The sequence below is a fragment of the Lolium perenne genome, chromosome 7 (assembly GCF_019359855.2).
Source record: "Lolium perenne isolate Kyuss_39 chromosome 7, Kyuss_2.0, whole genome shotgun sequence".
Taxonomy (NCBI): domain Eukaryota; kingdom Viridiplantae; phylum Streptophyta; class Magnoliopsida; order Poales; family Poaceae; genus Lolium; species Lolium perenne.
Genome location: NC_067250.2, coordinates 87,158,340 through 87,230,428, shown reverse-complemented (window position 1 = coordinate 87,230,428; position 72,089 = coordinate 87,158,340). Strand labels below are relative to the sequence as shown.

Genomic DNA, 72,089 nt, shown 5'->3' with positions numbered 1-72,089 from the left:
CGTCTCAAACGTATCTATAATTTCTTATGTTCCATGCTACTTTTATGATGATACTCACATGTTTTATACACACTTTATGTCATTATTATGCATTTTCTGGCACTAACCTATTGACGAGATGCCGAAGAGCCAGTTGTTGTTTTCTGCTGTTTTTGGTTTCAGAAATCCTACAAAGGAAATATTCTCGGAATTGGACGAAATCAACGCCCAGGGTCTTATTTTTCCACGAAGCTTCCAGAAGACCGGAGAGGATACGAAGTGGGGCCACGAGGTGGCCAGACCATAGGCCGGTACGGCCAGGGGGGCCCGCGCCGCCCTATGGTGTGGGCCCCTCGTCAGCCCTCCGACTCTGCCCTTCCGCCTACTTATAGCCTTCGTCGCGAAAACCCTATTACCGAGAGCCACGATACGGAAAACCTTCCAGAGACGCAGCCGCCGCCAATCCCATCTCGGGGGATTCAGAAGATCGCCTCCGGCACCCTGCCGGAGAGGGGAATCATCTCCCGGAGGACTCTTCATCGCCATGATCGCCTCCGGATTGATGTGTGAGTAGTTCACTGATACGTCTCAAACGTATCTATAATTTCTTATGTTCCATGCTAGTTTTATGACAATACCTACATGTTTTATTCATACTTTATATCATTTTGATTCGTTTTCCGGAACTAACCTATTAACGAGATGCCGAAGTGCCAGTTCTTGTTTTCTGCTGTTTTTGGTTTCAGAAGTCCTAGTAAGGAAATATTCTCGGAATTGGACGAAATCAACGCCCAGCATCTTATAATTCCACGAAGCTTCCAGAACACCCGAGAGGGACCAGAGGAGAGCCACAGGGGGCCCACACAGGGTGGCGGCGCGGCCCAAAGGGGGGGCGCTCCCCCCTATTGTGTGGCGGCTCCGTAACCCCTCCGACTCCGACTCTTCGCCTATAAGAAGCCCCCTGACCTAAATCTTCGATACGGAAAAGCCACGGTACGAGAAACCTTCCAGAGCCGCCGCCATCGCGAAGCCAAGATCTGGGGGACAGAAGTCTCTGTTCCGGCACGCTGCCGGGACGGGAAAGTGCCCCCGGAAGGCATCTCCATCGACACCACCGCCATCTTCATCACCGCTGCTGTCTCCCATGAGGAGGGAGTAGTTCTCCATCGAGGCTAAGGGCTGTACCGGTAGCTATGTGGTTAATCTCTCTCCTATGTACTTCAATACAATGATCTCATGAGCTGCCTTACATGATTGAGATTCATATGAGCTTTGTATCACTATTCATCTATGTGTTACTCTGGTGATGTTATTAAAGTACTCTATTCCTCCTTCATGTTGTAATGGTGACAGTGTGTGCATCATGTAGTTCTTGGCGTAGGCTATGATTGTAATCTCTTGTAGATTATGGAGTTAACTATTACTATGATGGTATTGATGTGATCTATTCCTCCTTTCATAGTATGATGGTGACAGTGTGCATGCTATGTTAGTACTTGGTATAATTGCGTTGGTCTATCATGCACTCTAAGGTTATTTAAATTTGAACATTGAATGTTGTGGAGCTTGTTAACTCCGGCATTGAGGTGCTCTTGTAGCCCTACACAATGAATGGTGTTCATCATCCAACAAGAGAGTGTAGAGTGGTTTTATTATGTGATCAATGTTGAGAGTGTCCACTAGTGAAAGTATGATCCCTAGGCCTTGTTTCCAAACATCAAATCTCCGTTTATTTACTGTTTTGTTGCATGTTTACTCGCTGCCATATTTTATTCAGATTGCTATTACCACTCATATACATCCATACTACTTGTATTTCACTATCTCTTCGCCGAACTAGTGCACCTATACATCTGACAAGTGTATTAGGTGTGTTGGGGACACAAGAGACTTCTTGTATCGTGATTGCAGGGTTGCTTGAGAGGGATATCTTTGACCTCTTCCTCCCTGAGTTCGATAAACCTTGGGTGATCCACTTAAGGGAAACTTGTTGCTGTTCTACAAACCTCTGCTCTTGGAGGCCCAACACTGTCTACAAGAATAGAAGCACACATAGACATCAAGCACTTTTCTGGCGCCGTTGCCGGGGAGGTAAGGTAAAAGGTATTCACATCCTCCGACTACTAAGCTATTTCCTAGCACTGTTGTCGGTGTGTGAGTGCTCAAAGCTATTTCCTTTAGATCCTGCAATTGCATCTTTTGGTTTCTTGTTTACACTAGTAAGGCATAATGGAAAACATCTGTGAGCTTTTTAAACTATTTCCTGAGTCAAGACATGAATGGTTTAATGTGAAAATTAAAAAACCTATGGAACCTTATTTGCATGCTAGTAGTAATATTAGTATGAACGCTTTGAACACCATTGTTGATAATGATATAGAAAATTCTAAGCTTGGGGAGGTCGGTTTTGATGAAAATGATCTCTTTAGCCCTCCGGGTATTGAGGAGAAAGTTTATGTTGATTATGATATGCCTCCCATATATGATGATTATAATGATAGTGGTCTTTTGGTGCCGCCTACTATGGAGAGTAAATTTTATTATGATTATACTATGCCTCCTACACTTGATGAGAATAATAATGATAGCTACTTTGTTGAATTTGCTCCCACTACAACTAATAAAATTGATTATGCTTATGTGGAGAGTAATGATACTTTTATGCATGTGAATAAGAATGCTCTATGTGATACTTATATTGTTGAGTTTGTTCATGATGCCACTGAAAGTTATTATGAGAGAGGAAAATATGGTTGTAGAAATTTTCATGTTACTAAAACACCTCTCTATATGCTGAAAATCTTGAAGTTGCGCTTGTCTAGTTTTCCTATGCTTGTTGCATTATGCCTACATGACTTGTTTATTTACAAGATTCCTTTTCATAGGAAGTGGGTTAGACTTAAAAGTGTTTCTAATTTGCTTCTTGATGCTCTCTTTTGCTTCAACTCTTATTTCTTGCGCGAGCATCATTAAAAATGCTGAGCCCATCTTAATGGATGTAAAGAAAGAACTTCGTGGGAGATAACCCATGTCTTTATTTTGCTACTGTTTTGTTGTGTCTTGGAAGTTGTTACTACTGTAGCAACTGATACGTCCATTTTGCATCACTATTTTATATCATAATTTGCTGTTATTCATTGATATATTTCATATTTAGAGATGATACTTATGTTATTTCATCTATTTTGCATGTTTCGTGATTATTGGAGATTCGCGCACCGGAGTCAGAATTCTGCTGGAAAAAGCACCGTCAGAATGCAATATTTCGGAAGATCAGCAATTGACGGAAATTATACGAAAAATCCTATTTTTCCAGAAGACGAAGGGAGCCAGAAAGGGGAGCCGAGGAGGGCCGCCATGGGCCCACCTCATAGGCCGCGTGGGCCCTGCCCTGGCTGCGCCGCCTTGTGAGGAGGGGGCCCACGACCCCCTCTGGCCTCCTCTCCTTCGCGTACTTCTTCGCCCCGAAAACCTAAGCTCTAGGGGATAGTCGCGAATAGTCACAGCCGCCTCTGCGGGGCGGAAAACACCAGAGAGAAAAGAGCTCTCCGGCGGGCAGGAATCCGCTGGGGAAATTCCCTCCCGGAGGGGGAAATCGACGCCATCGTCACCGTCATCGAGCTAGACATCATCTCCATCACCATCGTCATCATCTCCATCATCATCACCGCCGTCTCCACCGCTGCACCTCGTCACCGCTGTAACGATTTGGGTTGGATCTTGATTGTTTGATAGGGGAAACTCTCCCGGTGTTGATTTCTACTTGTTATTGATGCTATTGAGTGAAACCATTGAACCAAGGTTTATGTTCAGATTGTTATTCATCATCATATCACCTCTGATCATGTTCCATATGATGTCTCGTGAGTAGTTCGTTTAGTTCTTGAGGACATGGGTAAAGTCTAAATGTTAGTAGTGAATTATGGTTGAGTAATATTCAATGTTATGATATTTAAGTTGTGGTGTTATTCTTCTAGTGGTGTCATGTGAACGTCGACTACATGATACTTCACCTTTATGGGCCTAGGGGAATACATCTTGTACTCGTTTGCCAATTGCGGGGTTGCCGGAGTGACAGAAACCTAAACCCCCGTTGGTATATCGATGCAGGAGGGATAGCAGGATCTCAGAGTTTAAGGCTGTGGTTAGATTTATCTTAATTACTTTCTTGTATTTGCGGATGCTTGCAAGGGGTATAATCACAAGTATGTATTAGTCCTAGGAAGGGCGGTGCATTAGCATAGGTTCACCCACACAACACTTATCAAAACAATGAAGATTAATCAGCTATATGAAGCGAAAGCACTAGACTAAATTCCCGTGTGTCCTCAAGAACGTTTGGTCATTATAAGTAAACAAACCGGCTTGTCCCTTGTGCTAAAAAGGATTGGGCCACTCGCTGCAATTATTTCTCTCGCATTTTACTTACTCGTACTTTATTCATCTGCTATATCAAAACCCCCTTAATACTTGTCTGTGAGCATTTACAGTGAATCCTTCATCGAAACTGCTTGTCAACACCTTCTGCTCCTCGTTGGGTTCGACACTCTTATTTATTGAAAGTACTACGATACACCCCCTATACTTGTGGGTCATCAAGACTATTTTCTGGCGCCGTTGCCGGGGAGTGAAGCGCTATTGGTAAGTGGAATTGGTAAGGAAAACCTTTACTGTTTGTGCTGATTTTATTTCTGCCTGCTGCTATAATTCATTATGGAGAGATCTTCTCTTGAATTCCTGTTTGGAAAATCTACTACTACTGCAAAGGTAGTGGATGAGGCGCCAGGTGAGAAAGAAGTCCCATACAAAATACCTATGAAAATTATTGAACGTGTTATGGATAACCGCTATGAAGGGGATGGAACTGTCCATCCTGGTGATCATTTACTGTTTTTACATGAATTATGCGGGTTATTCAAATGTGCAGGTATTGCTATGGATGAAGTTAGAAAGAAACTATTCTCTATATCGCTGTCTGGTAAAGTGGCGCATTGGTATAAATTACTGAAGAATGGTGATTCTCTTGATTGGGAGGACATTGTGCCCTTATTCTATTCTAAATTTTATCCTCCAAGTGAAATTCACAAAGATCGGAACCGCATATATAATTTCTGGCCTCATGATGGAGAGAGTATTGCCCAAGAATGGGGGAGACTGAAGTCTTTAATGCTCAAATGCCCCATTCATGAGCTTCCTGGTAATGTTATTATTGATAATTTCTATGTAAGACTATCTTTTCAAGACAAGACCTTGCTGGATACTTCTTGTTCTGGATCATTTACACGCAACAAAGAAGAGTTTAAAAGGGACCTTCTTAATCGGATTCAGGAGAATACTGAAGGATGGGAGAACGACAAAGATAGAGAGTCAGGTATAAATTATGATTATAAATGCATTGAAGCTTTTATGGATACTGATAAATTTCGTAATATGAGTGCTACTTATGGTCTTGATTCTCAAGTTGTTGCAAATCTTTATAGAGCTTTTGCCTCTCATTATGAATTGCCTAAGAAGAATTTTGATAAGTATCATGAACCGTATAAAGATAAAATTGATTCATCTATAAACAAATGTGTTGTAATTGAAACTGTTGATCATGTTATTCCTGAAGCTTATATTGAAAAAACTCCTTTCCCTGCTAAAATGAAGGAGTACTCTGTTATAAATAGTGCGGTTAATAAAAGTGAAAAGAAACCTATAGAACCTGAAGAGCAAATAAAAGTTGAACCTGCTATTGCAATAGTTAAAGATCTTGTGACTGAAAATGTGGAAGATGGTCATATTATTTTCTGTGAAGATGCTTCTAATATTGTTTCGCATCCTAATAAGTCTAGAAAAACTAGTGTTCCTATGCTATCTGTTAGAATTGGTGATCATTGTTATTATGGTTTATGTGATATTGGTGCAAGTATTAGTGCTATTCCTTATGAGCTTTACAAGGAGATTATGCACGAAATTGGTTCTTGTGAACTTGAAGATATTGATGTGGTTATTCGGCTAGCTAATAGAGAAACTATCTCTCCAATTGGTATTGTTCGAGATGTGGAAGTTCTATGTGGTAAGATTAAATATCCTGCTGACTTTTTGGTTCTTGGTTCTGCTGCTAGTAAGTATTGTCCTATCATTTTTGGTAGACCTTTTCTAAATACTTGTGGAGCTGTTATAGATTGCAAGAAGGAGAAAATTTTGACTAAATTTGCTGGTGAATCTTATGAGTTTAATTTCTCTAAATTTGCCAAAACCCCTTATAAAGCTGATTCGCCTAATAATGATTTTAGAGTTGAACAGTGTGCGTCTATTGCTCTTGCTCCTAATAATCCTTTGCAGCAACATTTGGAGGATAGTGAGAGTGAAGTCTTTAGGGAAGAAAGAAATGAGCTTGATGAAATTTTCCTTCGTCAACCTATTCTTAAGCATGATTTACCGATAGAAGATCTAGGTACAACACTGCCACCAAAAGAAGATCCTGTTTTTGATTTAAAACCATTGCCTGATAATCTTAAATATGCTCATAAGAAAATATATCCTGTTATTATTAGTTCTAAGCTTTCAGAGATTGAGGAAGAAAGGTTATTGGAAATATTGAAGAAACACTGAGGAGCTATTGGCTACACTCCTGATGATTTGAAGGGGATTTCTCCCTCTATTTGCCAACATGCTATCAATATGGAAGATGATGCAAAGCCTGTTATTGAACATCAACGTCGTCTAATTCCTAAGATGAAGGATGTGGTAAGGAATGAGGTATTAAAACTTCTTGAAGCAGGTATTATATATCCTATTGCTGATAGTAGATGGGTTAGTCCTGTGCATTGCGTTCCTAAGAAAGGAGGAATGACTGTTGTGCCTAATGATAATGATGAGCTCATCCCTCAAAGAGTAGTTGTAGGGTATAGAATGTGCATTGATTATCAAAAATTTAATAAAGTTACTAAGAAAGATCATTACCCTTTACCCTTTATTGATCAAATGTTAGAGAGGTTGTCTAAGAATACTCATTTTTGCTTTCTTGATGGTTATTCTGGGTTTTCACAAATTGCTGTTAAAACTAAAGATCAAGAGAAAACCACTTTCACTTGTCCCTATGGAACTTATGCTTATAGACGAATGCCTTTTGGTTTATGTAATGCTCCTGCTACTTTTCAAAGATGCATGTCTGCTATTTTTCATGGCTTTTGCGAGAGTATTGTAGAGGTATTCATGGATGATTTTTCTGTCTATGGGAATTCTTTTGATAATTGCTTGCGAAACCTCGATAAAGTTTTGCAGAGATATGAAGAAACTAACCTTGTTCTTAATTGGGAGAAATGCCACTTTATGGTTAACGAAGGAATTGTATTGGGACATAAAATTTCTGAGAGAGGTATTGAAGTTGATAGAGCTAAAGTTGAAGCAATTGAGAAGATGCCCTATCCTAGGGGTGTTAAAGGTATTCGTAGTGTTCTTGGTCATGCTGGGTTTTATAGGAGATTTATTAAAGATTTCTCCAAGATTTCAAAGCCTCTTACCAATCTTCTTCAAAAAGATGTACCTTTTGTTTTTGATGATGATTGTAAGGAAGCTTTTGAAACTCTACAGAAAGCCTTAACAACTGCCCCTGTAGTTGAACCTCCTGATTGGAATTTACCCTTTGAAATTATGTGTGATGCTAGTGATTTTGCTGTAGGCGCTGTTCTTGGACAGCGGGTAGATAAAAAATTAAATGTTATTCATTATGCTAGCAAAACTCTTGATGCTGCTCAAAGAAATTATGCTACAACTGAAAAAGAATTATTAGCTGTAGTTTTTGCTTGTGATAAGTTTAGACCCTATATTGTTGATTCGAAAGTTACAATTCATACTGATCATGCTGCAATTAGATACCTTATGACAAAGAAAGATGCTAAGCCAAGGCTTATTAGATGGGTACTTCTTTTGCAAGAATTTGATTTACATATTATAGATAGGAAAGGTGCCGATAATCCTGTTGCTGATAATTTGTCTAGATTGGAAAATATAGCTTATGATCATGTTCCTGTTAATGATAGTTTTCCAAATGAACAATTGGATGTAATAAAGGTGAGGTCACGAGATAGTCCTTGGTACGCTGATTATGCTAACTTTATTGTTTCCAAGTACCTGCCTCCAACCTTTTCAGCTCAGCAAAGGAGGAAATTCTTTTATGACTTGAGGCATTATTTTTGGGATGACCCACACTTATATAAAGAAGGAGTGGATGGTATTATGCGAAGATGTGTTCCGAATATGAACAACATGAGATATTGAGTAAATGTCATGGTAGTGCTTATGGAGGACATCACGCCGGAGATAGAACTGCACAAAAGGTTCTACAATCAGGTTTTTATTGGCTAACTCTCTTCAAAGATGCAAGGAAGTTTATTTTATCTTGTGATGAATGTCAAAGGGTTGGTAATATTTCCAGACGCAATGAAATGCCTATGAATTATACTCTTGTTATTGAACCATTCGATTGTTGGGGATTTGACTTCATGGGTCCTTTCCCTTCTTCAGAAGGTAACACTCATATACTCGTCGCTGTTGATTATGTTACTAAATGGGTAGAAGCTATACCCACAAAAAGTGCTGATGGTGAGACTTCTTTAAAAATGCTTTTAGATATTATTTTTCCTAGATTTGGAGTACCTAGATATATTATGACTGATGGAGGTTCTCATTTTATTCATGGAGGTTTTAGAAAAACTCTTGCTAAGTATGGTATTAATCATAGAATTTCTTCCGCTTATCATCCTCAAACTAGCGGGCAAGTAGAATTATCAAATAGAGAGATTAAATCTATTTTGGGAAAGACTGTTAATAAATCTAGAAATAACTGGGCTATTAAATTGAAGGACGCATTATGGGCTTATAGAACTGCTTATAAAAATCCTATGGGTATGTCGCCTCATAAAATGGTTTATGGAAAAGCTTGTCATTTACCTTTAGAACTAGAGCACAAAGCTTATTGGGCTGTAAGAGAACTAAATAAAGATTTCAAACTTGCCGGTAAGAAGAGACTGCTACAATTGAGTTCTTTAGATGAATGGAGAAGTGAAGCATATGAAAATGCTAAACTCTTTAAAGAAAAAGTTAAGAAATGGCATGATAGAAGAATTACCAAAAGAGAATTTAATGTTGGAGATAAAGTCCTATTGTATCGGTCTCGTCTCAGATTCTTTGTAGGGAAATTGCTCTCAAAATGGGAAGGACCATATGTCATTGTGGAGGTGTATCGTTCAGGGGCAATTAAAATTAGCTCTCTGCAAGGTGATGCCACACAAGTAGTGAATGGACAAAGACTCAAGCATTATATCTCTGGAGATCCTTATAATGAAGATGTTGATGTTATTCAAGTGGTAACTCCGGAAGCTTTCATCAAAGATCAAACTGACAGTTCTGCAGAGTTCGACTTTGAATAGGTAACAGTACTGGTAATAAAAAGTCTGCGTTTTACTTTCCGAACAATGTTTTTGCTGTTTTTGGAAAATATGAAAAATTACGAGATCGAAACGGAGTGGAGGAGACGCACGAGGGCGTGCCCCCATAGGCCGGCGCGGGCCCCAGCCTGGCCGCGCCGCCCTATGAGGAGAGCCCCTCGTTGTCCCTCTCCGACTCTGGTTCGACCTGGTACTTTCCTTCTGTCGTGAAAATTATTGCTATATAATCCCCCGGACCCCTGGAGGTCCGTATATCGTTTTCTCGTCGTGTTTTGTTTCGAGCTGTTTTCTGCCAGGATTTGTTTTTGATCTAGAAGCATCATGGTCTCCAACAACAAAGACAAGGAGCCTATGGAGGAAGATATTCAAGATTTCGAGCTGAAAGAAGAATTCAAGGAGGAAGTGAAGGAGACGTCATCAATGAAAAGGAAGCGGCAAACTGTGGGGAGTAAGCCAATATTGGTGGGATCGGTTAACACTGGACGTTCTTTTTCTCATAACTTGCAGGGACCTCTACCGCCTGCTCTTAGCCTCGACTCTTTCCCTTGTGTGGAAGAAGCACTATGGGTTACCGATGAGTTTTGTGATCAATACCGTGCGCTGAGAAGGGAAGTGGAGATACTTCTTGAGGAGAACAACCGACTTCGCAGAATGCTGGAGTATTACTCGATTCCTATCACAAGGCTGTAACGGCCCAGGATAGCACCCCTAATTAGAATTGTTTGTTGTTTTTATTTTGTGCATCATCATGCATCATGCATCATACCATCCATGGTTTCACAAAATAAAATAAAAACTATTTTATAAACCCTAACATATTTTGTTTCGCTCTTGTATGGTTTATTTAATAAACCTCCCCTTGTCTTTTTCATTCAACAAACCCAAACCCATCTAACCAGGCCTCTCTCTTCCCGGCCCACTTCCTTCTCTCCACCTCCAGCCCGTACCCCTTCAGTTTTGGACGAAGATTCAGTGACTGGCGTATAGCAAGTCACGCCGTAACCGGACCTCCTATCCGCCTGATGCGTGTAGTTGACACGTCCGTTGGGAACCCCAAGAGGAAGGTGTGATGCGCACAGCGGCAAGTTTCCCTCAGTAAGAAACCAAGGTTTAATCGAACCAGTAGGAGTCAAGAAGCACGTTGAAGGTTGATGGCGGCGGGATGTAGTGCGGCGCAACACCAGAGATTCCGGCGCCAACGTGGAACCTGCACAACACAACCAAAGTACTTTGCCCCAACGAAACAGTGAGGTTTTCAATCTCACCGGCTTGCTGTAACAAAGGATTAACCGTATTGTGTGGAAGATGATTGTTTGCAGAAAACAGTAGAACAAGTATTGCAGTAGATTGTATTTCAGTATAGAGAATTGGACCGGGGTCCACAGTTCACTAGAGGTGTCTCTCCCATAAGATAAACAGCATGTTGGGTGAACAAATTACAGTTGGGCAATTGACAAATAAAGAGGGCATGACCATGCACATACATATTATGATGAGTATAGTGAGATTTAATAGGGCATTACGACAAAGTACATAGACCGCTATCCAGCATGCATCTATGCCTAAAAAGTCCACCTTCAGGTTATCATCCGAACCCCCACCAGTATTAAGTTGCTAACAACAGACAATTGCATTAAGTATTGCGCGTAATGTAATCAGTAACTACATCCTTGAACATAGCACCAATGTTTTATCCCTAGTGGCAATAGCACATCCATAATCTTAGAGATTTCTGTCACTTCCCCAGATTCACTGAGACATGAACCCACTATCGAGCATAAATACTCCCTCTTGGAGTTACTAGCATCAACTTGGCCAGAGCATCTACTAATAACGGAGAGCATGCAAGATCATAAACAACACATAGACATAACTTTAATAATCAACATAACAAGTATTCTCTATTCATCGGATCCCAACAAACGCAACATACAGAATTACAGATAGATGATCTTGATCATGTTCGGCAGCTGTTGCGGTCAGAAACCCACCGGCGAGCAGCGACGGGCAACACAGTAGAGCCGGGAGGCTCCCAGGACTGCGGCTGGCCCTGGTCCCTCCGAGCGACGGCCCGCAAAGACTCGGCACGCACGTCCGATGCTGGTGCAAGGGCGTGCCACCTGACCTATACCTGGTCAGGAAGGTGATGGAGATGCCTCGCTTAGTTTCCTGCATGGCATACACGTAAACATTAAATACGAGCCTCGATCGGCTCTCAGGTTGTCTTGTGAATCGGCTCAAAGAGCCGATCCACCCATGATTCGCACGAGGTGTACGAATATATGGTGGTCCTGCTTGATCAATATAAAGCTAAAGCGATCTACTACGATTTAGGGTTTCCACCACATAATCGGAACATCCTACTCGTGATTGAGCCTGGCGGCCACGCACGGTGATTGTAAACCGTCCCTAGACAAGGCCTAAAAACCAACACAAGGTTGATCCCCGGAACATCCTGTCTAGGGCTAGCAAACTACACCCTACGCGCCACTGGATCCTTCAATCCGTTTGTAAGGCCTAACTATGCAGATATTAAACTAATCCTTGAAGAACAAGGAGCAATCATGACGGATCGGATCTACTAAATAATGATCAAGCGGGGTGCCGCCCCTACACCTAAGATAGGCGTAAGGGCGGCTAGACGTCTCAGGGTTGCACGACGATAGCATATGATACGATGAACAATGCTAACCCTAACACGTCTAAGATAACTACGTTGCTCGCCATCAAAAAGGCTTCAGTACGAGCAACGCATGAACAGCGAATAAACGTGTACTGCCTAGATCGCAAGATGCGATCTAGGCAGCATGATGCTTACCCGGAAGAAACCCTCGAGACAAGGGAGTTGGCGATGCGCCTATATTGGTTTGTGGTGAACGTGATTGTTGTTTATTTCATAAACCCTAGATACATATTTATAGTCCGTAGACTTTCTAACGTGGGAATAATCCCAACCGTGCACGAGCCAAACTCTAACTAACCGACACGTATCCTACTATATTACAGATACACGGGCAAACTAGCCCAAACTTTGCATATAAGGCCGATTCACGTATATTCTTCCATGTATATTCTTCAAGCCCATCTTGATCGCGGCCCACCTCTAACTCGGTCAAATCCTGGTGATAACACATGCCCCCCTGGTTTTGGAATTGATAATTCCAAAATCACTCAGCTTTTTCTTCGTCGGGTCATGTCGTGGCAGAACCGTCGCAGTATCCATCATCATGATGCCCTGCCTTCTCAACTTCTCCGCGTGACCTGGCAGTTTTTTTTTTGTTGGGCACCACTTCCTCGGAAACTGCTGTGGCATTGAATTTCCACTATATCCCCTTTTATTTAACCGCTCCAAACAGTTTGCTTCTTCATCCCCCTCGCATTAGCACTTCCAAAAGCCCTCCTGTACCACCATGTCTTCTTCCTCCTCTGCCTCATCGGGTTTTTCCACCCAGTCCTCCTCCTCCCGCGAGCTGACGCTGGAGTGGAACCCGGAGGAGGCCCACGCGGTCAACATCTGTCGCGCCATCGAAGCCGGGGAGGAATCCAGTCATGATTTCTCCGTCTGGTCTGAGGACGACAAGTCCTCGACCGACGGGGAAAGTGACCTCCGCTTCCTCGCCGACGGGGAGACAGAGGAGGAGAGCGATGACGATCGCTTCTCCTGTGATGACTTCACCTCCCCCGAGGAGGAGGAGGAGGACGACACCTCCTCCGACGAGCCGCCGGCCAAGCGCTTCTGCCCCTGGCCGGGGAACCTCAGCGACTTCGACAGCGACGACGACGACGCTGACGAGGAGGACGAGGACAACGAGGGCCCGGCCGGCGGCCGCTGCAGCAGCGACGACGAGCCCGCCGGGAGTAGCGCCGACAGCGGCGACGACGGTGACGACGAGGGCAGCGACGGCCCATAGATAGGACCTTTAGCATAGGATCAGCAGTAGTAGATGGGGCAATGTACCCCCTAGTATTTCCTTTTGAGAGCAATCAGCTCTTTATGTAAGAAATCCTATTTATCAATGAAGAATTTCCCCCAGTTTGATTTTGCCGATTTCTTTTAAGCTAATTTAGCCGATTCCCCTTCATACTGACTTTGCCGATTGTTCACTTGGCCAATGCTCAATGAGCCGATAGCAACGCATCGGTTCTTCACAACCATCCTACAATTCTTCAACTGATGACTTTGAGATCTGGTGGATAATGTGGAGTCTTCAAGAAAGCCCTCAAATTCCTCCCACCAGGTCCAGTGATCTTCTTCTGCAAGAACTCACCATTTTGAAGAAGGTTGCGACGAAGGGTCAGCCGATGACACCCCAATCGGCTTCTCAAGCAGAGCATCTACCAGGCCAGCTGGCCCCCGAGCCTCAATCAAGGCGAGAATATCAGTGAGGATGCACAGATCAGTCAAAGGGCCTTGAACTCAGGCAATTGAGACAGCCACCATGCAGAGGTCCTAGTCATTCCTACGAGCGTAGCTGAGAAAGTGGCCAATTTAGCCAGGCCGACGGTAGATACACCGGAGTCGATCACCTTTTCTTCCTTTGAAAGCCGATATTGCAGATGAAACACCAACGGCCTAATGAGTAAAAAGTTGGAGGTTGGCCTTGAGGCTGAACTGAAAACCGACCTGGTCGAAATCCGTGTCTTGAACACGGAGCTGGTAGATCTTGTGTAATTGTACTAGAGTCGATGGCTGTGCATCGGCTTTGTTTCTTGGCTCTAAAGTCGATGTCCGTGCATCGGCTGTATACCATGAGAATTTTTTTTGTGGCCGATTTTCTATCGGCCCCCAATATTTCACTGCACATGTATCGCACATGTTCGTCTGACTAGGTGCCCCCCCGAGCCGAATCTGCCAGGTAACTGCGGATATCGGCTCTGTAGTTAGCCAAGGCACTGTATTTGAACGTCGGCTCCAGTAGGACCAATGCTGATTTTTTAGCTCATCAGCCGACGTAAAACCGCTGCCCATTAGATCGACGTTGAACACAGGCAGAATGTGTGGTGAGGATAATTTTGGCCGATTGCTGGAATCGGCCTCCACGTTGATTGAATCGCTCAATGAAGGTTTTGCCATGTTTCTCCATAGATCTTTGGGGCCGATCCCAAGAATCGGCCTCGCCACGTTTGTCCATAGGTTTGTTCTTGCTATACGGTCAGGCCGGTGGATAAGACCAGCCTAACCCCATCCTTTGTCACGTCGATGCGCTCACAGTCGTCCAAATTGATGCCTGAGAGTGGCTCTTGGCCTGCTGTCTCCCAAGCGTTCATGCCAGCCGTTGAAATCTCGGCTGAGTCATCTGCATGGACGACCTCTACCTCATCTCCATCCCACTGTATTACACATTGGTGCATCGTGGATGGAATGCAACAGTTGGCGTGGATCCAATCTCTTCCCAGCAGGACAGCATAGGTGCTCTTGCTATCGACAATAAAGAACGTCGTAGGGATGGTTTTCCTTCCCACGGTCAGATCCACGTTCAGAACACCTTGTGCGTCAGACGCTTGGCCGTTGAAATCGCTCAGTGTCACGTTGGTCTTGATCAGATCCGAGCTAGAGCGTCCCAACCGACGTAGCATGGAGTATGGCATAATGTTGACTGCCACTCCGGTGTCCACCAGCATCTTGTTGACAGGCTGCCCATTGATATAACCTCGCAAGTACAGGGCCTTCAGATGTCTGTAGCTTCTTTCTCGTGGCTTCTCAAAGATAACCGGCCGTGGGCCGCAGTCAAGTTGTGCCACGGGTGCCTCGTCTAATCCTGGAGCACTAAACTCCGTCGGAAGGATGAACACCATGTTTGTGCCAGCCGATGTTTCATCATCAGCTTTCCTTTGCTTGGGGCGCCACTCCATTTTTTGTGGTCGACCCTCTTCATCCAGGGTTCGCTGAATTTTCGCGGCCAGATCAGGCCGCGCCTTCCTTAGCGTGTGCAGGTATAACCTTTCGGCTTCCTCCAAGCCACGCAGTCGCTGAACCCTACGCTTTTGGGAACGGCTGAGTCCATCAGGGCACCACCTCGGCCGGTGGTACCTGTCTTCTTCTTCATCATCGTCTTCCAAATCCTCGAGATCTTCCACCCGAGGGGACTCAGCGTGCTTGTTCCGAGGTGGGAGAGGCCCTAGACGTTTGAACACGGACACGTTAGCTGCATCCTTCCTCTTCTGTCTACATTCTCAGGCGCTGCCGATTGTAGGCAATCGGCTCATTCCTGAATCCCAGCAGTGTCTGAAGAAGGGGCAGTCCCAGTGCCTATCCTCGTCGTCTTGCTCTCTTAACCTTTCCTTGGCGTGGCGCTCATATCTCTCCTCGTCATGATCATGCCGACGACGTCTCCTGGCGTCCCTAGCCAGACGATCTCTTTCATCATCGTCGTTGGGTCGTCGGCGTTGGTCATATTGACTCACATACTTGTTGAGGAGGTGATCAGAGAGAGGTCGCTGATATCTCACGTTCCTCACTTCTCCCTCTGTGATGTAGCGCTTGCCATCGTGACGGAGCCGATCGCGTGGAATGGCTTCCTCTGTGTCCTTGCTACGAGAGCAGCTGCCCTCGTCTCCGTCCTTACCAGAGTGGTGTCCAGGTCCTACCATGTTGATGTTGAACGAGAATCTTGGCTGGCACCCTCCAGGGTAAGTGTACTCCACCATGTTAACGGCGGGGAAGGGGTGAGTGTCGACTTTCATGGCGTACTGGTTGAAAATTAGACGTCCTTGTTCTATCGCCATTTGGATCTGCTGACGCCACACCCTGCAGTCATTGGTGGTATGGGAGAACGAGTTATGCCATTTGCAGTATGGCTTTCCGTTCAGCTCCTGTACCGTGGGGATTTTGAGGCCTTCGGGTATCTTCAGCTGCTTCTCCTTGAGTAAGAGGTCGAAGATTTGCTCAGTTTTAGTTACGTCAAAATCAAACCCTCTGGGCGGACCCGGTGGCTTAACCCATTTGCAGGACACGGGGGTTGCCCCCCGAGTCCATTCAGCCACTGCTACCTCTTGATCTCCCGCAGAGCCTTCGTCTTCATCTGCCTCAACCAGGACTACCGCACGCTTGAATTTGTCCTGGTACAAGTCTGGGTGGCGCTGTTCATATAACGACAGTTTCTGAACCATGTGCGCCAGTGAAGGGTAGTCTGCTTGGGAGGCCATATCCTTGATTGGTGATGCAAGGCCCACCACTGCCAACTTTACTGCTTCTTTTTCAGTCACACGAGCCGAATAACATCGGTTCCTAACAAGTCTGAAGCGCTGGACGTATTCTGCCACAGTTTCTCCACGCTTCTGACGTACTTGTGCTAGATCGGCAATGCCGGCCTCGGAAGCCTCTGAGTGATACTGCATGTGGAACTGCTCTTCCAACTGCTTCCACGTCCGGATTGAGTCTGGTGGCAGCGATGTGTATCACCCGAAAGCCGATCCTGTGAGGGACTGTGCGAAGAACCTCACACGCAGCTCATCTGCTACTGAGATCGTGCCCAGCTGTGCCAAATATCGGCTCACATGCTCGATGGAGCTGGAACCATCTGATCCATTAAACTTGGAGAAATCAGGGAGCCGATATTTGGGTGGTAGCGGGATCAACTCGTACTTGTTGGGGTACGGCTTGGAATAGCCGATTGTCCTCCTTTTCGGCACCATGCCGAACTGGTCTCTCAGGATGGTACTGATCTGATCCGCGGTGCTGGCTGCAGGAGTCGAACTCTGAAGATTCGCCGGAGTGGCATACTTAGCCAGCCATGCTTGCTTTTCCAGCTCTGAGCCAACTGCAGGAGCTGAGCTCTGGAGGTTTGTCGGAGTGGCATACTTAGCTAGCCACGTCTGCTTCTCAAGATCTGTTCCCGAAGTTCCTCCTGTTGTTCCAGAGGTCCCTTCTGTTGCAGTCTGGTTTGTGAGTGCCCAATTACTGCAGTCTGGCACGTATGTGCATGTGTACCCGTGAGGGATCTCCTTCGGCGACTCATGCAAGAACTGGTAGTCACTAGGGTCACCACCGATCTTGTAGACGACGTATGCCGGTGAACTCGGCCCTTCTGGTGCTGCCAACGCGAATGGCAGCGGTGGACGGGACTGGAGTGGCATCTCTCCTTTGTAAGTCCCGAGAGCTGGTCCTGACGGAGAGTACTGATGCCTCATGATTTCCTGGATCACCCGCAGAGCGACACGCTCCAAAGTGTTCACCAGGCTCTCAGAATGGCGGTGTAGCGAATGAGCTACCATGAAGTTAACATCCTGACGCAGGGACCTGGTGCGTTCTTCTGACGGGGCGGACAGGTCCACCCCATCGAGCGCGCCTTCAGGTGAGAACCCTTTCCACCGGATGCCGTGTCAGCGGGTTCTGTGAAAAGAGCCGATGAGGTCGGCTTCGAGGATCGCTTTGACCTCGTCATACTTCTTCTTGAGCTCCTCGGTCAGATCCTCGTACGTGACTGGGGTACCGTCCGCCATCTCCGATGTAGATGGCGATGCGGTTGATGTCGAAGACGGTCCCACCGGGCGTGCCAGAATGTGTTGCGGTCAGAAACCCACCGGCGACGGGCAACACAGTAGAGCCGGGAGGCTCCCAGGACTGCGGCTGGCCCTGGTCCCTCCGAGCGACGGCCCGCAAAGACTCGGCACGCACGTCCGATGCTGGTGCAAGGGCGTGCCACCTGACCTATACCTGGTCAGGAAGGTGATGGAGATGCCTCGCTTAGTTTCCTGCATGGCATACACGTAAACATTAAATACGAGCCTCGATCGGCTCTCAGGTTGTCCTGTGAATCGGCTCAAAGAGCCGATCCACCCATGATTCGCACGAGGTGTATGAATATATGGTGGTCCTGCTTGATCAATATAAAGCTAAAGCGATCTACTACGATTTAGGGTTTCCACCACATAATCGGAACATCCTACTCGTGATTGAGCCTGGCGGCCACGCACGGTGATCGTAAACCGTCCCTAGACAAGGCCTAAAAACCAACACAAGGTTGATCCCCGGAACATCCCGTCTAGGGCTAGCAAACTACACCCTACGCGCCACTGGATCCTTCAATCCGTTTGTAAGGCCTAACTATGCAGATATTAAACTAACCCTTGAAGAACAAGGAGCAATCATGACGGATCGGATCTACTAAATAATGATCAAGCAGTGCCGCCCTACACCTAAGATAGGCGTAAGGGCGGCTAGACGTCTCAGGGTTGCACGACGATAGCATATGATACGATGAACAATGCTAACCCTAACACGTCTAAGATAACTACGTTGCTCGCCATCAAAAAGGCTTCAGTACGAGCAACGCATGAACAGCGAATAAACGTGTACTGCCTAGATCGCAAGATGTGATCTAGGCAGCATGATGCTTACCCGGAAGAAACCCTCGAGACAAGGGAGTTGGCGATGCGCCTAGATTGGTTTGTGGTGAACGTGATTGTTGTTTATTTCATAAACCCTGGATACATATTTATAGTCCGTAGACTTTCTAACGTGGGAATAATCCCAACCGTGCACGAGCCAAACTCTAACTAACCGACACATATCCTACTATATTACAGATACACGGGCAAACTAGCCCAAACTTTGCATATAAGGCCGATTCACGTATATTCTTCCATGTATATTCTTCAAGCCCATCTTGATCGCGGCCCACCTCTGACTCGGTCAAATCCTGGTGATAACAGCAGCTCACAAGACCCGACAATTAAGCACAATGGGGAGAAGACAACCATCTAGCTACTGCTATGGACCCATAGTCCAGGGGTAGACTACTCACTCATCACTCCGGAGGCGACCATGGCGGCGTAGAGTCCTCCGGGAGATGATTCCCCTCTCCGGCAGGGTGCCGGAGGCGATCTCTTGAATCCCCCGAGATGAGATTGGCGGCGGCGGCGTCTCTGGAAGGTTTTCCGTATCGTGGCTCTCGGTACTGGGGGTTTCGGGACGGAGGCTTTAAGTAGGCGGAAGGGCAGGTCAGGGGGCCACACGAGGGCCCCACACCACAGGTCGGCGCGGCCAAGGGCTGGGCCGCGCCGCCCTAGGGTTTGGCCGCCTCGTGGCCCCACTTCGTCTCCTCTTCGGTCTTCTGGAAGCTTCGTGGCAAAATAGGACCCTGGGCGTTGATTTCGTCCAATTCCGAGAATATTTCTTTACTAGGATTTCTGAAACCAAAAACAGCAGAAAAAGAATCGGCACTTCGGCATCTTGTTAATAGGTTAGTTCCAGAAAATGCACGAATATGACATAAAGTGTGCATAAAACATGTAGATATCATCAATAATGTGGCATGGAACATAAGAAATTATCGATACGTTGGAGACGTATCAGCATCCCCAAGCTTAGTTCTGCTCGTCCCGAGCAGGTAAAACGATAACAAAGATAATTTCTGAAGTGACATGCCATCATAACCTTGATCATACTATTTGTAAAGCATATGTAGTGAATGCAGCGATCAAAACAATGTATATGACATGAGTAAACAAGTGAATCATATAGCAAAGACTTTTCATGAATAGTACTTCAAGACAAGCATCAATAAGTCTTGCATAAGAGTTAACTCATAAAGCAATAAATCAAAGTAAAGGTATTGAAGCAACACAAAGGAAGATTAAGTTTCAGCGGTTGCTTTCAACTTGTAACATGTATATCTCATGGATATTGTCAACATAGAGTAATATAATAAGTGCAATATGCAAGTATGTAGGAATCAATGCACAGTTCACACAAGTGTTTGCTTCTTGAGGTGGAGAGAAATAGGTGAACTGACTCAACAATAAAAGTAAAAGAATGGTCCTCCATAGAGGAAAAGCATCGATTGCTATATTTGTGCTAGAGCTTTGATTTTGAAAACATGAAACAATTTTGTCAACGGTAGTAATAAAGCATATGAGTTATGTAAATTATATCTTACAAGTTGCAAGCCTCATGCATAGTATACTAATAGTGCCCGCACCTTGTCCTAATTAGCTTGGACTACCGGGATCATCGCAATACACATGTTTTAACCAAGTGTCATAATGGGGTACCTCTATGCCGCCTGTACAAAGGTCTAAGGAGAAAGCTCGCATTGGATTTCTCGCTATTGATTATTCTCAACTTAGACATCCATACCGGGACAACATAGACAACAGATAATGGACTCCTCTTTAATGCATAAGCATGTGGCAACAATTATTATTCTCATATGAGATTGAGGATATATGTCCAAAACTGAAACTTCCACCATGGATCATGGCTTTAGTTAGCGGCCCAATGTTCTTCTCTAACAATATGCATGCTTAACCATAAGGTGGTAGATCTCCCTTACTTCAGACAAGACGAACATGCATAGCAACCCACATGATATTCAACAAAGAATAGTTGATGGCGTCCCCAGTGATCATGGTTATCGCACAACAAGCAACTTAATAAGAGATAAAGTGCATAAGTACATATTCAATACCACAATAGTTTTTAAGCTATTTGTCCCATGAGCTATATATTGCAAAGGTGAGTGATGGAATTTTAAAGGTAGCACTCAAGCAATTTACTTTGGAATGGCGGAGAAATACCATGTAGTAGGTAGGTATGGTGGACACAAATGGCATAGTGGTTGGCTCAAGGATTTTGGATGCATGAGAAGTATTCCCTCTCGATACAAGGTTTAGGCTAGCAAGGTTATTTGAAACAAACACAAGGATGAACCGGTGCAGCAAAACTCACATAAAAGACATATTGTAAACATTATAAGAATCTACACCGTCTTCCTTGTTGTTCAAACTCAATACTAGAAATTATCTAGACTTTAGAGAGACCAAATATGCAAACCAAATTTTAGCATGCTCTATGTATTTCTTCATTAATGGGCGCAAAGTATATGATGCAAGAGCTTAAACATGAGCACAACAATTGCCAAGTATCACATTATCCAAGACATTTTAGTAATTTACTACATGTATCATTTTCCAATTCCAACCATATAACAATTTAACGAAGAAGAAACTTCGCCATGAATATTATGAGTAGAGCCTAAGGACATACTTGTCCATATGCTACAGCGGAGCGTGTCTCTCTCCCACAAGGTGAATGCTAGGATCCATTTTATTCAAACAAAACAAAAACAAAAACAAACAAACGCTCCAAGCAAAGCACATAAGATGTGATGGAATAAAAATATAGTTTCAGGGGAGGAACCTGATAATGTTGTCGATGAAGAAGGGGATGCCTTGGGCATCCCCAAGCTTAGACGCTTGAGTCTTCTTAGAATATGCAGGGGTGAACCACCGGGGCATCCCCAAGCTTAGAGCTTTCACTCTACTTGATCATATTGCATCATACTCCTCTCTTGATCCTTGAAAACTTCCTCCACACCAAACTTAGAACAACTCATTAGAGGGTTAGTGGACAATAAAAATTAACATGTTCAGAGGTGACACAATCATTCTTAACACTTCTGGACATTGCATAAAGCTACTGGACATTAATGGATCAAAGAAATTCATCCAACATAGCAAAAGAGGCAATGCGAAATAAAAGGCAGAATCTGTCAAAACAGAACAGTTCGTATTGACGAATTTTATCGAGGCACCAGACTTGCTCAAATGAAAATGCTCAAATTGAATGAAAGTTGCGTACATATCTGAGGATCACTCACGTAAATTGGCATAATTTCCTGAGTTACCTACAGAGAATTTTGCCCAGATTCGTGACAGCAAAGAAATCTGTTTCTGCGCAGTAATCCAAATCTAGTATGAACTTTACTATCAAAGACTTTACTTGGCACAACAAAACACTAAACTAAGATAAGGAGAGGTTGCTACAGTAGTAAACAACTTCCAAGACACAAAATAAAAACAAAGTACTGTAGTAAAAACCATGGGTTGTCTCCCATAAGCGCTTTTCTTCAACGCCTTTCAGCTAGGCGCAGAAAGTGTGTATCAAGTATTATCGGAGGGTGGTGCATCAACCTTACCTTGGGCTTTACCCTTACCTTTCTTGTTGTTTTTCTTTCTCTTTGATTTAGGAAATGTATGATTTCCCCCCGGTATAGAGGTGAATTCCAGGATGCCTTCTCCCACATCTATGACTGCTCCCAATAGTTCTAGCAGGGATCTTCCGAGTGTGATTTTTCCTGTCCCTACACATTCAATAACAAGATAATCAATGGATATTGTTCTTCCAAGAATGGTTGTATGCACACCTGCGGCTATTCCCTTAGGAATTATAACAGAGTTATCAATGAGAGTTATTTCTTCTCCTCCTTCATCAACTCCCCAAAGTTTCAAAGATTTATAAATGCTCTCAGGTATAAGGCAAAATTCAGACATAATATCACAGTTGGCACGAAGAGTTTGATCACCGATAACAATTTTAACAGTAGGATCCCATAATGAAGGTTTAGAGTTCACTAAAACTTGTTCAAGACGATTACGAACATGGTGATAGTTGTCATCCAAGCGAGATGTACTTATCTCGAGATTGTTTAATCTATTATAAATGCTAATAAGGGCTGAATCAAAGTTATTAGCTGAATCATGTGATGCAACCAACTTCTTTATGGCATTAAAAGCTTTATCCCCATTGCAATGAAGGAAATCTCCTCCCACTAAAGTATCCAAAGCATATCTATAACGAATCATAAGACCAAAATAAAAATTACTAAGGAGCAAACTTAGAGCCATTTGAGGTTCAGTTTTACGATAAGAAGTAAAAATTCTAGACCAAGCATCCTTAAAACTCTCCTCATCCCCTTGTTTAAAAGTGAAGACTAATTCTTCAGGCGAAGAAGTAACAGGTTCAGAGCTAGACATGGTAACAAAAGTAACTAATTTTTTTGTATTTTTAATATAGAGTGCAAGACAGTAAATAAAGCAAACTAGTAAATCCAAGTAACTAATTTTTTGTGTGTTTTTGATATAGCAAACGAGATAGCAAATAAAGTAAAACTAGCAACTAATTTTTTTTTGTATTTTGATTTAGTGCAGCAAACAAAGTAGTAAATAAAATAAAGCAAGACAAAAACAAAGTAAAGAGATTGGGAAGTGGAGACTCCCCTTGCAGCGTGTCTTGATCTCCCCGGCAACGGCGCCAGAAATTTACTTGCTGGCGCGTAGTTGACGTGGGAGTTAGAAATCTTGTTCCTTCACGTTCCCCGGCAACGGCGCCAGAAATTTGCTTGATGCGTGTAGTTGACACGTCCGTTGGGAACCCCAAGAGGAAGGTGTGATGCGCACAGCGGCAAGTTTCCCTCAGTAAGAAACCAAGGTTTAATCGAACCAGTAGGAGTCAAGAAGCACGTTGAAGGTTGATGGCGGCGGGATGTAGTGCGGCGCAACACCAGAGATTCCGGCGCCAACGTGGAACCTGCACAACACAACCAAAGTACTTTGCCCCAACGAAACAGTGAGATTGTCAATCTCACCGGCTTGCTGTAACAAAGGATTAACCGTATTGTGTGGAAGATGATTGTTTGCAGAAAACAGTAGAACAAGTATTGCAGTAGATTGTATTTCAGTATAGAGAATTGGACCGGGGTCCACAGTTCACTAGAGGTGTCTCTCCCATAAGATAAACAGCATGTTGGGTGAACAAATTACAGTTGGGCAATTGACAAATAAAGAGGGCATGACCATGCACATACATATTATGATGAGTATAGTGAGATTTAATTGGGCATTACGACAAAGTACATAGACCGCTATCCAGCATGCATCTATGCCTAAAAAGTCCACCTTCAGGTTATCATCCGAACCCCCTCCAGTATTAAGTTGCTAACAACAGACAATTGCATTAAGTATTGCGCGTAATGTAATCAGTAACTACATCCTTGAACATAGCACCAATGTTTTATCCCTAGTGGCAACAGCACATACATAATCTTAGAGATTTCTGTCACTTCCCTAGATTCACTGAGACATGAACCCACTATCGAGCATAAATACTCCCTCTTGGAGTTACTAGCATCAACTTGGCCAGAGCATCTACTAATAACGGAGAGCATGCAAGATCATAAACAACACATAGACATAACTTTGATAATCAACATAACAAGTATTCTCTATTCATCGGATCCCAACAAACGCAACATATAGAATTACAGATAGATGATCTTGATCATGTTCGGCAGCTCACAAGACCCGACAATTAAGCACAATGGGGAGAAGACAACCATCTAGCTACTGCTATGGACCCATAGTCCAGGGGTAGACTACTCACTCATCACTCCGGAGGCGACCATGGCGGCGTAGAGTCCTCCGGGAGATGATTCCCCTCTCCGGCAGGGTGCCGGAGGCGATCTCCTGAATCCCCCGAGATGGGATTGGCGGCGGCGGCGTCTCTGTAAGGTTTTCCGTATCGTGGCTCTCGGTACTGGGGGTTTCGCGACGGAGGCTTTAAGTAGGCGGAAGGGCAGGTCAGGGGGCCACACGAGGGCCCCACACCACAGGTCGGCGCGGCCAAGGGCTGGGCCGCGCCGCCCTAGGGTTTGGCCGCCTCGTGGCCCCACTTCGTCTCCTCTTCGGTCTTCTGGAAGCTTCGTGGCAAAATAGGACCCTGGGCGTTGATTTCGTCCAATTCCGAGAATATTTCTTTATTAGGATTTCTGAAACCAAAAACAGCAACTGGCACTTCGGCATCTTGTTAATAGGTTAGTTCCAGAAAATGCACGAATATGACATAAAGTGTGCATAAAACATGTAGATATCATCAATAATGTGGCATGGAACATAAGAAATTATCGATACGTCGGAGACGTATCACCGCCCCACTTTTTTCATCCAACGGCTCCAATCAAGCGATTCCAAAATTTTACAAAATTTGTCTTTTTTGCTGCGTCTAAAATACATAGTATTTTTGATTGAAACTTTTTCGTATTAACAACATGATTCGTTGGCAACATGTAAATTTTTAGTTTTAATTTTTTTATGATTTTGAAAAATGAAAATTCAAAATCATCAAAAAATTCAAAACTAAAAAATTTCATGTTGCCGACGAATCATGTTGTTAGAACCAAAAAGTTTCAATCAAAAATACTTTATATTTTAGGCGCAGCAAAAAAGACAAATTTCGCAAAATTTTAGAATCGTTTGATGGAAACCGTTGGATGGAAAATGTAGGGCGGACGAAAGGTCCGGTTACGACGTGACTTGCTATAAGCCAGTCACTGAATCTTCGTCCTTCAGTTTTGGCCTCTTCTCTTTTCTCCTTTTCTTCCTGGACAGCGACGGAACACGAGGAAGGCGTGAACACCTTTTCCCATGGCCGTGGTCCTCCCCTCAACCACCACACCACACTGTCCCCTCTCCCTTTTAAGCCTTCCCCAGCGCCAGGCCAAGCCCTAGCGCCCTCCTTTCTCTCCCTCTAGCCCGCCGCCATCAACTTCCCCTTCTCCCTATTTTCCTTTTCTCTTCTCTGTGAGCTCACGAAGAAACAGCACCCCAACACATCGCCATGGCGCCGCCTCTGCAGACCATCCCCCGCCGTTCCGAGGGCACCGGCGGATGCGCCTCGTCGTCCTCTCCATCCTCCCCAAAGGAATCAAGCCGGGAGAGCTCCAATCGCTGGCAAATTCGCCGTTACCGTCTCCAACTCCGGCGAGTTCATCGTTGATTCCGGCGGCCGTGAAGCGTCCCCGGCCTCCTCGTCCGCGCCATGAGCATCAGGGTGAGCAGGCACATCTCCCTGACCCCTTCCCGCTCCTCCTCCCTCTCTGGTTTGTTCACCCCGACGGTGATCTCCGTTTTTTCTCTGCAGGGATCCATCTCCGGCGAGCTATGGTGGTTCCCCGACACCAAGGCTGCCACTTCTGGACTCCCCATGTTCTTCCGCACCGAACGCGACATCCTACTCGTCCCGGTTCTCCCCTTCCTTGACAGATCGGAGCTCGACTGCGTTGTTTCCGGCCTCCATGGTCGCAGCTTCAAGTCCGGCATGTGGTACATCAAGTCGTACTGCGACCGCTACTGTTCAACGATCAGCATCTAGCCCAGTGGTTGGTTCCTTGACCACGACCATGAGATCCCGTGTTCAATTCCTGTGGGAGGCGATTTAATCTCTCCAATCCTTTTTCTGGTCCAGATCCGCAGATGGGCCTCGCCCTGTTTCCTCTCGATGCAGCCCAGCGTGCCAGGCCACCGTGGCGGATCAGATCCAGCCCACGGCGCGGCAGGTAGCAGCCCAATACTCCTAGAATCCTCTCCTCCCTTTTATTTTAGTTCCATTCTTTTGCAAAATGGTTTAAATCATATCTCTAAATCTGTAACTCGAAATAAAATGTTTTATATATGAATTTTGATCAGAAAAACATGAGGAACATGAATATTCCATCCATGCTTTCTGTTGCATCATGAATCATATAATTTCGTGCTAGTTTGCATTACCACCTAATATGTAACATATGGAATATGTGGGATATTATATAAATGTTGTCCCGGTTCCATTTAACTTTGATGTAGCTCACGCCTGCCATGTTTGCTATGCTAATTCACCCTTAAATTTGTCGGTAGAAAATGCAACTCCAACCTAATTTGTTTGTCCGGGGTTCCGACTCCGATTAATATGGATAAGTTGCGCCGCATCATCTTTGCCATGTCATGCATACCATCTTGATCATGCTGGTTCTTCTTCCGTAGTAGTAAGACCTGCACATGTTGTTTGTCCAGCATTTGCTTCTTCCCGGATAGGATCACGAAGTGGTGTTGTGAGATACGACAAGTTCTTCTGCAGCTTTTCACAGGCGAGCCCTCTCTCTTCACCTATTATATACTCTCCCTCGCATTGCTATCCTTATGTTGCGCTTCTTTATCGATTCACGTGTCCTATTCCACTGGTTACCATAATAATCCTATATGTATCATTCCTTACCCATAGCCGTTGCTTGATGTTTGAGCCTTGTGAGTCGTAGGCGTGTTTAGGCTCTGTTGTTTATCTCGATCTGTTATCGGGATATGCTGGGTTGTTGGGAGGGTATCACATGCTATATCCATTGTTGGAGATACACTTGCTTTATTTAACTGTTAACAACTAAAATTGTAAGCAGAGGCATCTGCGAGCCCCTTTGCGAAAGCATCGGAACTTTGACTTGCTAATGTCCCCTAGGACCCGAGTTCTTGTTATCTGTTCCGAGATTGAGCGCTCTACCCGTACGTGGGGGAGTGGGACCCCCATCACCCACTACCTTTCCTCGAGTCTGTTTATTGGGAGCCACAACCTTGGTTTTATTTGCCCATATGCACGATGCACGATTTACTTCCTGTTGCCTTCGGGTGTTTATATTATGTACTGTACTCATATCGTGGCAGGTTTAGCGAAAGCAGGTTGTTCATGCCAGCATAGCCCTCCTCGCAAACCTCTGAGTCCGCTTCGGAGTACGGCCGGACTTCGTCACGGGTAGCTTAGTTGGGTGGCTCCCATTAAACTTTCTCTTGCATTGGGAACGGTCTTGATGTGAGACTCCACCTGTAGTAAGTGGGTTCGAGCATGCGTATGGTTACATTTGGGCAACCCCTGCAGGGTGTACATCTTATCGATAAGCCGTGTCCGCGGTTATGGACGACTTGGAATAGTATGGCTTGATCATAGAACAACTTACACCTTATACTTGTTGTTAATAATCTGATAATAACTTGTGTAGTAATATAGCATTACCACACCGATACATAATAAAACTTGTCCACCGTTGAGTGCCTTTTACATTGCCTCTTCGCTTTGTTGAAAGGGATATGTGTAATCGGCTGGGTTATGTTTGTGTAGTATTTTATCTGTTACCTTATGCGCTCTCTTATCTTCTCTGAGTAGACGGATGTTGTAGCGTGTCTCTATTGGTTATAGTTTTGCTGCCGCTAAACCTACCATATAGCCCCATGCGATATATATATTCGCCCGGCGAGCATAGCCATTTCTAGTCTCGCTAAGTACGTGCCGGAGTTCGTTCCTTGGTACTTACTCTCGCCTTTTCCCTTTCTCTTTTGCTTCCTCCCTTTTGTCGGCAACTGATGGCCCGACTTTGACAGGTACGAGATGACGACGTTAGCAAGGTTACCCTTTCGGCTTGGCCTAGGCAGGGTTATGGACGCTGCTGGTTATCTTCAGGACTCTTAGTCCAATTTGTATCTTGTCCGTACTCGGACGTATTCGATCTTCTGTATGAACTGGATCTTTGTATTGTATATTTGTATCTTGACTCGTCGGAGTTGTTGTTGTAATATATGTTTCTTGTGGGATCTATTGTAATCCTGTTGTAATGATACCGCTCGTGTTAATTCCTCTGGCATCACGTGTGTGATTCGTCGCGCACGTCGTGTCGGAGGGCTTCTCTGAATCGATATCATGCGGATTTCGGCGGGTTCGCTGGAATCCTCATGGTACCGGTTCCGGGGCGTCACAAGTTGGTATCAGAGCCTCAGGTTGACGGTACCCCATTAGTCCAGCCTGTAGGATAACCTTGCCAACGGACGTTGTTGTGTCTAGTGTCAAAACCTATTTTCTAAAATTCGTTGGATAGTTCTGATTAGCTCTGATTTTCTCCTTACCTCTATTCTTTCTCATCTTATCTTTGCGAGTTTTGAGTCTTCTCTCTTATCTATGTTTTCCGAGTCTTAGGTTTTGACGCGGGTTGGACGATCTTTGCCCCATCCTAATAGGTTCGATCTTCGGAGGATCCGACAGAAGCGCATCATCAACAGCGGAAGAACGACTTCTTGTTAGTGGTGTCGCCCGATCTACATGGAGCAAGAACTCTTGTTAATGGTGTCGAGGAGATCGACACGCCGCCAGAAGATCCGATAGTTCACCTCTCTCCCCGTACCTTGGCGTGGGATCTCGGGGCGCGATCCCTTGTTAGTGGTGTCGATTGTAACGGCCCAGGATAGCACCCCTAATTAGAATTGTTTGTTGTTTTTATTTTGTGCATCATCATGCATCATGCATCATACCATCCATGGTTTCACAAAATAAAATAAAAACTATTTTATAAACCCTAACATATTTTGTTTCGCTCTTGTATGGTTTATTTAATAAACCTCCCCTTGTCTTTTTCATTCAACAAACCCAAACCCATCTAACCAGGCCTCTCTCTTCCCGGCCCACTTCCTTCTCTCCACCTCCAGCCCGTACCCCTTCAGTTTTGGCCTCTTCTCTTTTCTCCTTTTCTTCCTGGACAGCGACGGAACACGAGGAAGGCGTGAACACCTTTTCCCATGGCCGTGGTCCTCCCCTCAACCACCACACCACACTGTCCCCTCTCCCTTTTAAGCCTTCCCCAGCGCCAGGCCAAGCCCTAGCGCCCTCCTTTCTCTCCCTCTAGCCCGCCGCCATCAACTTCCCCTTCTCCCTATTTTCCTTTTCTCTTCTCTGTGAGCTCACGAAGAAACAGCACCCCAACACATCGCCATGGCGCCGCCTCTGCAGACCATCCCCCGCCGTTCCGAGGGCACCGGCGGATGCGCCTCGTCGTCCTCTCCATCCTCCCCAAAGGAATCAAGCCGGGAGAGCTCCAATCGCTGGCAAATTCGCCGTTACCGTCTCCAACTCCGGTGAGTTCATCGTTGATTCCGGCGGTCGTGAAGCGTCCCCGGCCTCCTCGTCCGCGCCATGAGCATCAGGGTGAGCAGGCACATCTCCCTGACCCCTTCCCGCTCCTCCTCCCTCTCTGGTTTGTTCACCCCGACGGTGACCTCCGTTTTTTCTCTGCAGGGATCCATCTCCGGCGAGCTATGGTGGTTCCCCGACACCAAGGCTGCCACTTCTGGACTCCCCATGTTCTTCCGCACCGAACGCGACATCCTCCTCGTCCCGGTTCTCCCCTTCCTTGACAGATCGGAGCTCGACTGCGTTGTTTCCGGCCTCCATGGTCGCAGCTTCAAGTCCGGCATGTGGTACATCAAGTCGTACTGCGACCGCTACTGTTCAACGATCAGCATCTAGCCCAGTGGTTGGTTCCTTGACCACGACCATGAGATCCCGTGTTCAATTCCTGTGGGAGGCGATTTAATCTCTCCAATCCTTTTTCTGGTCCAGATCCGCAGATGGGCCTCGCCCTGTTTCCTCTCGATGCAGCCCAGCGTGCCAGGCCACCGTGGCGGATCAGATCCAGCCCACGGCGCGGCAGGTAGCAGCCCAATACTCCTAGAATCCTCTCCCTTTTATTTTAGTTCCATTCTTTTGCAAAATGGTTTAAATCATATCTCTAAATCTGTAACTCAAAATAAAATGTTTTATATATGAATTTTGATCAGAAAAACATGAGGAACATGAATATTCCATCCATGCTTTCTGTTGCATCATGAATCATATAATTTCGTGCTAGTTTGCATTACCACCTAATATGTAACATATGGAATATGTGGGATATTATATAAATGTTGTCCCGGTTCCATTTAACTTTGATGTAGCTCACGCCTGCCATGTTTGCTATGCTAATTCACCCTTAAATTTGTCGGTAGAAAATGCAACTCCAACCTAATTTGTTTGTCCAGGGTTCCGACTCCGATTAATATGGATAAGTTGCGCCGCATCATCTTTGCCATGTCATGCATACCATCTTGATCATGCTGGTTCTTCTTCCGTAGTAGTAAGACCTGCACATGTTGTTTGTCCAGCATTTGCTTCTTCCCGGATAGGATCACGAAGTGGTTGATGTCTACGGGTGCTTCTATTCTTGTAGAACAGCAGCAAGTTTCCCTTAAGTGGATCACCCAAGGTTTATCGAACTCAGGGAGGAAGAGGTCAAAGATATCCCTCTCATGCAACCCTGCAACCACAAAGCAAGAAGTCTCTTGTGTCCCCAACACACCTAATAGGTGCACTAGTTCGGCGAAGAGATAGTGAAATTGTTGACTGCCAAAACCCACCGGCGGGCAGCGGCCTGTCAACACAGTGTAGAGCCGGGAAGAGCCTAGAGCTGCGGCTGGCTGAGACCCCTCCGAGCGACGGCCCGCAATGCTCTTCTGGTCACACGCGGCGATGCGAAGTGCAAGGGCGTGCCACCTGACCTATACCTGGTCAGGAAGGTGATGGGGATGCCTCGCTTAGTTCCTGCATGGCATACACGTAAACATTAAATACGAGCCTCGATCGGCTCTCAGGTTATCCTGTGAATCGGCTCAAAGAGCCGATCCACCCATGATTCGTACGGGGTGCACGAATACTTGGTGATCCTGCTTGATCAAGATATAGCTAATGAGATCTACGACGATTTAGGGTTTTCACCGCATAATCGGATCATCCTACTCCAGGTTGGGCCTCGCGGCCACGCACGGTGCTCATAAGCCGATCCTAAACAAGGCCTAAAAACCAACATGGCGTTGATCCTCGGAACATCCTGTTTAGGACTTGCGAACGCCACCCTACGTGCCGCTGGATCCTCCCCCCCCCTTTGTAAGGCCTAACTATTGCAGATATTAAACTAATCCTTGCAGAACAAGGAGCAATCGTAACGGATCAGATCTACTAGATGATGAACAAGCAGGGTGCCGCCCCCACGCCTGAGATAGGTGTGAGGGCGGCTAGACATGCAAGGGCTGCACTACGTAAGCATGTTATACGAAGAGCTATGCTAACCCTAACACATCTATGATAACTACGTTGCTCGCCATCAAAGACGCTTCAGTACGAGCAACGCATGAACAACGTGGAGCTTGTGCTGCCTAGATCGCAAGATGCGATCTAGGCAGCATGTCGCTTACCTGATTGAAACCCTCGAGATGAAGGAGTTGGCGATGCGCCGAGATTGGTTTGTTTTGGGTTGAACGTGAGTTGTTGTTTATTCCATAAACCCTAGATACATATTTATAGTCCAGGGGACTTTCTAACGTGGGAATATCCCACCGTGCACGATACAAACTCTAATCTTGATCTAGAACATAATCTACTATAATTAAAGATACACGGGCAAACTAGCCCAAATTCTCCGTGCAAGGCCGCTTCAGAGATCTTCCACGTGTAGTCTTCCAAGCCCATCTCTCTTACGGCCCACCTCTGGATTTGTCCAAAATCTGGTGATAACACATGCCCCCCTGGTTTTGGAAATAATTTTTCCAAAATCATTATGCTTTCCTTCGTCGGGTCATGTCGTGGCAGAGCAGAGTTGTTGCAGTATCCGTTATCATTATGCCCTGTCTTCCCAGCTTCTCTGCAAAATTCGATAGCTCCGGCGTCATCTCCTCGGAAACTGTAATGACATTAAATTTCCACCAGGCTTCTCATTATTTAACTGTGCCGATCAACTAGCTTTCTTCATCCCCTTCCTCTGTTCCAGCCATCGGCACCCAAAAAAAAAAACCCTCTTCTCCCCCAGCCATGTCTTCCTCTTCCTACTCCTTCTCAAACCTTTTCCCCCCATTCTCGCCGAAGAAGAACGAGGACAAGCCTCATTCCGAGGTGAACCCCCTCCCCTCCGATAATGAGAAGAAAGAAGGAGAAGTAGCAAAGGCCAAGACCTTCCCCTCCGCCAAGCTCCCGCTGAAGAAGCGCTCCCGTATGTGGGCGGACAGCGAGGATGAAGATGACGACGAAGAAGAAGAAGAGGAGGAGGAAGATGAATCTTCCTCTTCCGCCGGGTACCCGCCAACCAAGCGCTTCCGCTCCTGGGCGGACAGCGAGGACGATGATGATGACGAGGAGGAAGAAGCTCCGGCCACGGGCTGGGGTAGCAGCGACGAGGAGCTCCCTGGGAGCAGCGCCGACGACAACGACGGCGGTGACGACGAGGACAGCGACGACTAGTAGAATAGGGCTAGTAGTAGTAGTGCGCTAGGTACTAGATCCCTCTTTTGAGAGCTAATCGGCTCTTTCTTGTAAAGCCGCTCCTCTGAATTAATGAAATTGTTCTTTTGATTCATCCTTCAATTGCCCCAATTTCATTCCTTCCGCCTGTCTTGTCAAGACCGATAGCAATGTATCGGATTTTTCTTTTGGACGCCCATGAAGCCGGACCCTCATGTCGATAAGCTCGTAGGCCAAGAACTTCTCAATTTCAGGCTGCGATTTGGTATCTGACCACAATTTTTCGCAATCCCTTAGCCGATGACTATTCATCGGCTATTTTGAGAATCTAGTCCCTTTCTTCCTCTTGCAGCGACCAGACGGTCCAAACTTGTAAAACCGACGGCCTCCTACCCCGATTCGTAGGAGATCACAATGCGGGGCCAGTCGATGCGACTCCAATCGGCTTTCCAAAACAGAGCAGTCACCAGCCAGCTGCCCCCCGAGTCTCAGTCGAGGCGAGAACGGTAATGGATCAGCCGAATGTGCCGCCTACGCAGAGTTAGCCGATTTCAACAAAATCGGCTCCCCAAAGCAGAGAACCTTCAGGGTGAGCTGCCCCCCGGGCTTCTTCAGTCTACTTCGCGCCTTGTAGGTCAGATCGGCTCCTTCCCTGTGGTGGATCTGATGCAACCCATCCTTAACCTGATCTGTACATTACTCGCAAAAGGAAACCAGAGGTTCTTGAAGAGAAAACCGAAGTCATCAAGCCACTCAACTGAGGAGCTCTTCCATTAGAATCTCTCTTCGTGACTCACTTCCTGCTCCATTGACCCTTTCTGCTCATAACAGCTGTTCCTCTTGAGTCGATGGCCACGTATCTGCATCGGCTAAACCTTTTGTTTTTTTTTTATTTGGCCGATTTTTAGAATGAATCGGCCCCCAATATTCCACTGCACGCATGTCTGCACATGTTTATCTGCATATGTCCATCTGACTATATGCCCCCCGAGCCGAATCTGCTAAATGACTGCAGATATCGGCTTTCATGGTTAGTCAGGGCACTGCACTTGCACATCGGCTTCGCAAAGATTCATGCCGACTTTCATCTGCCGACGTGGCCGCTGCCCAGTAGATCGTTGCTGACCATAAACAGAATATGTGCAGAAGATAACTTTGGCCGATTGCTGGAATCGGCCTCCACATTGCTTGTTCGATGAAGGTTTTGTAATGTCCCTCCATAAATTTTTTGGGGCCGATCACAAAGATCAGCCTCCCCAAGTTGCACATCGCTTCGCTTCAACTACATGGTCAGGCCAGTGGATAAAACCAGCTTAACCCTTCCCTTTGTCACATCGATGCGCTCGCAGTCATCCAAGTTGATGCCTGAGAGGGGTTCTTGGCCTGCTGCTTCCCATGCGTTCATGCCAGCCGTTGAAATTTCGGCTGAGTCATCGGCCTGGACGACCTCTACCTCATCTCCATCCCACTGTATTATGCATTGGTGCATCGTGGAGGGAATACAGCAGTTGGCGTGGATCCAATCTCTTCCCAGCAAGACAAAGATAATCGGCCGTGCTATCAACGATGAAGAACGTTGTAGGGATAGTTTTCCTTCCTACGGTCGGATCCACGTTCAGAACTCCTTGTGCCTCGGACGCTTGGCCGTTGAAATCGCTCAATGTCACGTTGGTCTTGATTAAATCCGAGCTAGAGCGTCCCAGCCGACGTAGCATAGAGTACGGCATGATGTTAACTGCCGCTCCGGTGTCCACCAACATCTTATTTACAGGCCTCCCATCGATATATCCTCGCAAGTACAGGGCCTTCAGATGCCTGTAGCTCCTATCTCGTGGCTTCTCAAAGATAACCGGCCGTGGGCCGCAGTCAAGTTGTGCCACGGATGTCTCATCTAACCCTGGAGCACTGAACTCTGAAGGGAGGATGAACACCATGTTCGTGCCAGCCGATGTTTCACCATCGGCTCTCCTTTGTCTGGGGCGCCACTCCATTTTCCGTGGACGACCCTCTTCATCCAGGGCTCGCTGAACCTTTGCAGCCGATCGGGCCGTGCCTTCCTTATCGTATGCAGGTATAACCTTTCGGCTTCCTCCGTGCCGCGCAACCGCTGAACCCTGCGTTTTTGTGAACGGCTGAGTCCGTCAGTGGCACCACCTTGGACGGTGGTACTGTCTTCTTCTTCTTCTAGTCCCTCGTCTTCGGAATCCTCAAGATCTGCCCAACGAGGTGACTTAGCACGTTTGCTCGTGGCGGGAGAGGCCCTAAGCGCTTGAACACGGACACGTTGGCTGCCTCCTTCTTCTTCTGGTTGCATTCTGGGCAATTGCCGATTGTGGGCAATCGGCTCATTCCCGAATCCCAGCGATGTCCGAAGAAAGGGCAGTCCCGTGTCCGGCGTTGTCATCTTGCTCCCTTGATGTGTCCGTGGCACGGCGCTCGTGCTCCTCCTCATCGCGATCCCGCCGACGATGTCTTCTCGGCTTCTCTAGCCGACGATCTCCTTCATCATCATAGTTGGACCGTCGGCGTTGGTCATACCGACTCACATATTTGTTGAGGAGGTGATCGAGAGAGAGGTCGTTGATATCTTATATTCTTCACTTCTCCCTCGTGACGTAGCGCTTGCCATCATGATGGAGCCGATCGCGTGGAGCGGCCTCCTCGTATCCTTGCTATGAGAGCAGCTGCCCTCATCTCCATCTTTGCCGTAGTGGTTCCCAGGTCCTACCATGTTGATACCGAACGTGGGACCTGGCTGGCAGCCCTCGTGGTAGGTGACTTCCACCATGTTAACGGCGGGGAAGGGTTGGGTGTCGACCTTCATGGCGTACTGGTTGAAAATTAAACGCCCCTTCTCTATCGCCGCTTGGATGTGCCGACGCCACACCCTGCGGTCGTTGGTGGCATGGGAGAGCGAGTTGTGGAATTTGCGCACGGCTTTCCGTTTAGCTCTTGCGCCGTGGGGAACTTGAGACCTTCAGAATCGTCAACTGTTTCTCCTTGAGCAGGAGGTCGAAGATTTGTTCAGTCTTGGTCACGTCAAAATCAAATCCCCGGGCGGCCCCGGTGGCTTTACCCATTTGCGGGACACGGGGTTCCTCCCCGAGTCCACTCAGCCATCGCTACTTCTTGGTCTCCCGCAGGAACTTCGTCTTCCTCTCGCATCGACCAGGACTACCGCACGCTTGAACTTGTCTTGGTACAGGTCCGGGTGGCGCCTGTTCATATGCCGATAGTTTCTGAACCATATGCGCCGGCGAGGGATAATCTGCTTGGGAGGCCATGTCCTTGAGCTGTGTTGCAAGGCCAGCTACGCCAACTCGATCGCTTCCTTCTCAGTTATACGAACCGAATAACATCGGTTCCTAAGATTCCTGAAGCGCTGGGTGTACTCTGTCACCGTTTCTCCGCGCTTCTGACGTAGTTGTGCTAGATCGGCAATGCTAGACTCGGAAGCTTCTGAATGGTATTGCGTATGGAATTGTTCTTCCAATTGCTTCCAAGATCGGATGGAGTTTCGGCAAAGAGGTATACCATCCAAAAGCCGATCCCGTGAGGGACTGTGAAAAGAGCCTCACGCGTAGCTGATCCGACACTGAAGCCGGTCCTCGTTGCGCCAAATATCGGCCGACGTGGTCGATGGCGCTGGAGCCATCGGATCCACGGAATTTGGAGAAGTCGGGGAGCCGATATTTAGGTGGCAGCGGGATCATTTCGTACTCGTCGGGTACGGCTTGGAATAGCCGATTGCCCTTCTTTTCGGCACCATGCCGAACTGGTCTCTCGTATGGTACGATCTGATCCGTCGTGTCGGGCTGCAGGAGTTGCACTCGAAGATTCGCCGGGGTGGCGTACTTAGCCAGCCATGTCTGCTTTTCCAGCTACGAGCCAACCGCAGGAGCCGGGCTCGGAGTTTCGTCGGGGTGGCGTACTTAGTTAGCCATGTCTGGTTTTCAAGCTACGTCGCCGACGTTCCTCCTGTCTTCGCCGGAGTCCCCGATGTTGTGGCCTGGTTTGAGAGTGCCCGGTTGCCACAATCGGCACATACGTGCACGCGTATCCTTGAGGGATCTCCTTGGGCGCCTCCGCCAAGACCTGGGAGTCACTAGGGTCACCACCAATCTTGTAGACGACGAATGCCGGTGTAGCCGGCACTTCCGCTGGTGCTGCCAACGCATATGGCAGCGGTGGACGGGACTGGAGCGGCAACTCTCCTTGATGCGTCCCGAGAGCTGGTCCTGACGGCGAGTACTGGTGGCTCATGATCTCCTGGATCACGCGCAGAGCGAGACGCTCCAACACGTTGACCAAGTTTTCGAGTGGCGGTGTAGTGAGTGAGCCACCAAGTAGTTGAACTCCTGCCGTAGGCCCTGGTGCGTTCCTCCGACGGGCGTAGAGATCTATCCCATCGAGTGCACCTTGCGGTGAGAATCCCTTCCATCTGATGCCATGGGAACGGGTTCTGCGAAAAGAGCCGATGAGGTCGGCTTCGAGGGTGACCTTGATCTCGTCGTATCTCTTCTTGAGCTCGTCAGCAGCTCCTCGTAGGTGACTGGCGTGCCGTCCGCCGCCATCTCAGATGTAGATGGCGATGTGGTTGATGTAGACGAGTGTCCCACCGGGCGTGCCAGAATGTGTTGACTGCCAAAACCCACCGGCGGGCAGCGGCCTGTCAACACAGTGTAGAGCCGGGAAGAGCCTAGAGCTGCGGCTGGCTGAGACCCCTCCGAGCGACGGCCCGCAATGCTCTTCGGTCACACGCGGCGATGCGAAGTGCAGGCGTGCCACCTGACCTATACCTGGTCGGGGAAGGTGATGGGGATGCCTCGCTTAGTTCCCGCATGGCATACACGTAAACATTAAATACGAGCCTCGATCGGCTCTCAGGTTATCCTGTGAATCGGCTCAAAGAGCCGATCCACCCATGATTCGTACGGGGTGCACGAATACTTGGTGATCCTGCTTGATCAAGATATAGCTAATGAGATCTACGACGATTTAGGGTTTTCACCGCATAATCGGATCATCCTACTCCAGGTTGGGCCTCGCGGCCACGCACGGTGCTCATAAGCCGATCCTAAACAAGGCCTAAAAACCAACATGGCGTTGATCCTCGGAACATCCTGTTTAGGACTTGCGAACGCCACCCTACGTGCCGCTGGATCCTCCCCCCCTTTGTAAGGCCTAACTATTGCAGATATTAAACTAATCCTTGCAGAACAAGGAGCAATTGTAACGGATCAGATCTACTAGATGATGAACAAGCAGGGTGCCGCCCCCACGCCTGAGATAGGCGTGAGGGCGGCTAGACATGCAAGGGCTGCACTACGTAAGCATGTTATACGAAGAGCTATGCTAACCCTAACACATCTATGATAACTACGTTGCTCGCCATCAAAGACGCTTCAGTACGAGCAACGCATGAACAACGTGGAGCTTGTGCTGCCTAGATCGCAAGATGCGATCTAGGCAGCATGTCGCTTACCTGATTGAAACCCTCGAGATGAAGGAGTTGGCGATGCGCCGAGATTGGTTTGTTTTGGGTTGAACGTGAGTTGTTGTTTATTCCATAAACCCTAGATACATATTTATAGTCCAGGGGACTTTCTAACGTGGGAATATCCCACCGTGCACGATACAAACTCTAATCTTGATCTAGAACATAATCTACTATAATTAAAGATACACGGGCAAACTAGCCCAAATTCTCCGTGCAAGGCCGCTTCAGAGATCTTCCACGTGTAGTCTTCCAAGCCCATCTCTCTTACGGCCCACCTCTGGATTTGTCCAAAATCTGGTGATAAGAGAAATACAAGTGGTATGAATGAATATGAGCAGTAGTACGGCGCCAGAAAAGTGCTTGCTGGCGTGCAGTTGATGGTAGTAATATTGTAGGAAGTAAACATGCAGTAGAACAGTAAACAAGCAAATGTATAGCAAAAATATTTAGGAACAAGGCCTAGGGATCATACTTTCACTAGTGGACACTCTCAACATTGATCACATAACAGAATAAATAGATAGATGCTAGACTCTACACCCTCTTGTTGGATGATGAACACCACTAACTGTGTAGGATTACACGGACCCTCAATGCCGGAGTTAACAAGCTCCACAATATTCGATGTTCATATTTAAATAGCCTTAGAGTGCATGACAGATCAACATAACCAAACCAAGTACTAACATAGCATGCACACTGTCACCTTCACACTACGAAAGGAGGCATAGATCACATCAATACCATCATAGCAATAGTTAACTTCATAATCTACAAGAGATCACAATCATAGCCTACGCCAAGTACTACACGATGCACACACTGTCACCATTACACCGTGCAGGAGGAATAAACTACTTTAATAACATCACTAGAGTAGCACACAGATAAATTGTGATACAAAACACATTGCAATCATAAAGAGATATAAATAAGCACTTCACTATGCCATTCATAACAGTGAATAAGTATTCTGTGAAATATAGCCTAAGAGACCCACACAGTGCACACACTGTCACCTTTACACACGTGGGACAAGGAGTCTTCGGAGATCACATAAGTAAAACCCACTTGACTAGCATAATGACATCTAGATTACAAGCATCATCATATGAATCTCGATCATGTAAGGCAGCTCATGAGATTATTGTATTGAAGCACATAGGAGAGAGATTAACCACATAGCTACCGGTACAGCCTCGAGCCTCGATGGAGAACTACTCCCTCCTCATGGGAGACAGCAGCGTTGATGAAGATGGCGGTGGTGTTGATGGAGAAGCCTTCCGGGGGCACTTCCCCGTCCCGGCGGCGTGCCGGAACAGAGACTCCTGTCCCCCAGATCTTGGCTTCGCGATGGCGGCGTCTCTGGAAGGTTTTCTCTGGTTTCGTCGAACGTGATAGGGTTTTCGCGACGGAGACTTTAAGTAGGCGGAAGGGCAAGGTCGGTGGAGTCCTGGTGGGGCCACACACTAGGCCGGCGCGGCCAGGGCTTGGGCCGCGCCGCCCTACTGTGTCCCCACCTCGTGGCCCCACTTCGTTTCCCCTTCAGACTTCTGGAAGCTTCGTGGAAAAATAGGACCCTGGGCGTTGATTTCGTCCAATTTCGAGAATATTTCCTTACTAGGATTTCTGAAACCAAAAACAGCAGAAAACAGCAACTGGCCCTTCGGCATCTCGTCAATAGGTTAGTTCCGGAAAACGCATAATAATGACATAAAGTATGCATAAAACATGTAGATATCATCAATAATGTGGCATGGAACATAAGAAATTATCGATACGTCGGAGACGTATCAGCATCCCCAAGCTTAGTTCCTGCTCGTCCCGAGCAGGTAAACGATAACAAAGATAATTTCTGGAGTGACATGCCATCATAACCTTGATCATACTATTGTAAGCATATGTAATGAATGCAGCGATCAAAACAATGGTAATGACATGAGTAAACAAATGAATCATAAAGCAAAGACTTTTCATGAATAGTACTTTCAAGACAAGCATCAATAAGTCTTGCATAAGAGTTAACTCATAAAGCAATAAATCAAAGTAGAGGTATTGAAGCAACACAAAGGAAGATTAAGTTTCAGCGGTTGCTTTCAACTTATAACATGTATATCTCATGGATATTGTCAACATAGAGTAATATAACAAATGCAATATGCAAGTATGTAAGAATCAATGCACAGTTCACACAAGTGTTTGCTTCTTGAGATGGAGAGAAATAGGTGAACTGACTCAACATAAAAGTAAAAGAAAGGCCCTTCGCAGAGGGAAGCATTGATTGCTATATTTGTGCTAGAGCTTTGGTTTTGAAAACATAAAGAGAGCATACAAGTAAAAATTTTGAGAGGTGTTTGTTGTTGTCAACGAATGGTAGTGGGCACTCTAACCCCCTTGCCAGACAAACCTTCAATGAGCGGCTCCCATTTTATTTTTATTTTTGTGTGGCACTCCTTCCAACCTTTCTTTCACAAACCATGGCTAACCGAATCCTCGGGTGCCTGCCAACAATCTCATACCATGAAGGAGTGCCTTTTTATTTTAGTTTTATTATGATGACACTCCTCCCCACCTTTGCTTTCTCAAGCCATGGCTAACCGAATCCTTCGGGTGCCGTCCAACAATCACATACCATGGAGGAGTGTCTATTTTTGTTAATTAATTTGGGACTGGGAATCCCATTGCCAGCTCTTTTTGCAAAGTTATAGGATAAGCGGATGAAGCCACTAGTCCATTGGTGAAAGTTGCCAAACAAGATTGAAAGATAAACACCACATACTTCCTCATGAGCTATTAAACATTGACACAAATCAGAGGTGATAAATTTTGAATTGTTTAAAGGTAGCACTCAAGCAATTTACTTTGGAATGGCGGAGAAATACCATGTAGTAGGTAGGTATGGTGGACACAAATGGCATAGTGGTTGGCTCAAGGATTTTGGATGCATGAGAAGTATTCCCTCTCGATACAAGGCTTAGGCTAGCAAGGTTATTTGAAACAAACACAAGGATGAACCGGTGCAGCAAAACTCACATAAAAGACATATTGTAAACATTATAAGACTCTACACCGTCTTCCTTGTTGTTCAAACTCTTTACTAGAAATTATCTAGACTTTAGAGAGACCAAATATGCAAACCAAATTTTAGCATGCTCTATGTATTTCTTCATTAATGGGCGCAAAGTATATGATGCAAGAGCTTAAACATGAGCACAACAATTGCCAAGTATCACATTATCCAAGACATTTTAGTAATTTACTACATGTATCATTTTCCAATTCCAACCATATAACAATTTAACGAAGAAGAAACTTCGCCATGAATATTATGAGTAGAGCCTAAGGACATACTTGTCCATATGCTACAGCGGAGCGTGTCTCTCTCCCACAAGGTGAATGCTAGGATCCATTTTATTCAAACAAAACAAAAACAAAAACAAACAAACGCTCCAAGCAAAGCACATAAGATGTGATGGAATAAAAATATAGTTTCAGGGGAGGAACCTGATAATGTTGTCGATGAAGAAGGGGATGCCTTGGGCATCCCCAAGCTTAGACGCTTGAGTCTTCTTAAAATATGCAGGGGTGAACCACCGGGGCATCCCCAAGCTTAGAGCTTTCACTCTTCTTGATCATATTGCATCATTTCCCTCTCTTGATCCTTGAAAACTTCCTCCACACCAAACTCAAAACAACTCATTAGAGGGTTAGTGCACAATAAAAATTTACATGTTCAGAGGTGAAATAATCATTCTTAACACTTCTGGACATTGCACAAAGCTACTGGACATTAATGGATCAAAGAAATTCATCCAACATAGCAAAAGAGGCAATGCGAAATAAAAGGCAGAATCTGTCAAAACAGAACAGTTCGTAAAGACGAATTTTAAAGTGGCACCAGACTTGCTCAGATGAAAATGCCCAAATTGAATGAAAGTTGCGTACATATCTGAGGATCACTCACGTAAATTGGCATAATTTTCTGAGTTACCTACAGAGAATTAGGCCCATATTCGTGACAGCAAGAAATCTGTTTCTGCGCAGTAATCCAAATCTAGTATGAACCTTACTATCAAAGACTTTACTTGGCACAACAATGCAACAAAACTAAGATAAGGAGAGGTTGCTACAGTAGTAACAACTTCCAAGACTCAAATATAAAACAAAGTTACTGTAGCAAAATAAACACATGGGTTATCTCCCAAGAAGTTCTTTCTTTATAGCCATTAAGATGGGCTCAATAATTTCAATGGTGCACTCCCAAGAAATGAGAGTTGAGGCAAAAGAGAGCATCAAGAAGCAAATTCAAAACACATTTAAGTCTAAACCACTTCCTATGCAAAGGAATCTTGTACACAAATGAATTCATGAAGAACAAAGTGACAAGCATAAGAGGATAAAACACGAGTAGCTTCAAGATTCTCAACATAAAGAGAGGAAACTTAATATTATTAAGGTGCCTATAACCATGTTTCCCTCTCTCATAATAACTTTCAGTAACATCATTGATGAAATCCACAATATACCCATCACTTAAAACATTCTTATCATGGTTCATATGCATAGAAGTATCATTAATTTTGGCATAAGAAGAATTCTTCTCATTAATAGTAATTGGAGCAGGATTATTATCAAGAATTTGAACATGGTAAACAAGTTGCATATTAAGGGAATTGTTTTTGGCAATCCAATCATAACTATGACAAGTTTCATAAGGATAGTTATAACCTATATCATAGCATTCTTTATAATAATCATTAAAGGTCGAAGGCACAGTGTCATCATAAGAAATAGAATAGTTATCTTTCACAGTCGGTTTATCTGTGACCATACCATCATTGTTATTAGAAGGAGATGTATCAAACACATAATGATCAGTAGCAAAAGGATTTTCAAACACCTCTTCCCCAAGCTTAGAGCTTTCTATATCATTATGGGAGGAAGCATGGATAGTACTGATACTATGGTAATTATTAACATCATCATTTTCAGAATTAGTTTCCCAGAGATTTGCAATATCAAAAGTAGTGTGCTCTTTCAAATCATGATCACTAATATATGTAAAGGGCATAGGAAGATCATTGTATTCAGATTCATTATCATAATAATCATCAGGAGCAACATACTTACGGTTACCTATCGTTATCTCATACACGCGGGGATATGCTGTTACCTCTTTCTTTTTATTCCCCTTCTTCTTCTTCTTCTTCTTCGTTCCCTTCTTCTTCTTCTCCTTTTCCTCGTTCCCTTCTTTAGGAGGGAGAGGATTGATGAGAGGCTTCTCCACATAACCTGCTTTATTTCCAGAAACAATAGAAGAAACTTGGGAGGATTCCTCCTTTTCATTAATAAGTTCAAAACACACAGCGGTCCTATCATATTTTGGCAAGGTGTCATCTTCTAAAATATTTTGTATGTAAGTATTTGTATGGCAATTATCAATGCAATAAGAAAAACACCCATGCAGGACATCATCAACATCAAGATCATTAATATCTAACAAAGAAATTTTTCTTGATAACTCTTCACACCACAAAAATAAAGTAAGTTCATCATGCTGATTAGGAGTAATTTCATCATCACAATACAAATTTGCAGCGCTCATGGGGTTCAAATCATCATTGGAGGAGCATTGAAAATTAAAATGACCCACTCTATGGCAAAGTTCACAAATAAAAGGATAGAGGACACAAACTTTTTTACCAAGATCATCTAGCGCCCTAGACCACTTTCTAGTTTTTTCATTAGTATGATGGATACAATATTCATCTTCGATTTGATTAATTCCACAAGGTCTATGCATTCCACAAAAATTAACATGCTTATAGGAAATAGCATTCTTAGGAGTTTGAGCATGTTTATTGCAATCATTAACAACAATTTCATCCTTCATACAAGCCTCTTTAAAAGGTTCATGATACTTATCAAAATTCTTCCTAAGCAATTCAAAATGAGAGGCAAAAGCTTTATAAAGATTTGCAGCAACTTGAGAGTCAAGACCATAGGTAGCACTCATATTTCGAAATTTACCAGTATCCATAAAAGTTTCAATGCATTCATAATCATAGTTTATACCTGATTCTTTACCTTTGTCGTTCTCCCAATCTTCAGCGTTCTCCTGAATCCGATTAAGAAGGTCCCACTTAAACTCTTCTTTATTGCGCGTGAATGATCCAGAACAAGAAGTATCCAGCAAGGTCTTGTCTTGAAAAGAAAGTCTTGCATAGAAATTATCAATAATAACATTACCAGGAAGCTCATGATTGGGGCATTTGAGCATTAAAGACTTCAATCTCTCCCATGCTTGGGCAATACTTTCTCCATCATGAGGCCAGAAATTATATATTCGGTTTCGGTCTTTGTGAATTTCACTTGGAGGATAGAATTTAGAATAAAATAGAGGCACAATATCCTTCCAATCAAGAGGATGCTCATCCTTCAGCAGTTTATACCAATGCGCCGCTTCACCAGACAACGACATAGAGAATAATTTCTTCTTCACTTCATCCATAGAGATACCTGCACACTTGAATAACCCGCATAATTCATGCAAAAACAGTAAATGATCTCCAGGATGGACAGTTCCATCCCCTTCATAGCGGTTATCCATAACACGTTCAATAATTTTCATAGGTATTTTATATGGAATACTTTCAGTATGTACATTTAAAATATCACAAGCATCATTAGAGTTATCGCATATGGGAGATAAAGTATTATCAGAGCAAATTTTCTCCCCTAAAGATGGGAAGCTAAAAAGATCACAAAAACTAGCTTCCCCAAGCTTAGACTTGTCCATAACATTAGCAGTAATTGCATTCATACTAATAACATCGCTACTAGCATGCAAATAAGGTTCCATAGGTTTTTTAATTTTCGCATCAAACAATTCTAAATCAGGAAAAAGATTAAAAAGCTCACCAAATTTTTTGTTGTTTTCCATTATGCCTAACTAGTGAAAATAAAAACAAGAAACAAAAAGATGCAATTGCAGAATCTAAAGGAGATAGCTTCGAGCACTCACACACCGGCAACAGTGCTAGGAAATAGCTTAGTAGTCGGAGGATGTGAATACCTTTTACCTTACCTCCCCGGCAACGGCGCCAGAAAATAGCTTGATGTCTACGGGTGCTTCTATTCTTGTAGACAGTGTTGGGCCTCCAAGAGCAGAGGTTTGTAGAACAACATCAAGTTTCCCTTAAGTGGATCACCCAAGGTTTATCGAACTCAGGGAGGAAGAGGTCAAAGATATCCCTCTCATGCAACCCTGCAACCACAAAGCAAGAAGTCTCTTGTGTCCCCAACACACCTAATAGGTGCACTAGTTCGGCGAAGAGATAGTGAAATACAAGTGGTATGAATGAATATGAGCAGTAGTACGGCGCCAGAAAAGTGCTTGCTGGCGTGCAGTTGATGGTAGTAATATTGTAGGAAGTAAACATGCAGTAGAACAGTAAACAAGCAGCGATAGCAGTATTTAGGAACAAGGCCTAGGGATCATACTTTCACTAGTGGACACTCTCAACATTGATCACATAACAGAATAAATAGATAGATGCTAGACTCTACACCCTCTTGTTGGATGATGAACACCACTAACTGTGTAGGATTACACGAACCCTCAATGCCAGAGTTAACAAGCTCCACAATATTCGATGTTGATATTTAAATAGCCTTAGAGTGCATGACAGATCAACATAACCAAACCAAGTACTAACATAGCATGCACACTGTCACCTTCACACTACGAAAGGAGGCATAGATCACATCAATACCATCATAGCAATAGTTAACTTCATAATCTACAAGAGATCACAATCATAGCCTACGCCAAGTACTACACGATGCACACACTGTCACCATTACACCGTGCAGGAGGAATAAACTACTTTAATAACATCACTAGAGTAGCACACAGATAAATTTTGATACAAAACACATTGCAATCATAAAGAGATATAAATAAGCACTTCACTATGCCATTCATAACAGTGAATAAGTATTCTGTGAAATATAGCCTAAGAGACCCACACGGTGCACACACTGTCACCTTTACACACGTGGGACAAGGAGTCTCCGGAGATCACATAAGTAAAACCCACTTGACTAGCATAGTGACATCTAGATTACAAGCATCATCATATGAATCTCGATCATGTAAGGCAGCTCATGAGATTATTGTATTGAAGCACATAGGAGAGAGATTAACCACATAGCTACCGGTACAGCCCCGAGCCTCGATGGAGAACTACTCCCTCCTCATGGGAGACAGCAGCGTTGATGAAGATGGCGGTGGTGTTGATGGAGAAGCCTTCCGGGGGCACTTCCCCGTCCCGGCGGCATGCCGGAACAGAGACTCCTGTCCCCCAGATCTTGGCTTCGCGATGGCGGCGGCTCTGGAAGGTTTTCTCTGGTTTTGTCGAACGTGATAGGGTTTTCGCTACGGAGACTTTAAGTAGGCGGAAGGGCAAGGTCGGTGGAGTCCTGGTGGGGCCACACACTAGGCCGGTGCGACCAGGGCTTGGGCCGCGCCGCCCTACTGTGTCCCCACCTCGTGGCCCCACTTCGTTTCCCCTTCGGACTTCTGGAAGCTTCGTGGAAAAATAGGACCCTGGGCGTTGATTTCGTCCAATTCCGAGAATATTTCCTTACTAGGATTTCTGAAACCAAAAACAGCAGAAAACAGCAACTGGCCCTTCGGCATCTCGTCAATAGGTTAGTTCCAGAAAACGCATAATAATGACATAAAGTATGCATAAAACATGTAGATATCATCAATAATGTGGCATGGAACATAAGAAATTATCGATACGTCGGAGACGTATCAGTGGTGTTGTGAGATACGACAAGTTCTTCTGCAGCTTTTCACAGGCGAGCCCTCTCTCTTCACCTATTATATACTCTCCCTCGCATTGCTATCCTTATGTTGCGCTTCTTTATCGAGTCACGTGTCCTATTCCACTGGTTACCATAATAATCCTATATGTATCATTCCTTACCCATAGCCGTTGCTTGATGTTTGAGCCTTGCGAGTCGTAGGCGTGTTTAGGCTATGTTGTTTATCTCGATCTGTTATCGGGATATGCTGGGTTGTTGGGAGGGTATCACATGCTATATCCATTGTTGGAGATACACTTGCTTTATTTAACTGTTAACAACTAAAATTGTAAGCAGAGGCATCTGTGAGCCCCTTTGCGAAAGCATCGGAACTTTGACTTGCTAATGTCCCCTAGGACCCGAGTTCTTGTTATCTGTTCCGAGATTGAGCGCTCTACCCGTACGTGGGGGAGTGGGACCCCCATCACCCACTACCTTTCCTCGAGTCTGTTTATTGGGAGCCACAACCTTGGTTTTATTTGCCCATATGCACGATGCACGATTTACTTCCTGTTGCCTTCGGGTGTTTATATTCTGTACTGTACTCATATCGCGGCAGGTTTAGCGAAAGCAGGTTGTTCATGCCAGCATAGCCCTCCTCGCAAACCTCTGAGTCCGCTTCGGAGTACGGCCGGACTTCGTCACGGGTAGCTTAGTTGGGTGGCTCCTATTAAACTTTCTCTCGCATTGGGAATGGTCTTGATGTGAGACTCCACCTGTAGTAAGTGGGTTCGAGCATGCGTATGGTTACATTTGGGCAACCCCTGCAGGGTGTACATCTTATCGATAAGCCGTGTCCGCGGTTATGGACGACTTGGAATTGTATGGCTTGATCATAGAACAACTTACACCTTATACTTGTTGTTAATAATCTGATAATAACTTGTGTAGTAATATAGCATTACCACACCGATACCTAATAAAACTTGTCCACCGTTGAGTGCCTTTTACATTGCCTCTTCGCTTTGTTGAAGGGGTTATGTGTAATCGGCTGGGTTATGTTTGTGTAGTATTTTATCTGTTACCTTATGCGCTCTCTTATCTTCTCTGAGTAGACGGATGTTGTAGCGTGTCTCTATTGGTTATAGTTTTGCTGCCGCTAAACCTACCATATAGCCCCAGGCGATATATATATTCGCCCGGTGAGCATAGCCATTTCTAGTCTCGCTAAGTACGTGCCGGAGTTCGTTCCTTGGTACTTACTCTCGCCTTTTTCCCTTTCTCTTTTGCTTCCTCCCTTTTGTCGGCAACCGATGGCCCGACTTTGACAGGTACGAGATGACGACGTTAGCAAGGTTACCCTTCCGGCTTGGCCTGGGCAGGGTTATGGACGCCGCTGGTTATCTTCAGGACTCTTAGTCCAATTTGTATCTTGTCCGTACTCGGACGTATTCGATCTTCTGTATGAACTGGATCTTTGTATTGTATATTTGTATCTTGACTCGTCGGAGTTGTTGTTGTAATATATGTTTCTTGTGGGATCTATTGTAATCCTGTTGTAATGATACCGCTCGTGTTAATTCCTCTGGCATCACGTGTGTGATTCGTCGCGCACGTCGTGTCGGAGGGCGTCTCTGAATCGATATCATGCGGATTTCGGCGGGTTCGCTGGAATCCTCATGGTACCGGTTCCGGGGCGTCACAAAGGCCGCCACCGCCACTTTTAGATAACAATGAATCTCTTTGAGTCTTAGTGCAGAATTGCCAAACTGAGAAGCTGAAGCTGAAGGAGATCCTTAAGGATCGCAGGAACGGACCATCACCATCATCACCGAAGGAGTAATTCATCATCGGTATTGGCATCCCCTTGGTTTGTTCCAAGCTTGGGGGAGTGCCGCGGTATCACATCATCACTATCTTTTACCTTTTTTATTATCAAGTAGTGTCATATCATGAGTAGGGAAGTTATCATATAAGATGTGTTGCGGTATGGAAGTATCTCTCTTTAGTTGGTTATCTATGTATCCCTTGGTGTGAGTTAGCGTTATGGAATATTAATGAGAAGTTTTATCATTTACATATTGCACATCTTATTTTAGTTTGCAATCTCTATTATGTGGTTGATCTTGTTGTTAGTATTGGTATCACTTTGGGAGCATTGAGTAAATCTATTTGGTTTTGGCAAACTTAGCATTGGTCAATAGCAACAACACTTTGAGTTTAAGAAGAATAGAGGAAATACATGTAGATATGTTAGTTCATTATACTACTTTCTTGATTAACTATGAGCTTGGTATTCTGAAGTTAAAATTGTTTGTGCTTACAAGTAAGATGCATGATTGTTTCTATCACATGTATATTTGTTTGTTTACCTCAACTCTTATGCTTTCTAATCAACCTTGCTAGCCAAAGACCTGTACTGAGAGGGAACGCTTCTCGTGCATCCAAACCTTTAAACCAAAACCCATGCCATGTGTGTCCACTATAACTACCTATTATGTGGTATTTCCTGCCACTCCAAGTAAATACTTCATGTGCTACCTTTAAACAATTCAAAATTTATCACCCCTTATTTGTGTCAATGTTTTATAGCTCATGAGGAAGTATGTGGTGTTTTATCTTTCAATCTTGTTGGGCAACTTTCACCAATGGACTAGTGGCTTCATCCACTTATCCAATAACTTTGCAAAAAGAGCTGGCAATGGGGTTCCCAGTCCCAAATTAATTAACTTTCGTAATTTTACAAATAGACACTCCTCCATGGTATGTGATTGCTGGCAGGCACCCGAGGATTCGGTTAGCCATGGCTTGAGAAAGCAAAGGTGGGGAGGAGTGTCATGTAAATAAAACTAAAATAAAAAGACACTCCTTCATGGTATGAGATTGCTGGCAGGCACCCGAGGATTCGGTTAGCCATGGTTTGTGAAAGCAGAGGTTGGAAGGAGTGTCAACCAAAAATAAAACTTTATGGGAGCCGCTCTTTGAGAGTTTGTCTGGCAAGGGGGTTAGAGTACCCGCTACCAGTCGTTGACAACAACAAACACCTCTCAAAACTTTACTTTTATGCTCTCTATATGATTTCAAAACTTGAAAAGCTCTAGCACATGATTTAATCCCTGCTTCCCTCTGCGAAGGGCCTGTCTTTTACTTTATGTTGAGTCAGTAAACCTATTTCCCTCCATCTTAAGCAAGCATTTGAGTTGTTGTGATCCGACCATCTATATTGTGATATATTTGATCATGCCTTTTATTCTTCCTTGTTTAGTGCAAGTTTTATCTGATTGAATATAGCTTTGAAGATCATCAATGATTACGAGGAGATTATTATGATTGAGTATGCAAATTTTGCTATAAGCTTTAATATAAGAGCGTTGCTCGATAAATAAGTACAATCTGTTAAATGTTCTCTGACCAAGAACGAAGTTTGCCATCACCAATTATGATTTCCTATGCACCTTTATTTGTGATCTCCTTTTACTTGTTTCAAGTTGAATCATATTGGGAAGTTGTTCACTAGAATGCCTTGTGTGAATTAATATGATGCTTCTTGTCCGTTTTTTATTTATCGACTCTTCACTCCATAAACATGTGGTCTTGTTTACTGAGTTCAGTTTCGCTTGGGGACAAGCGAAGTCTAAGCTTGGGGGGAGTTGATACGTCCATTTTGCATCACTATTTTATATCATAATTTGCTGTTATTCATTGATATATTTCATATTTAGAGATGATACTTATGTTATTTCATCTATTTTGCATGTTTCATGATTATTGGAGATTCGCGCACCGGAGTCAGAATTCTGCTGGAAAAAGCACCGTCAGAATGCAATATTTCGGAAGATCAGCAATTGATGGAAATTATACGAAAAATCCTATTTTTCCAGAAGACGAAGGGAGCCAGAAAGGGGAGCCGAGGAGGGCCGCCATGGGCCCACCTCATAGGCCGGCACGGCCCTGCCCTGGCCGCACCGCCTTGTGAGGAGGGGGCCCACGACCCCCTCTGGCCTCCTCTCCTTCGCGTACTTCTTCGCCCCGAAAACCTAAGCTCTAGGGGATAGTCGCGAATAGTCACAGCCGCCTCTGCGGGGCGGAAAACACCAGAGAGAAAAGAGCTCTCCGGCGGGCAGGAATCCGCCGGGGAAATTCCCTCCCGGAGGGGGAAATCGACGCCATCGTCACCGTCATCGAGCTGGACATCATCTCCATCACCATCGTCATCATCTCCATAATCATCACCGCCATCTCCACCGCTGCACCTCGTCACCGCTGTAACGATTTGGGTTGGATCTTGATTGTTTGATAGGGTAAACTCTCCCGGTGTTGATTTCTACTTGTTATTGATGATATTGAGTGAAACCATTGAACCAAGGTTTATGTTCAGATTGTTATTCATCATCATATCACCTCTGATCATGTTCCATATGATGTCTCGTGAGTAGTTCGTTTAGTTCTTGAGGACATGGGTAAAGTCTAAATGTTAGTAGTGAATTATGGTTGAGTAATATTCAATGTTATGATATTTAAGTTGTGGTGTTATTCTTCTAGTGGTGTCATGTGAACGTCGACTACATGATACTTCACCTTTATGGGCCTAGGGGAATACATCTTGTACTCGTTTGCCAATTGCGGGGTTGCCGGAGTGACAGAAACCTAAACCCCCGTTGGTATATCGATGCAGGAGGGATAGCAGGATCTCAGAGTTTAAGGCTGTGGTTAGATTTATCTTAATTACTTTCTTGTATTTGCGGATGCTTGCAAGGGGTATAATCACAAGTATGTATTAGTCCTAGGAAGGGCGGTGCATTAGCATAGGTTCACCCACACAACACTTATCAAAACAATGAAGATTAATCAGCTATATGAAGCGAAAGCACTAGACTAAATTCCCGTGTGTCCTCAAGAACGTTTGGTCATTATAAGTAAACAAACCGGCTTGTCCTTTGTGCTAAAAAGGATTGGGCCACTCGCTGCAATTATTTCTCTCACATTTTACTTACTCGTACTTTATTCATCTGCTATATCAAAACCCCCTGAATACTTGTCTGTGAGCATTTACAGTGAATCCTTCATCGAAACTGCTTGTCAACACCTTCTGCTCCTCGTTGGGTTCAACACTATTATTTATCGAAAGTACTACGATACACCCCCTATACTTGTGGGTCATCAGCAACCTCTCCTTATCTTATTTTATTGCATTGTTGTGCCAAGTAAAGTCTTTGATAGCAAGGTTCATACTAGATTTGGATTACTGCGCAGAAACAGATTTCTGTCTGTCACAAATTTGGGCAGGGTTCTCTGTAGGTAACTCAGAAAAATCTGCCAATTTACGTGCGTGATCCTCAGATATGTACGCAACTTTCATTCAATTTGAGCATTTTCATCTGAGCAAGTCCAGTGCCTCTAAAAAATTCGTCTTTACGGACTGTTCTGTTTTGACAGATTCTGCCTTTTATTTCGCATTGCCTCTTTTGCTGTGTTGGATGGACTTCTTTGTTCCATTGACTTCCAGTAGCTTTGGGCAATGTCCAGAAGTGTTAAGAATGATTGTGTCACCTCTGAACATGTGAATTTTTGATTATGCACTAACCCTCTAATGAGTTTGTTTTGAGTTTGGTGTGGAGGAAGTTTTCAAGGGTCAAGAGAGGAGGATGATATACTATGATCAAGAAGAGTGAAAAGTCTAAGCTTGGGGATGCCCCCGTGGTTCATCCCTGCATATTTTAAGAAGACTCAAGCATCTAAGCTTGGGGATGCCCAAGGCATCCCCTTCTTCATCGACAACTTATCAGGTTTCTTCTATTGAAACTATATTTTTATTCGGTCACATCTTATGTACTTTACTTGGAGCGTCTGTTTGTTTTTGTTTTGTTTGAATAAATTCATGCTTGTGTGGGAGAGAGACACGCTCCGTTGTTGCGTATGAACACTAGTGTTCTTAGTTCTATCTTTAATGTTCATGGCGGAGTTGAAAACCGCTTCGTTAATTGTTATATGGTTGGAAACAGGAAATGCTTCATGTGGTAATTGGTATAATGTCTTGAATAATTTGATACTTGGCAATTATTGTGCTCAAATAGATCATGTTTAAGCTCTTGCATCATGTACTTTGTACCCATTAATGAAGAACTACATAGAGCTTGTTAAAATTTGGTTTGCATGATTGGTCTCTAGAGTCTAGATATTTTCTGGTTAAGGTGTTTGAACAACAAGGAAGACGATGTAAAGTCTTATAATGCTTACAATATGTTCATATGTGAGTCTTGCTGCACCGGTTTATACTTGAGTTTGCTTCAAACAACCTTGCTAGCCTAGCCTTGTATTGCGAGGAATTCTTCTCGTGCATCCAAATCCTTGAGCCAAAAACTATGCCATTGTGTCCACCATACCTACCTACCACATGGTATTTTTCTGCCATTCCAAAGTAAATTACTTGAGTGCTACCTTTAAAATTCTATTCTTTGCCTTTACAATACATAGCTCATGGGAAAATAGCCTTAAAAACTATTGTGGTGAAGAATATGTACTTATGTGTCTTATTTCTTAATAAGTTGCTTGTTGAGCGGTAACCATGTTTCTGGGGACGCCATCAACTTTTACCTTCGTTGAATATCATGTGAGTTGCTATGCATGTTCGTCTTGTCTGAAGTAAGGGCGATTTTCATGATCAAATGGTTTGAGTATGCATATTGTTAGAGAAGAACATTGGGCCGCTAACTAAAGCCATGAATCATGGTGGAAGTTTCAGTTTGGACACAAATCCTCAATCTCTTATGAGAATATTATCTGTTGTTAAATGCTTATGCATTAAAGAGGAGTCCATTATTTGTTGTCTATGTTGTCCCGGTATGGATGTCTAAGTTGAGAACAATCAAAAGCGAGAAATCCAATGCGAACTTTCTCCTTAGACCTCTGTACAGGCGGCATAGAGGTACCCCTTTGTGACACTTGGTTGAAACATATGTTATGCAATGATAATCCGTGTTAATCCAAGCTAATTAGGACAAGGTGCGAGCACTATTAGTATTCTATGCATGAGGCTTGCAACTTATAGGATATCTTATACATAACGCATATGCTTTATTACTACCGTTGACAAAATTGCTTCTATGTTTTCAAAATAAAAGCTCTAGCACAAAAATAGTAATCCATGCTTCCCTCTGCGAAGGGCCATTCTTTTACTTTATGTTGAGTCAGTTTACCCACTTCTTTCTATCTTAGAAGCAAACACTTGTGTCAACTGTGTGCATTGATTCTTACATGTTTACCTATTGCACTTGTTATATTACTTTGTGTTGACAATTATCCATGAGATAAACATGTTGAAGTTGAAAGCAACCGCTGAAACTTATATCTTCCTTTGTGTTGTTTCAAAGCTTTCTACTAAGAATTTATTGCTTATGAGTTAACTGTTATGCAAGTCTTATTGATGCTTGTCTTGAAAGTACTATTCATGAAAAGTCTTTGCTATATGATTCAGTTGTTTACTCATTGTCTTCATCATTGCTTCGAATCGCTGCATTCATCTCATATGCTTTACAATAATGTTGATCAAGATTATGTTGGTAGCATGTCACTTAAGAAATTATCATTGTTATCGTTTACCTACTCGAGGGCGAGTAGGAACTAAGCTTGGGGATGCTTGATACGTCTCAAACGTATCTATAATTTCTTATGTTAAATGCTAGTTTTATGACAATACCTACATGTTTTATTCATACTTTATATCGTTTTGATTCGTTTTCCGGAACTAACCTATTAACGAGATGCCGAAATGCCAGTTCCTGTTTTCTGCTGTTTTTGGTTTCAGAAATCCTAGTAAGGAAATATTCTCGGAATTGGACGAAATCAACGCCCAGCATCTTATAATTCCACGAAGATTCCAGAACACCCGAGAGGGACCAGAGGAGAGCCACAGGGGGCCCACACAGGGTGGCGGCGCGGCCCAAAGGGGGGGCGCGCCCCCCTATTGTGTGGCGGCTCCGTAACCCCTCCGACTCCGACTCTTCGCCTATAAGAAGCCCCCTGACCTAAATCTTCGATACGGAAAAGCCACGGTACGAGAAACCTTCCAGAGCCGCCGCCATCGCGAAGCCAAGATCTGGGGGACAGAAGTCTCTGTTCCGGCACGCCGCCGGGACGGGGAAGTGCCCCCAGAAGGCATCTCCATCGACACCACCGCCATCTTCATCACCGCTGCTGTCTCCCATGAGGAGGGAGTAGTTCTCCATCGAGGCTAAGGGCTGTACCGGTAGCTATGTGGTTAATCTCTCTCCTATGTACTTCAATACAATGATCTCATGAGCTGCCTTACATGATTGAGATTCATATGAGCTTTGTATCACTATTCATCTATGTGTTACTCTGGTGATGTTATTAAAGTACTCTATTCCTCCTTCATGATGTAATGGTGACAGTGTGTGCATCATGTAGTTCTTGGCGTAGGTTATGATTGTAATCTCTTGTAGATTATGGAGTTAACTATTACTATGATGGTATTGATGTGATCTATTCCTCCTTTCATAGTATGATGGTGACAGTGTGCATGCTATGTTAGTACTTGGTATAATTGCGTTGGTCTATCATGCACTCTAAGGTTATTTAAATATGAACATTGAATGTTGTGGAGCTTGTTAACTCCGGCATTGAGGTGCTCTTGTAGCCCTACACAATGAATGGTGTTCATCATCCAACAAGAGAGTGTAGAGTGGTTTTATTATGTGATCAATGTTGAGAGTGTCCACTAGTGAAAGTATGATCCCTAGGCCTTGTTTCCAAACATCGAATCTCCGTTTATTTACTGTTCTGTTGCATGTTTACTCGCTGCCATATTTTATTCAGATTGCTATTACCACTCATATACATCCATACTACTTGTATTTCACTATCTCTTCGCCGAACTAGTGCACCTATACATCTGACAAGTGTATTAGGTGTGTTGGGGACACAAGAGACTTCTTGTATCGTGATTGCAGGGTTGCTTGAGAGGGATATCTTTGACCTCTTCCTCCCTGAGTTCGATAAACCTTGGGTGATCCACTTAAGGGAAACTTGCTGCTGTTCTACAAACCTCTGCTCTTGGAGGCCCAACACTGTCTACAAGAATAGAAGCACACGTAGACATCATTCACCCCTGGACTATGGGTCCATAGCAGTAGCCAGATGGTTGTCTTCTCCTCATTGTGCTATCATGTTAGATCTTGTGAGCTGCCTATCATGATCAAGATCATCTATTTGTAATGCTACATGTTGTGTTTGTTGGGATCCGATGAATATGGAATACTATGTAAAGTTGATTATCAATCTATCATATATGTTGTTTATGTTCTTGCATGCTCTCCGTTGCTAGTAGAGGCTCTGGCCAAGTTGATACTTGTAACTCCAAGAGGGAGTATTTATGCTCGATAGTGGGTTCATGCGTCCATTGAATCTGGGACAAGGATGTAAAGTTCTAAGGTTGTGGATGTGCTTTGTTGCCACTAGGGATAAAACATCAATGCTTTGTCTAAGGATATTTGTGTTGATTACATTACACACCATACTTAATGCAATTGTCTGTTGTTTGCAACTTAATACTGGAAGGGGTGCGGATGCTAACCCGAAGGTGGACTTTTTAGGCATAGATGCATGCTGGATAGCGGTCTATGTACTTTGTCGTAATGCCCTGATTAAATCTCATAGTAGTCATCGTGACATGTATGTGCATTGTTATGCCCTCTCTATTTGTCAATTGCCCAACTGTAATTTGTTCACCCAACATGTTATTTCTTATTGGAGAGACACCACTAGTGAACTGTGGACCCCGGTCCATTCTTTTACATCTGAAATACAATCTACTGCAATACTTGTTCTTTACTGTTCTTCGCAAACAAACATCATTTTCCACACCATACGGTTAATCCTTTGTTTACAGCAAGCCGGTGAGATTGACAACCTCACTGTTTCGTTGGGGCAAAGTACTTTGATTGTGTTGTGCAGGTTCCACGTTGGCGCCGGAATCCCTGGTGTTGCGCCGCACTACACTCCGTCACCAACAACCTTCACGTGTTCCTTGACTCCTACTGGTTCGATAACCTTGGTTTCATACTGAGGGAAAACTTTCTGCTGTACGCATCACACCTTCCTCTTGGGGTTCCCAACGGACGTGTGTCAACTGCACGCATCAGAATCTTAGCAGGAAGATAATATTTTCCAATAAAAACATCTTTGCATTTAACCCAAGAATCAGTACTATTTATAGTCAAAGATAGCAACCAATCTTTAGCTCTCCCTCTCAAAGAGAAAGGAAACAATTTCAGTTTAATATTGTTACCATCTACATCCTTATACTTTTGCATCTCACAAAGTTCAACAAAATTGTTAAGGTGAGAAGCAGCATCATCAGTACTAACACCAGAAAATTGCTCTTTCATAACAAGATTTAACAAAGCAGGTCTTATTTCATTTATTTCATAGAAAGCTGCTTCAGGAGCAGGTGAATCAATAGGTGCACAAATAAAATCATTATTATTTGTGCTTGTAAAGTCACACAACTTAGTATTTTCAGCAGAACTCATTTTAGCAAAATTAAAACAGAACAACAGAAATAACAACTATAATAGAAACTAATTTTGTGTGTGTGTTTTTGATATAATGAAGCAAACAAAACAAAGTAAAATAAACTAAGCAAAACTATAACAAAGTAAAGAAATTGGAGATGAGATACTCCCCTTGCATAAATCCTCTTTCTCCCCGGCAACGGCGCCAGAAAATCTTGATGGTGCTGCCGTGGAAGTTGGTAATCTTGTTGGGGAACCCCAAGAGGAAGGTGTGATGAGCACAGCAACAAGTTTTCCCTTAGTAAGAAACCAATGTTTAATCGACCAGTAGGAGAAAGACGTGACTTCTGAAGGTGTTGCTAGCTGACTATTGGCAGGGCCCACTACAGGCATCCGCAACAACGTGGAACCTGCACACAACACAACCAAAATACTTTGCCCCAACTTACAATGAGGTTGTCAATCTCACCGGTTTTGCTGAACACAAAGGATTAAACATATCGAGTGGAAAGAGATGTTTGCAGTAATTAGAGGGAACAGTGCTTTCAGAAAGTAAACAGAACATGATTGCAATAGATGAATTTATCAGTGTAATGGAAAGGACCAGGGTCCACAGTTCACTAGAGGTGTCTCTCCATAAAGATAAATAACATGTTGGGTGAACAAATTACAACTGGGCAATTGACAGAATAAAGACCATACATGACAAGATGATTACTATGAGATTCGTTTAGGCATTACAACATAATACATAGATCGTAATCCAACTGCGTCTATAACTAATAATCCACCTTCCGGTTATCGTCCGAGCCCCTTCCAGTATTAAGTTGCAAGCAACAGATTATCGCATTAAGCAATGTGTGTAAAGCAAACAATAGAATTACCCTTGGATAAAACATTACTATTTTCTCCCTAGTAGCAACATCACATCTACAATCTTTGAATTTATTGTCACTCTTTCAGAAAACTAGAGGCATGAACCTACCATCGAGCATAAATACTCTCTCTTGGAGTCACAAGCATTTACTTGGCCAGAGTATCTACTAGCAACGGAGAGCATGCAAGATCACAAATAACATATAACAAGTATATATAATCGATCTCAACATAGTATTCCATATTCATCGGATCCCAGCAAACACAATGATACGTCTCAAACGTATCTATAATTTCTTATGTTCCATGCTAGTTTTATTACAATACTCACATGTTTTATATACACTTTACATCATTTTGATGCATTTTCCGGTACTAACCTATTAACAAGATGCTGAAGCGCCAGTTCCTGTTTTCTGCTGTTTTTGGTTTCAGAAATCCTACACAGGAAATATTCTCGGAATTGGACGAAACAAAAGCCCACGGTCTTATTTTCCACGGAGCCTTCCAGAACACCGAAGAGGAGACGAAGAGGGGCCACGAGGCGGCCACCCCACAAGGCGGTGCGGTGGGGCCCCTGGCCGCGCCGGCCTATGGGGTGGGCCCCTCGGGCGCCCCCCGACTCTGCCCCTTCGCCTATTTATTCCTTCCGTCGCGAAAACCCTAGTACCGAGCCACGATACGAGAAAAGTTCCAGAGACGTCGCCGCCGTCAACCCTACCTCAGGGGGTTCTGAAGATCGCCTCCGGCACCCTGCCGGAGAGGGGAATCATCACCGGAGGGCTTTACATCACCATGCCCGCCTCCGGACTGATGCGTGAGTAGTTCATCCTTGGACTATGGGTCCATAGCAGTAGCTAGATGGTTGTCTTCTCCTCTTGTGCTATCATGTTTAGATCTTGTGAGCTGCCTATCATGATCAAGATCATCTATTTGTAATGCTACATGTTGTGTTTGTTGGGATCCGATGAATATGGAATACTATGTCAAGTTGATTATCGATCTATCATATATGTGTTGTTTATGATCTTGCATGCTCTCCGTTGCTAGTAGAGGCTCTGGCCAAGTTGATACTTGTGACTCCAAGAGGGAGTATTTATGCTCGATAGTGGGTTCATGCCTCCATTGAATCTGGGACAGTGACATAAAGTTCTAAGGTTGTGGATGTGTTGTTGCCACTAGGGATAAAACATCAATGCTTTGTCTAAGGATATTTGTATTGTTTACATTACGCACATTACTTAATGCAATTGTCTGTTGTTTGCAACTTAATACTGGAAGGGGTGGGGATGCTAACCCGAAGGTGGACTTTTTAGGCATAGATGCATGCTGGATAGCGGTCTATCTTCTTTGTCGTAATGCCCTAAGTAAATCTCATAGTAGTCATCATGATATGTATGTGCATTGTTATGCCCTCTCTATTTGTCAATTGCCCAACTGTAATTTGTTCACCCAACATGCTATTTATCTTATTGGAGAGACACCACTAGTGAACTGTGGAGCCCGGTTGCGGTGACCCAGCATACCACTGCATGTTGTAGTATACAAGTCGTTGATATGATCCTTGTGAAGGGGCTTCCTCACAAATTGCCATATCCCTCAGAGTGGTACAACAGAAACATTGCAGGTCATAACACTCCATACTTTATTACAAACATTGTCTTAACAAGTTGGTATTCTCACAGGTCCTATGAGAACACCCTAAGATACTACTTAAGTACGATTACAACTCATAACAAATATAAAGAGCTCAACAACTTATTTAGGTAAGTTCTACGCTGCTCGGCTCTATGATGCTAGGGTATGTCACTACTCCTCCACCTCTGTGTCATCTGGTCCGTAGACTATTCCATAGTCTACGCCTTCCACTCCGCCGGTAAGATCAGGTTCTTCGTAGACCAGCTCGTAGCTTCCTTCTGGTGCTCCATCGTTGATAGCCTCCACTTCTGGATCATAGTCTAGCAAGGGTGTCGAAAGAAAGTGAGTACAGAGGTACTCAGCAAGTTCTAAAAGAATAAAAGGTGTTTGATGCACTAGCTACGACCATTGATCAGGAAATCGCAGGTCAATGCATGTTTTGAAAACATTTCTTCAAAAGGTTGCTTTTATTATGAAAACTATGCCCGTCAGTCTTCACAGGTTGACCAGAACTTCGTGGAGTTCCTTTCCTGCCGCGTTCGCAGTTCCCTTCCCGGAACAGGGAGTGACAGCCACAATTTGATACACTCTGCAGAGGTGCGTTACTTTTCCCACAAGAGATCTCACCCTTTTTGCCATCCGCAGGGACTTGCCCCCATTCACACTTCCTTTGGTGTGAGGCCAGGTATAAAGATCCAAGCCCACACCGCCTTCTCCGCGACTGCAAACCCACCCTTTTGTCCACCCGCACACCTCCAGCAGACTTCCCCCGATAATACGGCTTTACTCATGGTGTACTTTGGACAATCCTTCATAGATCGTAGAGCCATCATCACTAATGGATGGGGATTTAAAAGGCTATCCCAACCTACGGCAGTGCCTCCAGCACCCCGCCGGCTCTACCAATCCGTTGGCGTGCAGAAGGGAAAAGATACAGCTGGCTTTTCCAGAGCCATTATAGATCTCATGGTCAACGCGGTTTGTACGGCGCTAGAATCACTGGACGGCATTGGTGATTAATCCTAGGGTGATATAACCCATTGCAATGGAACCTCCACCATATCAACACATACCATGGTTCCATTGCCAGCCACATAGTCATATTCATAGTTGGAAAATAACATTTCATTTGCGATGCAGGAATGATAAGTATATAGCTTTGCATTAAAGTAGTAGAAAATAATCAAGTTGACATGAGCAAGGGTGAACTTGCCTGTGGACTGCGAGATAGTGCAGTTCAATGCAGTTGATGGAACCTGGACCTCGGGTTCTGTAAGAAGCATCATTGTCCGGTAAGGACAATGTTATAAAAATCCAAATAATGCAATCATGGATGGATTATTTTATGTTGAGTCCCTTTACCCCAATGAGTTATTACAATTTAGGGTTGTATTTAAGATTTATGTCTTTGACGGTAATTTACAATTGATTTAAAAGTATTAATCATTGTGATTCACACAAAGTACAACAATTCAAAGTAAAATGATTTTACTTGATGATTACCTTAGTCATTCCAAAATAATTTGAAATTATAGAGTGAACTCTATAGTTTTTGGAATAAAAAGGAGTATAGTATTTTTTCTGGGAAAAATACCCTCTTTCAAAAGAAATGACTTGGATTAGTAGAATTTCATTTTGAAATGTTTGAAAATAAGTATTTGAACTTATTTGAGATTTTTCCTTGAATTTTAATTACAAGGAAATAATAATTCTAAATTCCAAGTTATTATTTAAATTCTGAAAATTCATAATTTTGAATTTGTTTCATAAATTCCATTTCATATTTTATTCTTGTTAAGATTTATTTTTCATTCATAAATCCAATTTTTATTGGATTTTTTAGAGTTGTTTATGATTTATTAAAATTTGGTAAAGTTTTGATCTTTTATTAAATGTAAAAAGACCAAAATACCCCTCTGGACCCCTATTGGGCCCAGCCCAATAACTTAACCCAGGGACGGCCCAATAAGGCTGGCCCCCTTTTGGGTTCGGTGGCGCCGAAGCGGCCCACCTCACTCTCCTCACTCGGCCCTCTCACTCGCTCGTCTAACCCTAACCGTCTGGCGACTCCCGTGGCGATGGCGTCGCCGCCATGGCCGCCGCCCTACTCCGGCCATCGCCGGGCTCCCCCGCCGTAGCCACCTACCGAACCTGAACCGCCACGAGCAGATCTATCGATCTGTCCGTGCAATTTCTCCCTTCTCGTCCTCTCCTGGCGAATCGCCTCCGATCTGGATCCACTAGAGAATCGCCTCGGACGATTTGGTGGTCTCCGGTGAACTCTCGTCCTCGCCGTCGACGTACGCGCCCCCTGAGACCGACCTGGTGCGGTGCTGCTTGCAGTACCAGTGCCGTCGTCTCCGTGCCGTGCTGCTGTGGTGATGTTCGTGCTCGTTGGTGTAACGCCGGCGCCTACCCTGGATTTGTAGCTGTTAGGGCCGCGCGAGCACTGCCTCGCCATGCCCTAGCCTCTGCTTCCAGGCGCAAGTAAGTGTTGTCTCTCCTCTACCTCTTCTGTGCGCCTCCCATGCTTCTGTTCTTCTACCTCCTCATGCTCTGCTGCTCTCTGGTGATCCTGTGATCACACAGAGCTATGCTATTCCTATGCAATTTGCCTGTGCTTCTGTTAATTGCAAGCTCATGGCCCAATTACCATTTACTGGTACTGGCACATGCTGCTTTGCTTGTTGTTCATGCTGTGCTTGCTTCTCTGCTACTCCTAGCATGCTCTACACTAGCCATGCTCTACTGTGCTTGCTCAATGGCTAACTATGCCATGCTATGCTTGGTTACGACTTGCTTATGCTTACTGGTCTATCATGCTTGCTTGTCTAGGTGTACTTGTGTTGCATCTGTGACACTTGTGTGTGTGCCAGAGGTGCCTGTGATATGATTCAAGATTACCTTCGCAAGCCAATGATCCATTGGATCATTCCTTGCTTGTTGGCTAACTTCCCTGTGTAGCTTGGCTTGCTATAATTGATCCATTTGATCAATTGATTGTCAGTGATTGCTTACTGGCTAATACTGTGGCTATATGAGTTAATTATCTGGTGATGCTGATGCTCAAGCATCACTGTGCTGTTGCTTACTTGTGCTGTTGCTTATCTTAGCTACCTAGACTTGTTCTAGTGGCTAGAGATTAACTGTGTTGCTTAACAGTGTGCTACTGTCATGCTTAGCATGGATCTATGATAAATTCATGCTTGTATTACTTAAATTATGATGAACTGCTTAGGCAGTGATGATTTAAATGACTTGCTTGTATATGAATTTGCTGTCCATGATTCTTTTACAAGCAATTAGAGTCTGAATCCATTACTGGATCGTGATGTGATCTATTTGGCTTTCTTTTAATTGGTGCTAAGTGTGATGTGACCTCAGTAGCCTTGCTACTGACTGGTTGCTCACATGATTGGTTGGATCTTGTTGGCTACTCAACTTTGCTTGCATATTTGGGGATCATACTAACTATGAATGCCAATATGCTTGCCTGTGAAGAAATCTAGGGTTTTACTGATGGTTATGTGCCTAGGATTTTCTGTGTAGTCTATACTAGCTGCTATTTATTGCAATACATCTACTGGTGCTATCTGTGCATCAGATCTTGCTTCTGTGCACAAGATCTGTATCTGGATGGTTTCTATTTTGGTGGCTTTTTAGACTAGCAGTGATCCTTGGTGAAAACCAAGTGATGATTCACCCTGTTGAGCATCTGCTCAACCCCATGACTATGTCATGCATATGATGGATTAGATCCATTGGATCTTTTCCAGGAACTAGGTATACCTTGTTCCAGCTCCTAGAAAGAAATGTTTTGTTGATGCAGACTTGGGTTTGTTCACGCCCTTCACCTCCAGATCTTGGATGATCTTCTAGGTCACCATGATTTCGGTGGCTTAAGTGGTTGTGTGTGTTGGTTCTGTTCTTGCTCAAGAACTGGATGAACTGAGCTTGTTCTTGCTTCACCCTTACCTGGTGAATCTTATCTGGTCGACTGGTTATGATTTCTAGGGTTTGTGCTCCTTTTATATGAACCCTGCTTCTATCCTTGCTTTGACACACAAGCCTGGCTTGCTTTGGTGACTAAGCTGATGCATGGCTTTGTCGTTGTCGCTAGCACACTTGAGCCGTGTGCTCTCATATTCTGAAACTTGAGCCCCCGGTGTGCTCAGGTTTGGTCTCTTCTGCCCTTATCTTGTGTCGTCCTTGGTTTTGGACAAGCACAAGTGTGCTGCGACAGTTTGCACTGTCCAAACTGAATCTTGTGTTATTTGCTAACTGTCCAAACTGAATCTTTGGCTAACACTAACATTCTGGCTAGTGTTGATTCTTTGTTTTGCAGGTTTGAAGATGGACATGACCATGAAGAAATACTTCAAGTCATTTAGTCTAAGTTTTTAGTTTAGGAATAATATTGTAATCTTCATTTTTATTTCTGTTTATTATTCATCCATTCTTGTATCAAGAATATTGTAAAAACAATGTAATTTGTGTTGTGATATCAATAAAGTCCAAGTTTTTGTTTATGAGCTTTTGTTTTATATTCTGGAATAAATATTGTATTTATTATTCACTTTGAAATTCAAAGTTGTTTGATTTCATAAGTTGTGTTAAAATTATGAATTCCATTTTTATATTGTTCAATGCTTATTGTCAAATGTATTAGCACTTGTCAAATGAAATCAATTCCCCAAATCAACAAGATACAAAAGAGATCATGTCGAAATTGCCCTAACTCACATTGCCTAACCCTAAGTGCAAAATGAGAGAGAACCTCGATCCCTCTTAGGTTTAGTTGCAATAAGGCGCGAAAATTTCCCCCGTTTTGCGATGAAATGCACATCCCATTTCTAAATCTACCCTTCGTTGTTCCTATGTTCTGGGTTATTACAGCCTCTCCCCTTAATGTAAACTTCGTCCCGAAGTTAAGATTGGTACCTGAACATCTCGGGGTAAGACTTCCTTAATTCTTCTTCCGTCTCCCAAGTTGCTTCTCGCTCAGGATGATGTTGCCATTGCACTTTACAGTATTTGATTGCCCTGTTCCTTAACTTCTTCCACTGTACTTCTAAAATCTTTTCCGGTCTTTCTACATAAGTTAGATCAGATTGCAATTCTATTTCCTCATATGTGATAGGATCATCCGGTGCCTTCAAACACTTTCTGAGTTGTGAAACATGAAATACATTATGAACTTGACTTAGTTGTGCCGGTAACTCCAACTCAAAAGCTGTTCCTCGATTCTGACTGATTATCTTAAATGGTCCAATATATCGAGGGCTTAATTTTCCTTTTACTCCGAACCTCTTAAGTCCTTTCATTGGGCTAACCTTCAGATAAACCATGTCTCCCACTTTCGGTTCCCAATCTCTTCTCTTTAAGTCAGCGTAACTCTTCTGACGACTCTGAGCTATTTTAAGTCTATCCCGGATCACCTCGATGACGTCTTGTCTCTCCTTGATGTAGTCCGGTGTAAATTCCTTGTTCTCTCCGGTTTCATACCAACAAATTGGCGATCTACACTTCCTTCCGTACAATGCTTCGTACGGTGCCATCTGGATGCTACTCTGATAACTATTATTATATGAGAACTCTGCTAAAGGTAAATGATCCTCCCATGAGCCTCCAAAGTTCAGAGCACAAGCTCTAAGCATGTCCTCAAGTATCTGATTGGTTCTTTCGGTTTGTCCTCCGGTTTGTGGATGGTATGTCAGACTGAAATCCAACTTGGATCCCAAAGATTCTTTTAGTTGTTTCCAGAATGCTGATGTGACAATCGAACCACGATCGGAGTCTATCTTCTTTGGTACTCCATGCTTTCTCACAATTTCCTTCACATATATATCCACAAGCTTTTCTGCAGATCTTTTGTGTTTACTACTATGAAATGAGCACTCTTGGTAAGTCTGTCCACTATTACCCATATCATATCCTTCCTCTTACTAGTCATTGGTAAACCAAGAATAAAATCCATTCCTATTTCATCCCATTTCCATTCCTAAGTATCTCTAGTGGTTTGAGTAATCCCGCAGACTCGATGCTCGCCTTTACTCGTTGACATGTATGACATTCCGAGACATATTGTGCTATTTCTCTTTTCATGTTGTTCCACCGTAACATCTCCTTCAAATCCATATACATCTTAGTACTTCCCGGATGTATTGAATACGGGGTTTCATGTGCTTCCTTTAATATGATTGACTTTACTTCTGGATCATCTGGTACACAGATCCTTTTCTGGAAGTATAATGAATCAAAATCCCCTAGATGGAATTCCGATGGTCTTCCTTCGCCAATCCTCTTGATTTCCTCTTGGATGAACAAATCATCCGTTTGCTTTCGGATAATCTCATATTTCAAGTCGGAGTACATCTCATCCATAATCCTCATGGTTGCTATACTTCCTTTGACGTTACCTTGAATAAACAAAATTTGAGCATCTTCTAATTCTTTCCGAAGTTCTTTTGGAATCTCCCATTCCGTAGGTTGATTCTCCGTACTCTTCCTACTTAGGGCATCTGCTACTACATTAGCTTTGCCTGGTGTATAGTTGATCTTAAGGTCGTAATCCTTAATCAACTCCAACCATCTCTTCTGTTCCAGTTCATCTATCTGAGCTTTCAGTTCCACTAACTCCTTTGGCCCCATTTTATATGGTGGTTGTGCTATTGGTGCTGTGCCTGGAATCAGATCGATTGTGAATTCTATCTCTCTATCGGGTGGCATTCCCGGTAGTTCCTTAGGAAATACATCCTTAAACTCATTCACTACAGGAATATCTTCAATTCTCACTTCCTTCAGGCTATTTAGTTCCAATCCGATCTCCAACTCACTGTACTTATCTCCTTGGAACACTATTCGACCTCCGATGGAGTTGCGAAGTGATACTGTTTTGTCTCCACAGTTAATCACCGCTCCATTTTCTGTCAACCAATCCATCCCTAGGATGACTGATATGTCTTTCATGGGTATGATGAATAGGTCCGCGAAATACACACAGTCACATATGGTTAGGACTTGTGCTTCTTTCACGTGGGTTACTAGGATCGTTCCCCCCGCGGATAGAACAGTTATAGGGGTTTCTAACTTAGAACATCTAAGCCCGAATTTTTCCACAAATTCCAATGCAAGAAATGATGTGGTTGCTCCAGTATCAAATAATACTTTGCCAGGATGAGTAAGAATGCTTAGCGTACCTAAGACTGTTTGATCCGACTCTTCCGCTTGTTCCAAAGATGTGCAATTCAGCTTTCCATAAGGCTTTCCCCTCTTATTGTTGTTGTTGTTGTAGTTGCGGTTGTTGTTGTTGTTGTTGCGGTTGTTGTTGTTGTTTCCACCTCGTCCTCCAGAGCTCTGTCCGCTCCAGGACGCCTTGTTTGGACAATCCGGCTTGATGTGTCCATCCTTCCCACAACCATAACAGATGATTCTGGGTTTCTGACAATCCTTCTGCAAATGACCCTTTAGACCACAATTGTTGCAGATGATCTGGTTGATTGGGTTCTGACTCTGACCTCCCCGGTTGTATTGGTTACCAGTAGTAGGTCGGTATCGGGGTTTGAAACTCCGATCAGGTATTGGTTTACTGATTGGGTACTTCCTTGGCTCTATACGAGCCCTCTTCCTCCTGTCCTCTTGGACTTGCCGGTAATCATCCTCGAAAGTGATTGCCGAGTCAATCAGTTCCTGGAATTCGGCAGTCCGTGCCAACCTCAGTTGCATCTTCATGTATGGATTCATGCCTTTCATGAACCGCTTCTTCCGCTTCTCCTCGGTATCTACATCCTCGTGTGCATACCGGATAACCTATTGAAATCCCGAACATACCGTATGATTGGTGCAAGATTCTGCATCTTAGTTCTTCAAACTCCCTCTTCTTCAATTCCACCACGCTGTCCGGAACATGAGCATCCCGAAACTTCTTCTTGAACTCCTCCCAGGTGAATACCTTATCTAGAGGGTGTACTGCTACAAGGTTCTCCCACCATGATGCTGCTGGTCCTGACAACAGATAAGTGGTATATCTGATCTTCTCCTCATCGTTGCAACCAACGGTCTTCAATTTCCGTTCAGTATCCATGAGCCAATCTTCAGCGTCCATTGGTTCTGGAGCTGATGTAAATGGTAGTGGTCTTGCATTTTGGAAGTCCGATAGAGTTACTCCCTTGCCTTCATTACCCCTATCATTAATGACATGGGTAAAGAAATCCTGTATGTTTTTGCTCTGGCTTTCCTGGTAACGCCTCCTATCCTCCTCCATTGACCTCATATACTGTTGGAAGTCTGGGTGCAACATTGGGTGTGGTGGTGGTGGTGCGTTTTCTGCTCTAGCTGCTGCATCTGCCTCCTCTTTCTCTCTGGCTTCCCGCTCTCTGCGAGCCTCTTCGGTTTCTACTAACGCCATTTCCCCCTAGTCCTGCAACAAAGAGCGATTACTCATAATTACACCATGCGAATGTTTTCTGAGCTCAACTCATTGCCCAGAACTAGTCACACAATAAAATCAAGAAGCAAATCCAAAGCAAACATTTATTATGTATATACTTTGTATAATACATAACACACTCACAAACTTATATTACATGTGGTATATATAAACCACTTATTTGGCTCAAAGCCCAAGCCAATGGGAATTTAAAATACGTTCTATTACAATACCACCTAGATTACTTTATTCTTCCCTGGAGCTCTACTCCTCCTCATCATAGCTCGCCTCCGCGTACATCCCTGGGGTCCATCCGGTACAACGGTCTGTCCTCCGAAGACCGTCCGGAATGAAAGTTCTTCCCGTAGGTATGTAGTCTGAATCGGACGAAGTGCCGAGACAGAGATCTGTCATGCCAAAGTAACTAGATAAAGACTCATACATATCCCCAGTGGAATACAGCTCCTCTTCTCCAGTCATCCATGGAGGATTCCTATTCACTTGACCCCTCATCTTCTTCTTCTTCTTTTTCTTTGTTCCAGAACTCTCACCTACGACGTACTGGGATGTTTTGGGTAATCCCATCTCCAAATCTAAAGAAATGGAGTTGGTGTCTTTCGCTTTCTGCCCATAGCTTTGGTTAACATTCTGGTTAACCGCATCACTCTCATCTCCTCGTATCACATGGAATTGGCTCCTCCTCATCACCGAAAGGTTCCCCGAAACGCCAACCCGTCGAGTTCTCGATCGGTGACTCCGAGCAGTTTATGTTCCATGAATGGTCTCCCCATATCCGCATCATACGATGCCGACACGTGTGGATAGTGCGGAACAAAGTTAGGTGTAAGTGGATCTCTTGTAAGTGGATTTCTCTTGGACCACCGGGTCACTCAAATCTACATCGTCGTCTGGGTTAAAGAAAGGTGTAGTATGTTGTGGTTGTGCCCTCAAATCACGCATCCGAGTTTGGACTTTATCGTGGTCCGTGAACTCAGCTAGCATGTGGTCAATCTCACCTCTCATCTTCATGTGTAAAAGATACATCGTGGTCAATAAAGACTTACAAATATCCATGTGCCGTGTCGCAGCCTTCAGGACTTCGTGTGCTAACACTAAATGATTAAGAGTGGGATCCTCATCTTTCTCGGCATGAGGTATATGAGAAAACTCTGAACATAGCAGTTCTACTGACTTGTGCTGCCTTATCTCAAGGATTGCCTTGAATAGGCCCATATGGTAGGCTGTGGTGATAGTTTTGGCTTCTCCGTATGGCATTATACGACTCATCAGCAGCTTTTTCCGGTAGTTGAACCGATACTCGCACTTGGCTAGGATTTCCCATCATAATAGGTATACTTGATAACAGGTATCCGTGGATCACAATGAAGTTCCTTCAAAGATCCCACACAGGAGAGCTGTTATTGGTCCATCATAATCACCGAGCCAACCCTCAACCTTCCTCAAAGTCCTCTTAGGAAAAGTATTCGCCATTATGGCTGTATACAAAAGCAGAATATTAGTGGTGATAATGCAGCATAATAGCTATAATAAAGAATCATCGCACTAAAATATATGGTTTTGCTATTCTCAAGTGAATAATCACCATATTTCTAGAGAATCCTTTACTATTTCTACTAGACTCCTACAGGTTTCTTCCCTATACTAGGTTTTTCCAACCTAAGGTCGCAACATTTGCTCTGATACCACTGCGGTGACCCAAAGATACCACCGCATGTTGTAGTATACAAGTCGTTGATATGATCCTTGTGAAGGGGCTTCCTCACAAATTGCCATATCCCTCGAGTGGTACAACAGAAACATTGCAGGTCATAACACTCCATACTTTATTACAAACATTGTCTTAACAAGTTGGTATTCTCACAGTCCTATGAGAACACCCTAAGATACTACTTAAGTACGATTACAACTCATAACAAATATAAAGAGCTCAACAACTTATTTAGGTAAGTTCTACGCTGCTCGGCTCTATGATGCTAGGGTATGTCACTACTCCTCCACCTCCGTGTCATCTGGTCCGTAGACTATTCCATAGTCTACGCCTTCCACTCCGCCGGTAAGATCAGGTTCTTCGTAGACCAGCTCGTAGCTTCCTTCTGGTGCTCCATCGTTGATAGCCTCCACTTCCGATCACGCCTAGCAAGGGTGTCGAAAGAAAGTGAGTACAGAGGTACTCAAGAAGTTCTAAAAAGAATAAAAGGTGTTTGATGCACTAGCTACGACCATTGATCAGAAATCGCAGTCAATGCATGTTTTGAAAACATTTCTTCAAAAGGTTGCTTTTATTATGAAAACTATGCCCGTCAGTCTTCACAGGTTGACCAGAACTTCGTGGAGTTCCTTTCCTGCCGCGTTCGCAGTTCCCTTCCCGGAACAGGGAGTGACATCCACAATTTGATACACTCTGCAGAGGTGCGTTACTTTTCCCACAAGAGATCTCACCCTTTTTGCCATCCGCAGGGACTTGCCCCCGTTCACACTTCCTTTGGTGTGAGGCCAGGTATAAAGATCCAAGCCCACACCGCCTTCTCCGCGACTGCAAACCCACCCTTTTGTCCACCCGCACACCTCCAGACTTCCCCGATAATACGGCTTTACTCATGGTGTACTTTGGACAATCCTTCATAGATCGTAGAGCCATCATCACTAATGGATGGGGATTTAAAAGGCTATCCCAACCTACGGCAGTGCCTCCAAAGACTCGCCGGCTCTACCAATCCGTTGGCGTGCAGAAGGGAAAAGATACAGCTGGCTTTTCCAGAGCCATTATAGATCTCATGGTCAACGCGGTTTGTACGGCGCTAGAATCACTGGACGGCATTGGTGATTAATCCTAGGGTGATATAACCCATTGCAATGGAACCTCCACCATATCAACACATACCATGGTTCCATTGCCAGCCACATAGTCATATTCATAGTTGGAAAATAACATTTCATTTGCGATGCAGGAATGATAAGTATATAGCTTTGCATTAAAGTAGTAGAAAATAATCAAGTTGACATGAGCAAGGGTGAACTTGCCTGTGGACTGCGAGATAGTGCAGTTCAATGCAGTTGATGGAACCTGGACCTCGGGTTCTCAGAAGAAGCATCATTGTCCGGTAAGGACAATGTTATAAAAATCCAAATAATGCAATCATGGATGGATTATTTTATGTTGAGTCCCTTTACCCCAATGAGTTATTACAATTTAGGG

The 72,089-nt window shown here is 44.3% G+C and overlaps 2 long non-coding RNA genes across 2 annotated transcripts; both read left to right on the top strand.

The window, feature by feature from the left end:
* The first annotated feature begins 26,442 nt into the window (after positions 1–26,442).
* Positions 26,443–28,584, top strand: LOC139833226 (uncharacterized). Its single transcript, XR_011748592.1, has 3 exons — positions 26,443–26,527; positions 27,021–27,094; positions 28,371–28,584. It is a non-coding gene; the product is annotated as an uncharacterized lncRNA (long non-coding RNA).
* An 18,823-nt stretch (positions 28,585–47,407) lies between these two features.
* Positions 47,408–48,943, top strand: LOC139833261 (uncharacterized). The gene is made up of 2 exons (XR_011748677.1): positions 47,408–47,452; positions 48,730–48,943. It is a non-coding gene; the product is annotated as an uncharacterized lncRNA (long non-coding RNA).
* The last annotated feature ends 23,146 nt before the right edge of the window (positions 48,944–72,089 follow it).